Below are 61,632 nucleotides of genomic sequence, written 5' to 3'. Positions count from 1 at the left end.
AATCTTTTTGATTGCCCCATGGGGAAGATATTTCAGTAGCTCTGGTTTAGAGAGGAGAACTGAGGCATGAAGGGCACTTACCATGTATAAGTTTACACAGGGAACTAGGGATACAGCAGTTTGTCTTGGACAGGGCGTCATGCTGGAGCTCTTTAACCTGAGGGTCTTTGTATTACCTTCTGGGGAAAAGCAGCCGGGCGGGCATCATGGTGTCCAGACGACTGCTGGTCTGGTGACCCTGCTCCACCATTCCCTTCCCATCCTGTCTACAACAGAGGCTAAGGGTGGAATAGCAATGGGAGACTGAATAGGAAAGAGAAGGTATTTCTGTCAAGGAGGTGTGGGCTGTTACAGAACTCTGCCCCCTTGCCTTGGGACAACAGCCCCTTCCTCACTCCCCCAGGGCATGCTGGGAAAATGACTTTTGTTTTTCTTTCGTTTCAGTTTACCCCTCTAACTTGGGCCCAGTCAGTCCCCTGTGGGACTGTGGGACTTGTGAGTCACAGTGGGAAGCCCAAGGGAGTCAGAAGACCCCATCTTGTCCTAATTGAGGCAATTCAGGGGAGAAAACAGATCTCTTGAAAGAAGGCAACAGAACAGACAATGTCTTAGTCACAGGAGCCAGTTCAGAGTCCTTTCTATCAGTGTCAGAGTTTGAAGGGTTCCCACAGGAGCCCTAAGTTCCCCGAGGGAATCACTGTGCCTCCTCCTATCCCAGCATGCAAGGCAAGTGCAGAAGAAGCCCAGGTGATACCTGCAGGCCTGACTGGAAGACAGAGGCAAAGTTAGGACCATGAGGGCTGGAGTCAGGCAGTCTTAGGTTGAGTGGTATCCTGGTTATCTACAGATGTTTGACCTGGGCAGATTATAGGTCTCAACCTCCTCCACTTCAGTCACAAAATCGTAAGGACGCCTTCTTTAGGGGGGATAGCATGAAGAAAGCTTGTACAAAACTTAGTGACCTGTGGCCAAAGCATTTTCCTTAAACCCTTAGCTTTTCTTTTGTGAGACCTGGTTTTCCTTTCCTTTTTTCCTCCCTTTCATTGTTTGTTTTGAGGCAGAGTTTCTCTGTATAATAGCTCTGGCTGTCCTGGATTTGATTTGTAGACTAGGTTAATCTCAAACTCACAGAGATCTGCTTGTCTCTGCCTCCTGAGTGCTGGGATTAAAGGCATGAGCCAACACACCTGCCTGGTGCGAGCCTCAGTTTCCTTAAGGTGACCTCAGAAGGACCAAATGAGAGCTGCCTGCCAGTTTGGAAATCCTGGAATCTGCTAGGCCATCTGCAGCTGAAGGAATCTTCTCCCCATTCTACAAGCAAAGATGGCTCCTAGAGGTTGAATAATTTGTTTCGGATTAGCGAAAGAGGTTGCCCAACAAGTGCTTGCTATCAAGTCTCCTTTGAGCGGGGAAACAGACTTTCCAGGGCATGAGTTGGCCAATCGAGCTGGCCAGCAGGAGGCCTGAAATCACTTTAGAGGCCATGGTGGTGAGTATGAATTTAGAAACAGTGTATCTAATCCCACACTGCAAACACACCCAGATATTTTGTTTCAATTCATCTGGCTGCTAGGGAACTTATCTTTCTTTTTCTCCTCAAAAGTTTTCAATAATTTTATCTTTTTAGATTTATTTTTGTGTGTTTAGGAGTGCTTCGCCTGCATCTGTATCTGTGCACCACATAAGTGCAGTGCTCAAGGGGGCCAGAAGAGGGCGTCAGATCCATCCCCCTAAAAGTGGAGTTACAGATGGTTGGGAGCCTCCTTTTGTGTGCTGGGAACTGATCCCAGGTCCTCTGCAAGAGATATTCCTAAAGCCTGAGCCATTTCTCAAGTCTCTGCTTGTTTCTGAAAGATTTTTTAAAAATGTATACGTGTGTGTGTGTGTGTGTGTGTGTGTGTGTGTGTGTGTGACACACAAGTGCCGTTGGGTGCCTGAGAAAAACAGAAGAGGGTGTCAAATGCCCTGAAGCTGGACTTACAGGTAGTTGTGATTCACCTGGTGTGGTCACTTAGAACCCAACTCTGATTCTCTGAAAGAGCATCATTTGCTCACGACTGTCACCTCTCTGGTTCCTCCTTTTCCCCAGCACACGGGAGGCTGAGGCAGAAGCATGCATCCAGTGTCCTGACAGCAAATTCAAAGCTAGCCTGCTATACACATGAATCTCTAAGACACGTCGGTCTCTGGATACCGTTCCACCGTATATGTGTCTGTTTCTTTCCCGCCTCCCTGTCACTGACAGACAGTTAGACTCTGGAGGTTTGCCCAGCATGGTCTCACTTCAGCTCCTTTCTTCTTGTGACCCCCATTTCCCTTGTGCAGAGTTGTTCCTCCTGTCTTTCCTCACCCCCGGGTCCCTCCTTCTCTGGAATTTTCTCCCCTCCCCATCTACCATTTGCTGTCTTTCAGAAAGATCTGTGCTGCTTGGAGGTGGGGGAGGGATGCGAGGGCAGCTTTTTTTCTTCCCACAAAGGCCTCTGTTCCCCAAGATAAATGACAATTTAAACAAAGAAATATTTCATTAAGGGTTGATATCTTAATGAGCTGTGCCAGGATCCTTCCAGGCACTCTGTAGACTCCCCCTTACACTAAGAGGGGGCTCCAGCCCCTGCAGAAAGCTTATCAGTTTACCATATTGGCCTGAATAGAAGACCAGGCTGAGGGGCTAGGTCCCTGGCATGGTGGTGGGATTGAGGCCACGGACCTATGTGCCAGAGCCCTGGGAGAGGCTTGTAGCAGCCCTGAAGTTACTTTAAAGAACACAGACACTTAGATTTGTGTCTGCGGTGGCGGTGGACACGGGGACTTTGGGCTGATTGGTGGGAAATCTCTCATTAAAGATCAGGAAATGAACACTAGCACGGCAAGCCGTGAGCATTTCCATTAATTAGAGAACAGCATCAATGGGTCACATGAGAGCTCCAGCACAGAGAGGTTTCTGTGTGGGGAAAGTGAGCGGGGCAGAGCAGGACCCAGGAGAGCAGCCCTGGTACCTAAGCTTTTCCTCTCTCTCAGTCCTGAGGCTGGTGAAGTTGAGAGGCAATCCCAGTATTCGTCTTTAGTTCCAGCACTCGGGTGGCAGGGGCAGGCAGATCTCTGTGGTTTTGAGGCTAGCCTGGTCTATGTAGTGAGATCCAAGTGCATAGGGCTACGTGGGGACACCCTGTTGAGGGGGGGGGAGGGGAGAAAGAGGGAGAGAGAGAGAGAGAGAGAGAGAGAGAGAGAGAGAGAGAGAGAGAGAGAGAGAGAGAGAGAGAGAATAGCTCACTATTGCCTTTGCCCAGGCTGGCCTCAGGGCCGGGATTATAACCGCCCTCTTTCCTCAGTGTTCCACCATACCATCTACCCACTGTGACGTAACCAGCCTCCCTGACTCTCACATCCTATCCCATATAGCACTGAAAATGGTAAACAAGGCCTCGTGTGTGCTATATGAGTCCGTATCACTGAGCTGTCTCGACAGCCCTCTCCACCCACCCATGTAGGCAGTGGATGTAAAGTAGACATAAGAAAAGAGAAGAAGAACCTTTCTACCTCCCTATTGGATGTGGTGTATGAGCTGACCTGTCTCTTAGGTTTCCTTACACTGCCCTGAGCCATATTCTATGGCAGGCCTGAACCCCAGGATCCCCTCCCTAGTTCATTGATTCCCTCTTCTCTCTGGTCTCCCTCTTATCACTTAGGATCCATTCTGTCCCAGTCTCGTCTGCATTTGACCTCTGGCCTTTTGACCCCATGATTCTCTCAGTTGCCAGGTAGCTGGAGATTCCTAGAGACAGCAGCCGAAGGCTTGGACGAGGCTGGATGTCCGTGGAGCAGACGGATACCCTGACCACCCTGACCGAGTGCTAAGCCTTCTGCACACAACTTCATCGCCCAGGGCATGGTGCGGACGCTGTCTTGTTATGTCTCACCCTGACCATTCGCACCCTTTAGCTTCCCATAAACCAGTGCCTGCTTCTCCCTTCCCTGAGGGTTCCCTCCAAGTATCAGGGCCGACTGCTCCTCAGGGAGGAGTACATAAATGTGGGGAGTTAAACCCCTCTGTTGTAACAGATAGCATCGGATGTATAAATACTGTTTTGTTTTTTTTTTTTTTTAAATCTGCTCGTGCATGGATCAGAGATGCCACTCAGTGGTGGGCCACTTGCTTAGTATGGGTACAGCCTTGGGTCAGATTCCCAGCACCTGAGAAGAGAAGGAGAAAAGGAAGGAATCACAGAAGTGTGGTATGTAGCAGTTCACACTTGTAGTTAAAGCACTAAAGATGCTGAGGTAGGGGGGTCACTGGGAATCAGAGGCCAGCCTGGGCTACAGAGTGAATATTAGGTTAGCCTGGGCTGGAGTGAGACCCTGTCTCAGTGAAATGACCACCACCACAAAGGTAACTCTCAGGCACGGGCACTACTTGTACCCAGGGGTTGCTGGTGGCACTGGGACCACCATGGGCAGCTGACTTGAAAGCACATCATTCATTGCGTTCTTCCCGATTCATGTCTCCTCTGCTGGGGTTCCGGCAAGTCCCCTCTGTGCAATGGATCAGTCCTCTCTGGCTGTTTCTGTGGGCACTGCTATGATAGTTTTGGACAGGACAAGAAGGTCAGCGGACCTTGACCTCAGTCTCAGGATTGCAAAAAGCATGGCCTGGGTTCAGTTGGTGGCTTCTGACACAACAGGGACCTCCTCATCTGTCTCCTGTGTTTCCCTCGGAGAGTTGGGGTTCAAGGCTGCTTCCCAGTCTTGGGGGGCTCAGCAGGTAAGAGCACTGGCAGCTCTTGCAAATGACTCAACGGTGGGTCCCAGTACCCACATGGGGGGTCCTATTTGTATTCCAGTTCGGAGGGCTTTCGGGTGCCCTCTTCTGACCTTTGAAGGCACCAGCACACGTGTGGCACACATACATCCAAGTAAAATACTCATACATACCATAAAATAGAAATTTTAAAAATTATGTTGGGCTGGGGGAGATAAAAATTATGTTGAGCTTGGGGCTCAACGGTTAGGAACACTTGCTGTTCTTGAAGAGGACCAGAGTTCAGTTCCCAGCACACATATCGGATGCTTTACAACCTCCTTTAACCCCAGTTCCAGGGGACCCTATGTTCGTTCTGATCTCCAAAGGCACGTGTATACATGTGCACAGACACACACATACATACATACAAGTAAACACACACATACAAATAAATAAAGATATTTTGAAGATGTATTTTTTAAAGATTTATTTATTTTTATGAGTACACCATAGCTGTCAGACACACCAGAGGGCATCAGATCCCATTACAGATGGTTGTGAGCCACCATGTGGTTGCTGGGATTTGAACTCAGGACCTCTGGAAGAGCAGTCAGTGCTCTTAACTACTGAGCCATCTCTCCAGCCGGAAGATGTATTTTTTTTATGTGTGAGCGTGTGCCATGTGTGTACAGGTGGCCAAGGAAGTCAGAAGAGGGTGTTGGGTCCTCTGGTGCTGATGGTTGTGAAGCACCTGATGTGGGTGTTGGGGTGTCCTCTGGAAGAGCAGTAGGTACCCTTACTACTGCTCAGTCTCCCTTGGCATTCACATCTTGAAGATAGAACATGAGGAGAGGGTAGGTTCAGTGGACACTGGCCGGATGTAGAACGTATTTCTGAGCTATTCGATCTCCTGTGCCTCCCTGCGGTGCCACTGGCTGTCAGTTCTAGTCAGAACCTGGGCTCATAGGCTGAGAGCTGGGGACAGTAAAGTCTTACAGGGCCAGAGACTGGGCAAACGAGGAGAAGAAAGCCACCTGGAGGGTGGGGCAGACGATGGCTGAGCTTGGGACCCAGGAACGATAGCTGAAGCATCTTTCCAAGTTTTTGCTTAAACAGCGTTCTCTACAAAAGAGCGACTGACAGAGGAGAGGGAGATTTTGCTGCTTTGTGGTGCCGGGGATTGAACCGAGAACCCTTTTTACCTGCCGGGCGAGTGTTCTACCTCTGTGCGACATGCCCAGGCCAGGAAGGAATTTCTCACTGGACGTGGGATTCTCAGAATGTGGGATGCCCCTGCTGAGACCTTAGGACAAGATACTTTAGTCTGCTTCTTTCAAATCGTATTTCTTTCACATGCATGAGCATCTGTGTGTGTGTATGTGTGTGTGTGTGTGTGTGTGTGTTTGTGTGTACATGCGTGCACACACGTGTACCACATACAACAGCCCATAGTGGTCAGACAATGGTATGGTATCCCAGAAACTAGAGGTATAGACAGTGCCATGTGGATTCTGGGAACCAAGTCCAGGACCTCTGCAAGAGCAAATGAGTGCTCTTAACCACTGAGCCATCTCTCCAGGCCCCACCGTCAGCCCCTTTTATTAATATGGGTGTGGAGGCCGGCACTGCAGACAGGATGACCCGATGCCTTCAAAGCTGGAGAGAATGTGATAGAACCTTCTTGTCTTACATCCTCCCAGAGGCAGGGCAGCCATAAGCATTCCAATGTTTTGTTCAGGGGGTAGTGTCAGAAAATATTGGTGGGAAGTGGGATTGAGAGGAAGGAGAGATCGCAGCGTTAATGTAGGGAGACTTGTGGAATGCACCCCAAGTCCCTGCACAGAGGGCCAGGGAGATGGAGCCTGCATCACTCAGGTACTGAGGCAGACGCTTGCAGATGTCTTGTCTTTCCCACAGGTCCATGTTAGCCTAGGCTGGGGAAATGAGTATTTCCTTGACCAGACCCGCCCTCCCCACCCCAGCAGAGGCAGGTGTGGCATTCTAAGTTCAGAATCAAAGTCTGAGAGACGAGGGAAGGGTTCTGGCACCTGCCACACTCTGCCCTCCTTAGCTCTGCCTTTGTGAGGGTTCGGTGACTCCATCCCACTGACCCCTCCTCCCCGCTTGGGGTTTTCACGCTTCCGAGCTGAGCCCAGAGCTACGCTCACACTTCTCTTCTTGGGCAATCCCATCTACTCTCACAGCTTGCTTTAGTTTAATGTTACTGTATATTGCTTATCAATACTGTATGTGTGTAAGTGGCCATACATGCTATGGTGCATGCGGGGTGAGAAGAGAACGTTGTGGAGGCTTCCTCCCCTCCCACCTTCAGTGAGTTCTGGGCACTGAACTCAGCTTGTTTGTGTCATTGGGCCGCAAGCACCTTTGACCCTCCATGCCACCTAGCCCGGCCCGGCTCTCTAGGTTTATTTTTGTTTCATGTGTGTGGGCATGTTGCCTGCCTGCCTGCCTGCGTGTATGCACATGTACATATGTATGTACATGCTTACCTCGCACCCACAGAGGTCAGACGAGGCCATCAGATCTCCTGGAGCTGGAGATGCAGATGGTTGTGGTCTGTGGTGTGGGTGCTGAGAACTGAGATCTGGTCCTTTGGGAGAGCAGCAAGTGCTCTAAACTACCCAGCCATCTCTCCATCCCCTTACTTTCTTGAATTTAGCTAACACCCTATGTTGGTGGCTTCCGGTACCTTCCTGCCTTGGATTTCTATTCGACACCCATTCCTGTGGGCCTTGAAGGCTATCACACTCAAAATGTCTCCAACCCTGGTCATCATCACCAAACTTCTGATCCTCCTGCCTCTACCCTCTGATTGGATTACAGGTGTGGATCCCCAAGCCTGGTTTATGTGGTTGTGCGTACTGCGTGACCATGTCACCGTTTGAGGCACACCCCGAGCCTCACAGTCACTGATTTCATTCTAAACACGTTTCTCCCATGGGTCCGCTGAGAGCCACTGGGTTCTCCCAGCTCTCCCTCTCCACATCCAGTCAGCCACCTGTCCTGCCGCGTGGCTTTCGGGGCCATTTGTTCCCGCCTCTCCGCCCTCACACTGCTTGCCTCTGGGACCTTCGTTACTTGTGACTTGGAACGCTGTGGTTTCTGAACTGGACCCGTATTTCCCGTCTGATTCCCTCTGAGAACCTCCCCGCCAAGCATCCATTATCCGCAGTGGTCAAAGAGCTCTAGGCGAGGGCTGGGGAAATGTCTCAGCAGTTGAGGGCACTGGCTACTCTTCCAGAGGACCTGGGTTCAATCCTAGCACCCACACGGCAGCTCACAACCATCTGACGCCCTCGCGGACATACGCAAGCGGAACACCAATGCACATAAAAGTAGATGATATTTTAAAAACAAAGGCTCCAGGACAGCCATAGTGGTCCACACCCGTAACCCTGGCAAGCTGGAGGCTGAGGCAGGTGAGCCGGGGCTACACGGCGAGACCCTGTCTTAAAGGACAGTGAGGACTGAGCAGGTGAGAATATGGCGTGGTTGAAAGAAGCCTTGTCTAAGACTTGTGAAACTCTGGGTTTAATCCCGGAGCCAAGCGAACAGGCATCATGGCACCTCCATAAGCCTGGTATTCAAGCAGAGGCTGGAAGATCAGAAGTCCAAGGCCATCCTTAGTGAGTTTGAGGCCAGCCTGGGTTATCTATCTGACCCTGTAGAAAAAAGAAAAAGTCGGGCCAGGGGGTGGTGGCCAACACCTTTAATCCCAGCACTTGGGAGGCAGAGGTGAGTTTGAGGCCAGCCTGGTCTACAGAGAAAGTTCTGGGGCAGCTAGGGCTACACAGAAAACCTGCCTCGAAAAACAAAACAAACAAGTTATATGTTCAAGAAACTTTAAAAAAATTTTATTATTATTGACTTACGTGTGTGTGTGTGTGTGTGTGTGTGTGTGTGTGTGTGTGTGTGTATGTGCATGTGCCACAGTTAGGGGCATCCCTTAATTGTCGGGGTTACAAGCAGGTGTACCTGCCTGACGTGGCTGCTGCAGTTGAACTCCGTTTCTCTTCAAGAACAGTGCATGCGCTTGGCTGCTGAGCCTTCCCTGCAGCCCGGGGAAAAACCCTTTTAAAAGTGAGTTCACGTTTAACTGTCCCGCCTTCGTGAAGCAAAGGGTTCAGTTCAGAGTGCCGGACTGAACTTAACATGTACTGCCCAAGACCCATCCCAGGGGGTAAAAGACCTTTCCACGTGACCCTGATGATGTGAGTTGGATCCTTAGAACCCATAGCAGAAAGAGAAGGAACTCCTGAAAACTGTCCTCTGACCCCCACACATTCCACACATGTTCCATAGCACTGGGGCACCCGTATCACAGTCATACCCATTATACACACTCACACTCACGCACACACACACACGTACACCCATGTGCACCCATGTGCGCACGTGTACACACACACACATACACACTAATAATTTCATTGATGTATTTTTAATTCAGCACCCTGGCCAGACACCCAAGGTGCAGGATGTGCTTTCTCCAAACCTCCCATCTCATCCTGTTCACCCCCAGCTGTGTCACCTGACACTTGCGTTTCCTCCAACCCCTGTCCTCCACCCAGAATGCCCTTTCTCCTGTTTGCTTTTGTTGACGACTCTAAGACCCATCTTGACACACCTCCCCTTGGAAGTCTCCCCTGAATGCCCCGGGCTGGATTACATGCTCTCCTTTTGTGAGCTTGTATCTGTGCAAGCGGCAGAAAAGCCACTTCAAAGGGGCTTAAATAACAATAGAAACGGATCAGCTGTGTTCCTGGAATGGCCAGGACTCAGGGTTGAGGTTTGCTGCTGTTGCTGTGTGCTCTGGGGCTTAAAATAACACAGTCGGCCCTCCTATTGCTTACCTCTCAGAGGTCCTGGCTTCCAGTAGGCTCCAGGTTCTCACCCTGCCCAGTTTGGTCTAGGGGAATTAATTGTTCAAGCAAGCACCAGCTCGTCTGGTCCTTACAGAGGCCTTACCTCGGCCCATCACACAGTCAAGATGGCCAAGGGTTCCCGAGTCCTGCTGGAAAGACAGAATCCTGACACTCTCTTCTCTGTAAGCAAAGTTGCACTGGGACTTGACCACACCCATCTGTTTATGCACACTCAGGGCTGTTTAGGGGTGACACAGTGGCAAGTCGCAGAAGCAGAGACCAAACACTTTTTCCTCCCTGTAGTGAGAGAGAATAAATATTTTAGGCTTTGCAGCCTGAGAGGTTAAACTAAAGTTGTTATATAGGGACTCATAAAATGTGTCATTGATGAAAAATTAAGGGGATAATTAGCCATTTCTTTGGTAGTAGTGGTTTATCAAAGACACACGCAGAATTCGGGGAAAAGATGCCCTTTGGGGTTTTGTTGTTGTTGCTGTTGTTGTGTTGTTGTTGTTGTCTTGTTCTTGTTTTTTGAGATGGGACCTTAATGTGCAGTCTTTGCTGACTTAGAAAACCCAGGCTGGTGTAGCTGTATTTTGGCTACTCTATTGGGTTCTTGTATATACCACACTTCTTCACCCCAATCCCTTCCAACCCCACGACACTATGTAGGAGAGGAAGGTTGGTTATGGGGGAGAGGCGGCGTAGACCTCTTTAGACTACTTCCTGCTACTGAGGAACATTGAGTTCCTTGGGGCAAGTCTGATTCTCCTCAGCGGAATCTCCCCAAGCAGCACAGGGACCAGGAGCAGCAGCCACTACAGGCTCTCCCGGGACGCTCACTTTTATACCCTCTCCGGAGTCCTCAGAACTCCAAACTCAAACTGTCTGCAGCTGGCAGAAGTCACGTCCTCCCTAGAACACGAGATGAATCATAACTGTGGCCATGGACAGTGACTCCATATCCCATACCCGGGGTTAAAACAAAACATCCCATCCACATAGCATAACTCAGTTTTTAAAGAAACCAAAATTCTCGCTAGAGGCTGGCCTTGAAATTCACAGAGATCCTCCTGCCTCTGCCTCCTAAATCTGGGATTAAGGCACACATCAACATTGCCTGGCTTCTGTTCCCTTTCCACAGTGTGACTCCCAGGTTTCAAACTGAGGTCATCAGGTTTGGTGGCAGGCACCTGCCTCTGTTTGCTCTGCTATCTTACCAGTCCCAGCATGTCTCTTAACTGATGATATGGTTTGAACCGGAAGTGACCTTTCAGGCTCATGAGTTGAATGCTTGGCCCTAGCTGGGTTCACTATTTTGGAAAGTTCTGGGAACCTTGGAGAGGTGGGGCCTGGTTTGAGGAAGTAAGTCGGTAAGGGCAGGTGGTTGTTTGATGGTTGGACCTGCCTCCTGTCTTGTTCTCTGCTCCCTAGTTGGCCATGGTATTAAGAATATTTGCCACATGCTCTTGATACCATTGTCTAGGCTGTTCCTCCATGTCTGTTTCTCTATGATGGACTCTCTGAAACTGTGATCCACCCCTGCTCCGCCCACCTTAACCCCACCCCTTCCCCGCCCACATTAACCCCACCCATTCCCCCCGCCCACACTAACCCCTGCTTTTGTCCCTCCCAGAGCTCCCATCTTAGCTCCCTGCCCCTGCTTTGTCCTTTACCAGGACTGGTCCGGGAACTGCAAAAGATAGCTAGACACAGTGACACACACCTTTAATACTAACACTCAGGCGGCAGAGACGGGTGGATCTGTGTGACTTCAAGGCCAGCCTGATCTACACTTGGGGAGTTCTAGGTCAGCCAGGGCTACATAGAGAGATCTAGTCTAAACAAACAAATAGAGAGAGGAGGGGAGAGAAAGGGGGGGCGAGAGAGAGGGGGGAAAGAGAGAGAGAGAGAGAGAGAGAGAGAGAGAGAGAGAAGGAGGGAGGGGGGGAGGGAGAGGGGAGGAGGAGGGAAAGGGAGGGGAGGGAGAGAGAGGAGGGGGAGGAAAGGAAACATATAGTTGGATTCACACCTTAAACTTCCTATAATCAAAACAATGGTAAATAATTACCTATTACAATTAAAGCCAGGCTGGGACTGGGCATGGAGCTCAATAGATAGAGCTCCTGCCTCGTAAGTGTGTGGTGATAGGTTTGAGCTCATCACCAAGAAACCCGTCCCGAAGCTCGAGTTACAGAAGAAGCCTGGGTTATAGCAGACTGTTTTCAAAACACACATGCACTTGAGCACGGCCTTCGTGGGCACACACACACACACACACACACACACACACACACACACACACACACACACACACACACACACATACCCTGGTGGCTCATCTGGACCATCCTAGCATTTGGGATAGTAGATGCTGGAGGCTCAGGAGTTCAGTGTCATGTGCGGTTCTATAGTGAGTTCAAAGCTAACCTGGGCTAAGGAAGACAGAACTGGTCTGGGGCTGTAGTCTTACCTGTCTGCTCAGGATGCGTGAGGCACTGGGTTTGTCCCCACAGCCATAACACAGACAGGCACAGAATGCGCTTAGGGGCTTGGGGAGATGCTACAGGAGCTGAAAGGACTTGCTGCTTTTGCAGAGGACTCAGGTTTGCCTTACAGCATCCACATGGTGGCTCACGACTGTGTGTGACTCCAGTCTCAGGGGATCTGACACCCTCCTTTAGCCTCTGAAGGCACCACCATATGTGGTGCACATGTGTATGTGCACGTATATGTGTAAAATAAAAACTCTTAAATGTGAATGCTTAGCTGGCAAACTATAAAACACAAAAACAGTCGGTTTGTGGGGCCGCAGACCCCCAAATAAAGCAAGACACTGTGGAAGCCGGGGAAGGGTGAAGAAAATCTCTCTGGTGATGCAGATGGCGCAGCAGCTCTGGGTCTTAGTGCAAGGGACTGTCTTGGTGAGGGGTTGGTGTCAGAGCCCATAAGCCAGACAGTCTATAAGACTTTTTAAAGTTTTATTTATTTTGTGTGTGGGTGGGGGGTGTCCGTGTGTGTGTGTGTGTGTGTGTGTGTGTGTGTGTGTGTGTGGTTGCCATGGTGTGAGTGTAGCAGTCAGAGTCTGTTACTTCATTTCTGGAACTTCCAGGGTCCATGCTTTCCTGTCACCATAGATCCTGGGCACCGACGCAAGCACCTTTACCTCCCATGGACCCCGACAGCCCAAGGTATTTCGTTTTTAGAAAAGGAAGTCCGTTGCCATGGGGCTCCTTCATGGTGACACATCACTGTGAAGTTGGAGAGGCAAGGGTAGCTGAGCCCTTTTCAGAGGAAAGGATTCCAAGATCCCAAGATCGGTGTGGGATACCACTGAGGATTTGGAGACATAGGCTTTGGACATGACACAGGCTTTGTGGTGAGACTATTATGCTGTCCCCAGGTTGGATGGCTGAGGTGGCCTGGCTAGTCTGAATGTGTTAGATAGACCACAGAGATGCTCTGAAGTCTCTGGGCAACGAGATGTTTCGGGGGTGAAGGCACCTGTAGCCAGGCCTATGACCGTGGTCAAGGCCTGCCTGGGCTGTAAGAGGCCCTATCTCAAGAACAAGCAGGCTCCTCCTAAGGTTTGAGGGAGAGCGGTCTTCCCTTCAAGCCTCCCTTCTTGCTTAGCAGACCTGTCGCTCCACACTCCCCTTCAGTTCCAGAACACTCTCTGCACACGGTGCCTTCACAGGAACAATTTTGAACACAACACATAACACCTTAAGGCCACCCAACTTTAGAATTGGTTCCAATTTCTCTTTACTACTTACACCTACAAGCATCTGGTCTTCAGATAAGGTCACATTCCAAGGTGCTGGCTGTTTGAGTGTTGTACACACACACACACACACATACACACACACACACACACACACACACACACACAGAGGATGGGATGTGAGGAGTAAGATTCAGTTTCTAATCCTACCCCTGTCCATAAACTCTGCATGCAGACAGTGTTCTCCCACCGTGACATCTACCTATCTACACACACCCATATTTCAGGGTCACAAATACTGGAGTATGCTACCAAGACCCCACACCTCCATGGCCTCATATGGCTCAGCACAGGCCTTCTCGCTCTATGCTCCACACCACACACTCAGAGATGGCTACACTCAGAGGCCACCCTAGGGGAGGCCATGCTGGGAGCCCTAGGCCTTTGTAGCCTTATACAGCCTTCTCCTCTGACCCCTCCCTTCTGCTCCAGCATTCCCCCTCCCACCAGACCTAAGCTGGCAGCTCTGTCCCGCCCTAGATGGGTCACCAGAGGATGCCCCTTCGCCTTCTAGGACCAGTTTTCCTCCCTCAGAGACTCTGCACCAGTCCACCCTTTTGACTTCATGAGTAGTAGACATATTCTCTAATAACACACACACACACACACACACACACACGCGCGCGCGCGCACGATATATCCTCTCTAACACACACATACACATACATACATACACATACTTATGTATATACACGCACATGATATAACCTCTCTAACACACACACACATACACACAATATAGCCTCTCTAACATACATACACATACACATGCACACACACACATACTTATGCATACCTACACATGAGACCTAGCCTCTCTAACACACACACACACACACACACACAAACACACACACAAACACATGAGTTCTAGCCTCTTTACCACACATTAACACATACACATTAACACACACACACACAAACACACACAAGACCTAGCCTCTCTAACACACACAGACACACACACACACACATGAGATATAGCCTCTGTAATGTACACATACATACATACACAAACTTACACATGCATATACACACATGCACACACAGGAGATCTAACCTCTCTACCACACACATACACAGACACACACACACATGCGTGAACACACACACATGCACACACGCACACACATTACACACACACACGCACGCACATACACCCACGCACACACACATACATGCACACACGCACACACGCACAATGCACACACATGTACACACACATACACTCACACACACATACACGCACACACGCACAATGCACACACATGTACACACACATATACACGCACACACGCACAATGCACACACATGTACACATGCACACATACACACACACACATACACACACACACCGCACACACCCACACATGCACATATACACACGCGCGCACACACATACACGCGCATACACACATGCACGCACACACATGTACGCACACACGCACACACTCACACATGCACACACGCACACACAGATACACACACATGCATGCACACACACGCACACAGAATGCACGCACACACGCACATACACATACACACATGCACGCACACATACATGCACACATGCACACATGTGCACACACATACACACATACATGCATGCACACACACACACACACACACACACCTAGCCCCTCCAGCAGCCCACGGCAGCAGTCTGTTCCTCATTATGGGTCACTGTGCCTGTTTACTCACCCAGCTGGAGGCGGTTAGGAGTGAGAAATAGTGAAAGAGAAAGCAGGCTCCCCTCTGTGGCTTCTATTTATGTAACGTGTGTCACAGTGGACTCACAGACTCTGGTTCCGACGTGATCGCAGGAAACAGTTTATTTTTTCCGGACAGTGGCTTGAGGGGTGGGGTAGAAGGCCCGGGTTTGGGTTTCTGGTCTCATACCCATGGGAGTTTCAGAATCTGGCTTCCAGAGTCCTCTTACGATGCCTTGTCTCTTGACAAGATCTCACGGTACTGCCTCCCACCCCTGGAATCACACCCGGGCTTGGGACTGTCTGATAACAGGGAGTTCTTCAACTGCAACGACTTGGAAGGAACCTGCCTGGTTGGGGCCCCTCCTAGACGCCTCTGAACCCTCCCAAACAGATGGGCTCGCTTTCCGAGCCAGACAGCTAAAGGCTGGGGCTCCCTGAAAAGAGCCAGTTGGAAGTGAAGCTTTGTAGGCAACCTGCACCTGTCACGGGGAAGGATTCAATCTCAAGAGAATGAGGGGCCAGGAAGATGGCCAGCGGGAAGACCACCTGCTGTGCTTCCAAGGGTCTGGTTTGGTTCTTAGCACCCACGTAGGGTGGTTCACAACCACCTATGGCTCACTCCATGGGACCCCAACACTACACGCCTGTAGGCAGTGCACGCACACAATGATGGCTTGAGCCTTAAAGGGGCATCTCTCTGAGAGTTCGAGAACAGCCTGGTCTGCAGACTGAGTTCCAGGATAGCTAAGGCTACACAGAAAAACCGTGTCTCAAAAAACCGCAGCAAGCAAGCAAACAAATGTATAGGAAAAAGAAATCTTGGTTTTTTTTAAATTGTTTTTAAAATTAATTTTTTTTTCTTTTTCTTTTTTTCGGAGCTGGGGGCCGAACCCAGGGCCTTGCGCTTGCTAGGCAAGCGCTCTACCACTGAGCTAAATCTCCAACCCCTAAAATTAATTTTTATTTATATAAGTACACTGTAGCTGCCTTCAGACACACCAGAAGAGTTAGGTCATCAGGGCCCATTACAGATGGTTGTGACCCACCACGTGGTTGCTGGGATTTGAACTCAGGACTTCTGGGCGAGCAGTCAGTGCTCTTAACCGCCGAACCATCTCTCCAGCCCCTGAAATCTTGTTTTAAAAAAGTAAGAAGGGCAGACTTCTTTGTTCCCTTTGAGTGTTGGGGATCTCAGTGAGGTTCCACAGCATGGATTTTCTGGAGGTGATGATGGGGAGGGGTTTGCTCTGTCTGCTCAACCAGCCTTGGCGGCCAGGACTTCAGACTCAGGCATGAGGCACCTGAAAAGGCCTCCCTGCCCCTCTGCCTCATTTTCCATACAGCACCCACTTGGTAAGACCAGCCTACTTCCCTTGTGCTAAGACTGATGGGAATGTATATGAGGTTAGAAAGTTTGAAAATTTGAGCTGTGGGGAATCTGGGAAATACCCCCTTGGCCCTTCCCAAAGGTGGAATCAGCATACAGCTCTCTGCTCACCAGCCTCCAGAGCTCAGGCTAGCCCAAGTGAGCCTGCTTTCCCACGGTAGGGTGACAGAGCTTTTGTTGAACATGGAGCCCTAGGAGTCTCCCAAGAAACTGGTGCCGGAGAAGAACCCAGAGGCACCAGAGGATCTTGGAAAGACAGGGTTCACCATAGAAACTAGAACAGGAAGTTCTCACCTTTGACTATTTGTAGAGGAAGAGTTTAGGATTCCAGGCCAGAATCCAGTCTGAGGTCTCATAGCCAGGTGTCCTCTCCTGGCTAGGGGAAAAAGCGTCCACATCCCCAGCTAAGCAAGAACCTTACATCTCGACAGTATAAAGGATGCACGGTGTGCCAGGCAGTGCTGTTTCAAGCCTTTAATCCCAGCACTTAGGATGCAGAGACAGGAGAATCTGTGATTCAAGGCCAGCCCGGTCCAGAGAGTGAGCTCTAAGACAGCCAGGGCTATCGTGAGAAAACCTGTCTCAAACATACAAACGAACAAACAAACCACACAATGTGACCCAATGAAAGAGAGAGGAGGCTGGGTTTTATTGACCTGGGCCTAACTCACAGAGATCACCTTCTGCCTCTAGAGTGCTGGGATTAAAGCCATGTGCACTATGCCTGGCTTGGGTTTTCTTTACTTTTGTTTCTTTTTATCTTATTTATTCTCTCTGCGTGTTCACAAACATGTGCGCGCACACATGTATGGATGTCAGGAGTTGGTTCTCTCCACCGTTTGGGTCTCTGGGTTCGAACTCACATTGACAGTCTTATGAAGACGGTCTCTCGTGTCTTAGGCTGACCTTGAACTTGGGATTCTTTTGCTTCAGCCTCCCAAATGTTGGAATTGCATATGTGTGCCGGGATAGCTAGCAAGGAGGTGGGGTCTTCAACAGTAAAGGGAGCCGGATTCAGTATGGCTTCTAACAGGATGCTTCTCAGGCTCCCTCTTCAGCAGGTTGGGTACAGAGTGTCCAGGGGTCAGCCCGCAGCGACTAGGATCCTGAGACTAGCAGTTAGCGGTTTCCCAAACACTGGTAGCAGCAGTGGCCTGAGGACCCTGAATGCATTCCCTCCACCAGTGTGTCCAAAGATGGAAACTGAAGTTCCTGGTCCGGGGTCGGGAGAAATTTCCCCAGAGTGGAATCCAGCTGGAGACCAGGAAGGATAAAATTGGTTTGGAAGAGGGGTTGGGGATTTAGCTCAGTGGTAGAGCGCTTGCCTAGCAAGCGCAAGGCCCTGGGTTCAGTCCCCAGCTCCGAAAAAAGAAAAAATTGGTTTGGAAGGAAGGAAAAGAGGAGGAAGACTTTATCAGCATCTGTTAGAGACCAGGGGACGATATGACGTTTTGACCTGGTTGCTTGGAAATTTTGGGCTGGCCAGACACGTGGCCCTGGAGAGTTAAGGCTCCAGACTGAGTTTGATTCTGATATGGCCACTCACAGCAGCTTCTCCAGGCTCCTGGGTGACCCTTGCTCTCATGCACTGATCTTGGATACAGTACCGTTCACTCACTCATTCATTCATTCATTCATTCATTCATTCATTCATTCATTCAGAGACGGCATCTCTCTGTAGTCTTGGCTTTCCAGGAGCTCACTCTGTAGACTAGGGTGGTCTCAAACTCAGAGATCTCCTCAAACTCCTGCCTCTGCTACCCAAGTGCTGAGATTCAAGGCATGTACCACTGTGCCCCCCACTCCAGTACCATCGTTGAAGACCCCAACGCAGCTGCAGATTCTCGTGTCCTGGGAGGTACTGGCTTGCATGGTGACTGTCAGTACCACCCATCTGCTCTGCCCTCGAGGACTCCGCCATGCTGCTGGAAGGAAACCATCACTGTCATCACTCCCAATCTCAGAGAAGAGAGACAAGGGGTTCAGATGGCTTGCAGCACTGGCGGGTGTAAGCGTGGGTCTAGACCCTTCTCCAAACCACCACCAAGTTCCTGAGTTGGTTTCTTCTCCCCCCCCCCCCCCCCCTTCTCGTTCTTTCTGTCTGTCACCAGAATCTCACTATGTAGCTCTGGCTGTCTGGAACTCACTGTGTACACCAGGCTGGCCTTGAACTCACAGAGACCTGCTTGCCTCTGTTGGGATGAAAGGCGTGAGCCAACGATTCCAAGTTCTTTACAACAAAACAACCTTTTCTTTTCTCTTCTTCATTTATTCAGTGAATGTGTGCGCATACACCCACTCATGCTCACACATGTGCACTCGCATGACCACACGTGCTCACCACGCAGGGCACATGGAGAGGTCAGAGAAGAACTTGTAGGAGTCTCTTTTCCCCTCCCACCACGTGGGTTTCAGCCATCAAACTCTGCTTGTCAGGTCTGGCTGCCGGCACCTTTACCCACTGATCCCACTCTGACCTCTGACTTCCTATTGACTCACAGCTAAGTCCGGTTTCTCCGCCACCCACAACTCTAAGTTCCTTAAGCCCTAGCCTCAGTTTCTCCTCTGCCTTTCATGCCTGCATACCTGAGCACCCGACCCCTGCCCTGCTTTGATAGACAGGCAGTACTGGCTGGGCCCCTGCCCCAGGCTTGACCCTCATTCCGTAAACCTCTCTGGGGCCCTGCCCCCTCCACCCTGACTCCTCCTTAAAAACAGCAGAACAGGCACCGCCCCGCCCTCCCACCCCCCACTCCCTCAGCCCTCCTCCCAGCAGCCCCGTGGGAGCCCAGGTTTTGCTCGAGGGCAGCGAGTGAAGCAGGCTGTAACAGAGAAACCTCGGGCTCCTCTTTAAAAGTCCCCAGAGGAGGTAGATCTGAGGAAGGGCTGCGGAGAAGGTGCCTGCAGCAATGTCAGCTCAGAACAGCCGGCTGACAGGATGCTGAGCAGGGATTAAGGTCGGGATCAGGGAAGCCGGGGAATGAAGCCCGGTTCCCTGTCTCCCTTGTTGCTGCCACTACCGTCGCCTCTGGGTTTGTCTTGTTTGTTCTCTTGTTCTTGCTCTGGGAAAGTGGGTAGGGAGGGAAGTGGGCAGGGGTGACTGGAGAGGTTGGGGCAAGGACAGGAGACTTTAGAGAAGGACAGACAGGGGGCAGAGAGGAAGCCAGGCCTCCTACGTTTCAGGGATGAGGCGGTCATGGGACAGATGCTCAGTTTAATGTCCCAGTCAGACTGGCAGAGAGTGAAGCACAAGTCTTCTTTCCGGTCACTTTCGTGTATTGCAGGAAATAAAGAAAGAACCGGGCCCTTGTGAGACCCTCCAGGTGGATGATGCAAAAGCCACCTTCAGAAAGAGAGACAGCCAGCTTAGTCGGTGTCAAGTCTGATCCCAGCACTGGAGGAGAGTGTGGGAAAAGCAGGAGGCAAAGATCATCTTCAGGTACATAGCTGATTCAAGATCAGCTGGGCTACAAGAGACCTTGCCCCCCCCCCCACATACACACACAAACAAACAAGAGCATATGTGTAGGCTGGCTGGTGAGATAATGGCTGGTGGGGTCAGAGCACTTCATGCAAGCCTGGTGAATTAGATCAGTCAATGGATCCCTCTGTTGAGAACTGTTCTCTGATCTCTACACATAGACTGTGTTACACATGTGTTCTTATTCACACACACACTAAATGAAAGTTTTTTAAAAAATACTCTGTTTTTATTTTTATGTGTATTGGTATTTCGTTTGCATGTATGTCTCTGTGAAGTCAGGTCCTCTGGACCTGGAGTTATAGACAGGTGTGAGCTGCCCCGTGGGTGCTGGGAATTGAACCCGGGTCCTCTGGAAGAGTAGCCAGTGCTATTAAGTACTGAGCCATCCCTTCAGTCAGCCCCAAATGAAAATTTTTAAAGAGAGGGTCAGGTGTGGGGGAAACACTTCTAATCTGAGAACTTAGAATGCAGAGGCAGGAGGATCTCTTTGAGTTCAATGCCTAGCGTACATAGTCAGCTCCAGGCCACTGATAGCTACACAGTGAGACTCAGTTTCAAATATAAATAAATGAAGACAAACAAAGAGCAAACAGAACGGTAATATTCCCTGAGGACTATCTAAAGCTGGCTTCTGTTTCCGTATCTCTTTCTGTCTCTGTCTCTCACGCACATGCATGTCTGCACATATGAACACACAGAACTAGTGAGATTCGTTGTAGTTATAAACCGCTTTTTTTTTTTTTTTTTGGAGCTGGGGACTGAACCCAGGGCCTTGCGCTTGCTAGGCAAGTGCTCTACCACTGAGCTAAATCTCCAACCCCTCGTTGTAGTTATAATGGTATATAGTTAGTAACTGCTCACGATCAGCTTGGTGACCATTGAGGTCCAGCCAGGTACTGGATCTTCGTAAACCAGCCCCTCCCTGGCCATTGGGCTGATGACCCACACGCATGGCCAGGCATGTGATTTAAGTCTGCCACACTGCTTTCAGGGTTCTCCCAGGAGCCACGTGGTGGGTATAGCCACTAACATATGCCTTTTGCTCACCTGGTCACTGAGCAGTCCTTCTGGGTTCTCAGCCCCTCTCTGATCTCTATAAGCTCTGGACATCCAGCTGAGGTAAGGAGAGGGTTTGAACGGTATGAGGGCTTGGAATGGGTGTGGTGATTTGGGAAGGCTCTTGTTTCTAGGGTAAAACCCTGGCCAGTTGCCAAATCTCAGCGTACGTATGTGGGGAGTCCCCTCCCCCTTGCTGGGAATTTAAACTCTAGGGTGCTGGTTTCTAGAACTGCTAGTCTAAAAAAAAAAGCCATTTTGTGATCATCAAAGTTATATATATATATTACAGAATTTCAGAAAACATGGTGGTGAACATCTGTGATCTTGTTATTAGGAAAAGGAGGCAGGAGGGTCAGGGGTTCAAGGTCATCCTCACCTATAGACCAAGTTCAAGGCCAATCTGGGGTACTAGAGACCCTGTCTCAAAAAACTAAAACCAACACTTAGATAGACATACAGAGGAAAACTTAGAAAATATAGAAAAGCACGCACACACACACACACACACACACACACACACACACACACACAAAGAGACAAAGATCATTTATAATCCAGAAGCCCAGAGAGAGAGAGAGAGAGTCCTGTGTCCGCTAGATCTTTTGACATATGTGTACATTAACAGACTTGAGGATGCTCACTTTTAATACACAGAGCCTCACGTGGCTCGCTTTGGTAGTGTTTACCCAGCATGCCCAAAGTCCTGGGTTCATGTCCCAGTGCCCCACAAACTGGTGTGGTGGCAGATGGAAGCCCCAGGATGAAAGGTTCAAGGTTGGGGGCCGGGAGACAGTTCTGTGGTTAGGAGTGCTTGTCGCTGTTGCAAAGGACCTGCGTTCAGTGTCTAGCACCCACATGGTGATTTGAAACCATTCATTCATAGCTGTAGTTCCAGGGAATCCAACTCTTCGGACCTCTGCAGGCACCAGGCCCACCGCAGGCAAACGCTCATACACGTGAAATAAAATAGTAAATCTAAGAAACAAATTTAAGGTCACCTTTCTCTGTCTGGGCCAGTCTGGGCTACACAGAAGAAGACCCTGCCTCAATAGACAGACAGACAGATTGACTGACTGACTTCAGGAGATCCGATACCCTCTTCTGAGCTCCATGGGTACTATGCACACTGTACATACTCATACATACAGAAACAAATACACATTTAAAAATGTTTTAAGAAGAGTGTCCTACCTTTTGGTTTATTAGGAAGCATCTCCATCAATCCATCCATCCATCCATCCATCCATCCATCCATCCATCCATCCATCCATCCAGTGTTTGGTTATATAGATTGTTTCTGGATTCTTTTTTTTTAACTATGATAAACACCATTGCACTGGGCATCTTCAGAGAGAAACTGTTGAGGGGGCAGATTATCCAGTAGCTGTTTGCTTGTCTGTCCGTCTGCTCCCACTTCCCATTGGGACAGGTCAGCTATGATTTGTCCTTGGGACTGGGGAGGCTAGCTGGGCCCCAGTTCCCTGTGGGTGACTAGAAACTAGTGAACCAGTGTCCTGACCAGATGCCCTGGTTGATAACAGTGAACCCAGCTTTCCTGTTGGAACACTTGTGGGTTATCACCAGCCCTGTGCTGAGCCTGCAGCCTCAGAACTACTAGATTTCAGATTCTCTGAGCAGTCCAACCATGTCTAATCTTCCGAGGTAAACCTGGCCTCTCCTCCCAGGCCTAGGCTCTCCCTGTCAGACCTCCATCCCTAACTCTCTCTGGTTCTTTTGTTAAGTTTTAGAGCTGAAGGCCCAGCCCACAGAGCCCTTTCACTGGTCCCCCTTGTATGGCTTCCTGGCTCCCGGAGCAGCAATATTCTCCCTGATCCTGATTTTAACAGCTCAATTTGGACCCCGGGGTATGATCCCCTCACCACCACCTCCACAGCTCGTTCCGCCCCTGCCTTCTACCACACCTAAGACACTTTGTCTCTTCCCCATGAGCTCCAGGCAGAGGCTGACGCTCTCACACAGATCTGACCACAGGGTTAGAAGGAAGGACCCATCTCCCAGCTGTTCAGTGGTCTTCTGGGGGAAGGGCTGAGGAGCTGGCCCAGTTGTTAGCATGCTTGCCTAGCAAGCACAAATTCCAGGGTTCGATCCCCAGTCCTGCCTAAGCCAAGCTTGATGGCACACAACTATAAAAGCAGCACCGGGATTGGGGATTTAGCTCAGTGGTAGAGCGTTTGCCTAGCAAGCGCAAGGCCCTGGGTTCGGTCCCCAGCTCCGGAAAAAAAAAAAAAAAAGCAGCACCCACTGGGAGGGCTCTGGAGGCAAGAGGATCAGAAGTTCAAGACCCCCCTCCGGCCTGAGGTAGAAGAGAACTAGAGTAAAAAAAAAACAAAAAAGCAAAAAACAAAAACCCAAGCAAAATAAAGCAGACTTGGGAGATGATATTTACTAATTCGATTTCTTTCTGTCCAGCGCTGGTCCTATTCCCAATTCTGTGGTGTTTTCTCTATGTTTTTCACGTCCCTCTAGTCTCTCCCTGGTCTTGCCTTCTCTTCTCTCTCTCTGCTCTGACCCACAGCTGCCCACCCTCCTGCCTCGTCTCCCCTCCTCTCCCCTTTCTTTTTTTTTTTTTTTTAAGTTTTTTTTTTTCTTTTAACTTTCAAGGTCATTCCGGACTCCTGATGCCGCCAGTCCCTCAGTGAGACGTGAGCGCCATTGGCGTCCGTGGCCTCTGTTTCCGTGGCAACCCAGTAACCATTAATTTTCAATTAAAGGAGACAAAAAGCTGGATGACAGCTCTGGGTCTGCTGAAGATGTCAAGAATCTGTATTAATATACAGCAAGAGAGCATAATTGTGTGTCCATCTTCCAGAGCGGTGAAAAATGGGGGGATAATTACCGGCTCGAAAGCCACTCTGTAATTTAGTTCTTACTGTCACCACAGCCCTACACATTAGCATAAATTAAAAGCAGGGTTTATTGTTATCGAAGTGCATTGATATCGCCAGACCCGCTTTCTTCCTTTTAACTGTTTGTTGTGGATGAAGTGACTCCCTGGTTCTTGCCGGGGTCTCCCTGGGATAGAGGGGAAACTCCAGTGTTAGACCTGGAAGGTTGGGACCATTTTTTCTGCCATCCTCGGGTCCTCCCGGTGGAGAGAGCGACGAGGTCTGTGGATGATGGGCAGGTGTGGCTCTATTTTTTGCTCACCTATGAGGCCATCCTATGCCTAAGAGTTCTCCAGCTCTTTCTCATGGGTGTCACTGTCCAACCAGGTTCATCTTAAAGTCTATCTCCAGTTCCTCGGGTCCACAGCGGGGGGCCAAGGATCCTTTAGGATGCAGTATGATCACGGCCAACCTGTTAGAGGGATGGGTCAGCACAGAAGGGTCTCCCCTCCCTGTCTGGAGACGGAGATGCCAGGAGATGGGACTTTCTTGATTTCACGGTTCAGGATATTGTCAGCGAAAGCGGAGACACTCCAAATGGAGACAAGTACCTCTGGGTCACCTAGAACCCTGGGTCCCCAGACAGAGCCTCAGGGGCCCTTCCCCTTGCTGTTTGCCCATACTTCCCTGTGGTCTTGAGTCTTATCACCCTGCAGCCTCAGCTCAGAGGAGTCAGAGTGCCTCAAAGTATCTCTCTGCCAGAGTGCCAGTGACAGCCGCAGAGACCCAGGCATTTCCGCAAATAAGGGTGTGATGTGGGGCTTTTCTCGCATTCTATCCAGAGAGAGCTGTCCTTCAGCGGGAATTTAGTGCAATTACCCTTAAGGGAGAGATCCTTACACAGCCAGTCACAACACTGACCTCCTAGCTGAGGTTTGACAGCAAAATTACAGGCTGTGTACTCAACACAGGGGTATCCTCCCTTTTTGAGGGGTGGGGGGAGGAAGGAGGAGGAAGCGAAGGAGATACAGACGCTTTGAAAGGAAAAGGGCTGGCTTCCAGCTGCCAGGCATGAGGGTTCTCCTTGGCAAGGTGTCGACAGGGCAAAGAGAAGGAACCCTGAGGTCCCCAGGCACTCTGGCTGCCGGGGGGGGGGGCGCTGGGACAGCAGTCCCGCCCTATGGATGTCTGAGCCACAGTCTGCAATTCTATGATCCCGGCAGAAGTGCATTTGATTCCAGGTTGAGCCTTGGAGCACTAGGAATTACGTAATAAAATACTTATAGCGTGTCTTCCAGACATCTGTCCCGCGGTCCTTCCCGTGGTGCTGGAATGTTCTTGTACCTCAGAGAGAACACATTCAAGGCCCTGCTAGCCTCACCTGTGTCACCTGGGTAAGGCTCACAGGCTAATGTGCTGCTGGTTCAGACTCAGCATGGGCTTATCTCTCAGGTGGCCTGTCACCTGGCAGGACACTAAGGGCAAACAACAGATGACTTCTCTTCCAGAGGATTGGAGATGCACTTGGTGGACTTTGGAACCCCCGTAAGGAATGGTGGAAACTTTCCAAATCTTAACGTAGAAGCAGCCCCAGAGATTTCTCCCAGGGACGTTTCCCCCTCTCCATCTCTCTGCTCAGTCCCAGGAGCTCTGTGCCTCGAAGTCCATTCCACTAGTCAACAGCCTTGACGGCTTGGATTTCCTCCTGAGGGTGACCGAAAGCCCACTTGTCCTGGATTCCTACCCTCCTTGTGGACTTTGGACAATAAGAAGGTCTTTCCAGTGCCTGCAGACAACTGCAGGTGCCCCCCTCACCTCCTCCTGTCTGGAAACTGGTAGACAGGCCCCAAATGAGGGCATTTTGCAGCTCATCTTTCCAAGAGCAAAGAGGACTGAGAGTGCAAGGGCCCAACTGGCAGACCCAGTGTTTAGTGAGCACCTACTGTATACACCCCATGCACGAACACCCGCCATTCTTCCTTCCATCTTCCCGCCCAGGTTACCTGGTTAGCAAAAGGCAGAGCCAGGGGGGAGCAGAGGTCCCCAGTTGTACCTGAAGACTTGCTTCAAGAGGTAATGTTGCTCCTAATCTAACTCATGGGGCACCTTCATGTTGGAAGTGTGTCAGACGTTACCTGTCTCCCTATCTTCAGAACCTACGTCCTTGCAGCCTGGAAGGGAGAAAGGATTCTTGGGAAAAGCCAATACGAGTCTGTGGCTTCCCGCCTGCAGGTTCACAGCCCACACCCATCTCAGCAAGGACACGGGCAGCGCCTTGGTTCTTCCTCCCCATTGAACCTGTCCCTGAGGTCCTGCCTGGGCCCTCTGCCCTTATAGAGATACCCACCAGAGTCATCCCTCAGCCATCCCTCCCCGGCCTTGGTAACTTTGGTCTCCTCAGTTAGGGTCTCCTTACCTGGTGTATGCTCATCGTGTGTACAGAGCCTTACTTGGCTCTGTTGAGCACCAAGTCCTCCACATGGTAGAAAGCAGGTACTCTGTACATCTGGCCAATGGAAGGATGCAGACTCAGCATACTGAGGCCAGGGGCAGCACCCTGAGTGTCTCAGGGGCTGAGTAGGTCTGACTTTACGTAAGAGATCACTCTGGTGTATGTTGGATTTCAGGTTGTAAGGTTTATGGCATGGGCCCAGACCCTACTCCTAGTCTGAACTTTGAGTATGGCAGAGTAGAATCCTTGAAACTTTTTTTTTTAGTTTAACTGTGAGTGTGTGTAGTAGGCATGTGGGGTAAGTGTGTAAATCTTAATATAGATGTGGTGGTCCGCGATCAACTGTCTTTCCTCAGCTGTTTACTGTTCTTATTATTATTAATTATTACTTTATTTGTGTGTGTGTGTGTGTGTGTGTGTGTGTGTGTGTGTTCACACCTTGCATATCTATGCCAGAGGACATTTTGCCAGACTCTCTTCTTCTACCACGAGGGTAGTAAGGCTGGGTGGCAAGCACTTTCTTCCCCTGAGCCATCTTGCTGGCTTCACCACCTTTATTTTTTGAGACAGGGTCTCTCAACGACCCTGAAGTTCATCAGTTGGGCACGGCCAGCTGACCGGTAAACTTCAGTGACCTTCTTGTCCCCACTCCTCACCCCAGGTTGGGCTTTTCACATAGGCTCGGGTCATCTCGATTCAGGCTCTCTGACTTGTGTGCCAGACAGGCCACTGATGGAGCCGTATCTCGGCTCCTTCATGCGGGGTTTCTGCCTCCATCCCCCCGCAGGTCCTTCTGGGTACCTCCTTTCTAACAGCTGCAGACTGAGAAGGATTCCTATTAGCCTCCCTCTGCTACCATTAGCCCAGGAGGACCCACAGTTATAGCCGGGCTCTTCTCCCTCCCCCAAGACTCAGGTAGCTTACCTGGGCTGGAGTCCACACCCAGGAGTCCAAGGGTGCCCCTGGGAGGCCCTCACCCTAGCCTCCAAGTGGCTCTCCTCCCCACAGATGGTAAATCCTGGCCCCAGAGTGGCCACACAGAGCATGCCTCTTAAACAAACACTACTCCTTGCTGTTTATCTCCCTGGCCTTTAAACAAACTCTTTCAAAGGTTTCTGCTGATAGTGGGAGATTTGCTGAAAACCATTCCTTGCTTAAAAGCCCTGGGTTTATGCTGCAGGGTGGGGGTTGTGGGGCCTTCAGGCCTGGCGTTTCTCAGCCTCGGGACCACATGTTTATCCTCTGGGCCTCGATAGAGAAGCAGCAGAGGCTAATCTTTATGGAAAAGAAAAATAATAAAAGCAGGAAAGGGGAGGGGAGAGGCCGGGAAGGTTTGGTTCTTGTCAAGGACTCCAAGAGGCTGTGGCAGGTTGGGGTGTGGTAGTGCCCACCAACTCTGCGGTGGGGGTGGGGCCCAGTGCCAGGGTGGGCGGGGCTCTCCGGACTTTGTACAGAAGGCAGGTGAGCCTCCTCTTGGCCTCCCATCCCCTACAGAGACCAGAGTGGGCCTCTCCCAAGAGCATTGGGAAGGAGTGGGGGTGGAGGTGGGGCCTGATGACAGTCACGTGGCCCTGCTGTTTGTCCTCCTCAGCCTTCAACCTGAGTTCTGGAAGCATGGCGTGCCTTTTAACACGTCCTTCAGCATGCCCGCTGATCTTGTTCAAAAACCATTCACTTAATTCAGTGTTTCTCAACCTGTAGGTCGCGACCGCTTCGGGGTTGAACGGCCCTTTTACATAAGACCAGTGGAAATCATAGATATTTATATTATGACTTGTAACAGTAGCAAAATTACAGTTACGAAGTAGCATCAAAAATAATTTTATGTTTATGGGTCACCACAATGTGAGGAACTGTATTCAAGGGTCGCAACATTAGGAAGGTTTAGAACCACTGATTTAATTCCCACAATACAACAGATCCCAGTAAGGAGCTTGGCTTTGCAGCTGGGGAAACAAAGGCATAGAAAGATCACTGGGACACATCCCCTAGGTTTGGGCTCACAAGGGATGAAGTGTGGGTGTCACATTTGAAAACGACTCTTCCCAAGTGGGGAACTGTTGTTGTTGTAGGGCGTGACACTGTTTCCCTCAATCCTCCCAATGATCCAGAATGTTCTCAGTTCCATGGTGTCATTGACCACACCAGGATTTTTGTTTTTTCTTTTATTGTGTCTCATGTACCCTTGGCTGGCCCCAAACTCTGTATGTTGTTGAGATGACTGGGTTTTTTTGTTTTTGTTTTTTTAAGATAGGGTTTCTCTGTGTAGCTCAGGCTGTCCTGGAACTCATTCTGCAGACCAGGCTGTCCTCGAACTCAGAGATCTACCTGCTTTGTCTCCTGAGAGCTGGGATCAAAAGCATGTGCCACTACCACCTGGTGAGATGGCCCTTTTGTTTTATATATGTGTATGTGTGTGCTTCTGTGTGTGAGTATGTGCGTGTGAGTGCTTTGTGTGTATCTGTGTGTGTGTATCCGTGTGTATGTGCATGTGAGTGCTTTACGTGTATGTGTGTGAGTATTTGCATGTGAGTGCTTTATGTGTATGTGTGTATCTGTGTGTGAGTATGTGCATGTGAATGCAGGTGCAGGAGGCCAGAGGTGTCAGAGCCTAAATGCCAGGAATTTAGGCATGCACCATTGTGTCTTGCTGAGCGCATGGAAATTAAAATAATGACACTTCTTAGAATCTGAGGTTTACGCTAGCTGTTCTTGTTGCTTTTAGGACTGTGCCTTTCTACATACCCCTGGCTCCCCTCCATCTCACACAGATCCGCCTGCCCTCTACCTCTGTGATGGGATCAACGGCGTGCACTTCCATGGCTAGCTTCACTCTGACGTTTATGGAAGAAGGAGCAGGTGGGCTGGAGAGCTGATTCAGTGGCTAAGAGCATTGGCTGCTCCTCCAGAGAACCCAGGTTAGTTCCCAGCACACATAACTCATAACTCCAGTACCGGGGCTTCAATGCCTTCTTTTGGCCGCTGTGGGCATCTGTGGTACTCAGGGCACACATACACATACAATAAAAATAAACCAATTATAGTAATACGTAACGGATCTCTATGGCAGTGGGGCGGGCACACATGGGTGATTTGCCCTCATCTCATAACCCACCTCCAAAGCCTCAAGGCAATCATAGAGACACCTGAGGTGGGAAAGCGGCGTGGAGGGAGTGGCTTAGCCTGTAGAGTACTTGTCTGGCATGTGCAAAGCCTCAGCAAATGGTAAAACTGGTTGTGGTGGTGCGCACCTGTAATCCCAACACTTGGGAATGGATCAGAGGTTCAAGGTCACCCGTAGCTACAAGAGACTCCCGGGGAGTGGGAGAGAAAGGTGCCGAGACAAGGCTCACCGGAATGAGCCTTGTACATCTCCAAGACCCATTAAGATGTGGAGGTGGGATTCGAACCACAATAAGTGGCAGTGTACTGATTTCTGTCACCTCTCCATCATTGACTCTGGAATCCAGAAAGGTCAAGTGGCTTGACTGCTTCAAGATGGCCTTCCTCAGGCTGGAACAGGGCCTGGGCCAGGGGTCTTAGGTATTGTTGGTAGGCTCCTGGGCTCCTGGGTGCTGAGCTTGTCTGAAACCTCTCAAGGGCAGAGGCCCAGGCAGGGGCAGGTGTCACACGGACTTCCGTCTTTCCCTTGTTTGTTTGTTCCTTTCCTGTGGCAGGTAGGGCTGGAGCGGAGAGCCAGGTAGGAATTTCCACAGCTAGCAGCCCAGGAGCTCAGGCAGGAAGCCACTCCCGCCTCTTGTTGACAAGCCTGGGGCCACACCCCTCAAGTTAGCACAGGCTGACATTCCCCTCCCCCAACACCTGCTCACTGCCAAATACTTTTCCCTTCCAGAAAGCACCTTTCAGCAAGCACCTGAGCTGCCCTGAGGAAGAGAGAGAGGGGGGGAGGGAGGGAGGGGGGAGGGGAGGAGAGAGAGAGAGAGAGAGAGAGAGAGAGAGAGAGAGAGAGAGAGAGAGAGAGAGAGGAGGTTGAGGGCAAAAAGAGGTCAGGTGGGAGGTGGGGTAGTCAGGTTAGTGCGGAGTTCTGTGAGTGACTGTCTCCCACCTCTCTCCCTCCATTTTGTATTACTCTTTCTTTACAGAGAAACATCCGGCTACCAAAAAATGTTTCCTTCCTCCTAGCAACTCTTGCTGTAAGATACATGATTCACACCAAGGTAAACATGACTAGTAACGGCCTCCAAAGCGACACTTTCCGGGGAAGAGTTGGCAGCCGGCCCCTTTGTGAATTCTTTGATTTCGCTCAACAATTTCCTCGGGTGTTCCTGGAGGAGACTCTATTGCTGCCCCACCTTTCACTGCCCAGGCTGGGGCAGCTATCCAGACTGTTCGGCTAGCCGCTTTGGTCTCTGTGGGTAATGATACCCTGGCTTGGTGACTTGCATGTAGGTTTACTGCTAGTAGTCCAAGTTCTAATTTGCCCCCGTCCATACGAAATGTTGGGGACACTGCCCAGTTTGAAAGGGGGGGCTGCCTAATGATAAGCCTTCAGGCAGATGCCGAGCTCCCCAGGAAGCTGGGCAGGCACTCACGCAGGACATCAGACCTTGGGGTAGAATGTCTATCAGGGTCTCTACAGAGGAGTTTTTCTCTATCCTCAGCAGCGGAGGGCCCTTCTGTGAGTTATCAGGAGAGACAGGGCTCAGGGATGCCAAGGATCTAAGCAGTCATCTGGCCTAGTGGCTTAGAAAAGGTACAGCCTTGGGGATAGAGCTCACTTAATAGTGCTAGCCTCGTATGTATGCGTCCCAGGCTCAATTCTCAACACTGCGCTAACAGGTTTAGTGGGGGCACACTTGTAACCCCAGCATTTAAGAGTCTAGCACAGGAGGATTATGGGTTCACTGTTAACTAACAGCTGGGACTACCTAATGAGGTCAAGTCTAGCCTGGGCTGCTGCCTTAAAAAGCAAAACAAAACAAGCAAACAGATATGGAGAGATGGCTCAGAGGTTAAGAGCACTGACTGCTCTTCCAGAGGTCCTGAGTTCAAATCCCAGCACCCACATGGTGGCTCACAACCATCTGTAATGGGCTGTGATGCCCTCTCTGGTGTGTCTGAAAACAACAACAGTGTACTCATGTGCATAAAATAAATAAAATTTAAAAAAAACAAACAAACCAACAGGGGCTCGATTCAGGGTATCATTCATTACCCACAAAGTCCAGAGCTTGGGCAGTAGCCTACCATTCTGAAGATGTCTCTTCAGGGACTGTACAAGAGGTCAAGTGGGGGTGGAGGGTTGGGGGTTGTAGGGTAGGGGTTGGGGTTGGGAGGTTGGGTGGTGGAGTCTTCCCCAGGAATGCCCAGAGAAATGTTGAGAGAATCAAAAAAATGCAGAGAGGGGTCTTGGAAAGTCAACAAGCATGAAGGCCTGAGTTTGGGTCCTCAGTACCCATATAGAAGCTATAGCTCGTGGAGCTCATGGCCAGCTGGTCTAGGCAAACGTGTAAGCTCCTGATTCGGTGAGAGATCTTCCCCGAATGCACCTACAGACATAACACTTAGAAGGGAGAGACAGGAAGATCAAGACGATATCCAGCTACACAGCAAACAGGATCCTCAGAGCAAGCTGGCTAGGAAGACAAGCCATATCGATGAGCTCTGGGTTTGATTGAGAGAGCCTGTCTCAATGAAGAAGGTGGAAGAGGGAATGATTCCACACACCAACCTTGAGCCTCAACACACATGCACACATGCAAACACATGCATATACAAGCACGCAATGCACATACATGCACACATCTACACACACATACAAAAACACACACGCATATGCATACCACACACAATAGAAATTAAAAACGATTTAGTAACAATAAAACAATGGATGGGGATCTGGCTCAGTTGATGGCGTGCTTGTCTAGCACGGATGAGGCCCTGGGTTCAATGAACGGAACCCTGTAAACTAGGCACAGTGATGCATGCCTTCAGTCCTTGCAAGTGGGAGGTACAGATGGAGGGTCAGAAGTTGAAAGTCACAGTGAGTTCAAGGCCAGCCTGGGCGATTGGCACCCTGTCTCAACCCCTGACACTCCCATCCCCCAGATGCCACCACAGAACTCAAAAGTACCTATCCTACTTCAGGCTTGGTCTGCAGAATGCAACACGGCCTTCAAGCTCAGTTTCAGGGTGACTTCCACGGAGCCATTCTCAGTCTTCCTCAGGCCGATGCTTTCTGTTGTCCTTCCTCTCTCCCCTCAGCACCTGCCCCCACTTTCTTCATTTCTGCCCCCCCCCCCCGGGCCAGCGTAACCCTCAAGCATCCAGTCTGCACAAGATTGTTTCCAAAGCTGCTGGCCGACTTTCCGGGGTGCTGGGGAGACATGTTGGGTCGGCTGGGGACGAGGAGGACAGCGTATATACTGACTTTGGAGGACAGTTCCTTAATGACAGAGGAGGGCCACAGAGCCCTCGGAGCCTGGCAACCAAGGTTGGCTCAGCCCCTCAGCAAGCTCCATCTCAGCACCAAGCAGGAAGAGAGGCAGAGGAGAAGCCCGGGCCCTGGCACCCCGGTGAGTTCTGTCTTGGGTCCTGAGAGCTCAGCCTTTGGTGTCCAGAGCTTGCAACACTCCCAGGGCCATTGCTACAATTACATCTGCAAGTGCTTAGCCCTCAGCTTAATGACTTAAAAGCCATCAACTGACCTAGAGTCAAGCCCTGTGTGGGCAGGGAACGGAGGGTGGCCCAGGACACTTCGCTTCAGACCTTCCTTAATGACCACTGGGTCACTGGGGATGGAGTCACTATAACCCATTTGTCTCTCCCCAGCTCTCCCACCCTAACCTTTCCACAGACCCCCTTCTCATGCAAACCCAGAATCCTTTGGGTGGTTAGACCGGACATGTCCCCAACTACCAAGACTGAGAGTCGCCAAGGCAGAAAGTAACCAAGCCACAGTGCCTGGCGAAGGTGAGGTTTGTCATCCGGAATCCTTTTTAGCCGGTGTGTTGGGTGCGGGAGGTAGATGGTAGAACAAAGCGGGAGGCGCTGGTAAGTACTAATCGGGGATAACAGAGCGACATGTTTTTATTTTATTATTATTAGTCGTTCTGCTTTGCTTCAGACAGGGCTTCTGTATTCCAGGCTGGCCTCAAATGCCCTATGGGATTACGGGCATGCAACGACTTGCCTAGTTCTGGTTTGCTTTGCTTTGCTGTTTGGATCTATGCAGCACCTCACCTAGTTGATTTGGTTGTGGGGACCAAATCCAGGTCTTTGTGCAAACTTGGCACACATTCTACCAACTGAACCACACACACCCAGGCCCTGCTTTGCCTAATGTTTCGTGGTGTTGAAGATTGAATTCAGGGCACCTTGGAACATGCCAGGCCCAATGTTCTACCACTGAATTCTACCCCTAGCCTTTGGTTTTCTAAGACAGGGTCTCTCTATGAAGTCCCGGCTGGCCTCGAACTGGAGACCTTCTTGCCTCTGCCTGCCAAGTGCTTTGGTTACTGATGTGTGTTCCTATGCCCAACCAGCAAACAGATTTTAATTTACATTATCTTATTTTTAAATTATGTGTCTGTGTGGGGTGTACAGATAGTCTCACAGGCCATGAGAGGGTGTCGGATGCCCTGGAGCTGGAGTGATAGGCAGCTGTGAGCCACTCTGCAGGAACAGTGTGTGCTGTTTGCTGCTGAGCCATCTCTCAAACACTTGTTGCACGCCTGCACATGTGTAGCCGCTCATGGGGTGAACGTGGTGCGTGTGGAGGTCAGAGGACAACTTTTGGGGGTAAATTCTTCCCGTCCGCCATGGAGGGTTCCAAGTCAGGCCATCAGGCTTGGCAGTAAGTGCCTTTACCCACTGAGCCAGCTCGCCCACTGCAAACATTTTTAAAAGGGTGTTGATGCTCAAATGGACCAGCCTGGGGGTAGGGACAGGAGGGGAAGCAAAGAGAGCAATTAGGGAACCGATTTCGATGACCAGGTGAGAGGCATTGATGGCCGAAATCCAGAGAGATGACCCGGATGGTGGGTAACGTGCCCCATCAGATCTGTCAGTCTGCGGGCGGCTGCCGAAACACTGTTGAAGGAAGAGGGTTTGCGCATTGGTGATGAAAATACCAACTGGTAAATTGGTAAAGTAAAAGAGTCAGATGGTAGACTGACGGGCTTAGAATGTACAGAGCCCTCCCTCCATGGTGCCCTAACTGCCACACTGCATAAGCCAGGCAAAGGTGCTTGAAATCCCAGACCTCAGGAGGAGGTAAGGGGAGGCGGATCAAGGAAGGATCCAGGTCATCCTGGGCTTTATTATGAGTTAGAGGCTAGCCTGGGCTACCCAAGACCTCACCATGAAACAAAACAAAGGTTACAGGTGCTCGAGGCTCAGAGGCCCTTTCTCCCTGTCCAGCCCCTGGTAGAACGCTCAGATCTTTAGAAGGAACAGGCAACAGCCTCGTGGAATGGGACTCGCTTGATTTAAGTTCGGCAATATGATTTATCTCTTTTAAATATTTAGACATATGGAATGTGAACCCCCATTTGTCCTTTTGCCCCATCCAGGGATGAGTGGAAAACTCCTGAAGGCTGGGATCATGTCTGCCCAGCCTCGAGCACCCTACTCTGGGCCCCTGGTAATTTCCACCAGACTGGAAGGAGAAACAGATCCCAGCCTGGCAGTAACACATGTGTAGTCTGTCTGCTCTGGGAAGGGCTGGATTGTTCAGAGGTTTTTAAAAGATTTGTCCTGGAATGGGGGAGGAAGCTGACCCTAAACCCAGGAGAAGATGGTATGGGTTAGAAGCCCAGGTAAGCTCGGAGGATCTGCCGATGTTCAGCTCCCGGTGCGTCTTGTCATCCGACATGATGCCGGTGACTCCATCGGCCCACCTACCTCTCAGTCAGCTGGGCAGACTCAGGGTCTGGCTTACGAGGACTTCTCGAAAGCATTGATTATTGCTAGCTCATAAAATGGCCCCTTGGAAGGGATGTTTGAATTTTTAAATTACGTTTTGTTTATCTCTGTGGTTCTTTCCTTCCCTATATGGGTCTGTGAGATGGAACCCAGGTTGTAGAGTTTGGCTGCAAAAATGCCTCGATTAGCCGAGCCATCTCCAGGGCTCCTGGAACAGGCTTGTAAACCAAGCTAAGGGTCAGGGCAGCCTGTCAGTCTGTCACTCGGTGACTTAGGCAGAAGGACAGACAGAAGGGTGGGCTGCATGAGACCCTGCCTCAGAACCAAAGGATCTTGGACCAGTGAGAGGGTTCAGCGGGTGAAGGCATTTGCCGCACAAGCCTGTTCAACTGAGTTCAGTTCCCAGGTCCCACGTAAAGGAGGAAAGAGAAGATGTCTCAAGTTTCCCCTCTGACCCCCATGTGCCCATCACAGTACAACAATAGCCAGGCATAATGGTGTCCACCTTTAGTCCCAGCACTCTTGGAGGCAGAGGCAGGAGGATCTCTGAGTTTGGGGCCAGCCTGGTCTACAATGCTAATTCCAAGACATCCTGGGCCACACATGGAAACCCTGTTTTGAAAACCAATAAATAAACAACGTAAGTAAATAAAAATTTAAGTAACAAAATAAGTCCAGCTGAAGTGTGGTTCCTAGCATTTTGTGTTGACTACGGTGCCACACTGTCCCAGGCCATCTGTAGCCTTGGGTAACTTGTCCTGATCTGCTTCTTCAAAGTTCCACCCTGTCATCTCCAGGAACCTTGGCAGAACTCCTCCCCATCTCCCTCTCCTTCCCCTTCCCTTCCCCTCCCCACATTTCTCTTTTTGATTTCTCTCTGTCTCTGTCTGTCTCTCTGTCTCTGTATCTGTCTCTGTCTGTCTCTGACTCTCTCTCTCTCTCTCTCTCTCTGTGTGTGTATTGCTGAGGTAAGAAGAGAGCATTCGGTCCCACAGAGCAGGGGTTGTAAGTCCAGTGTGGTTTTGGGGAACCCAGTTCAGCTCCTCTGGAAGATCAACAGTTGCTTTTAACCTCTGAGCCACCATTTCAGCCCATCTCTCGCTAACTCTTTGATACTCTCAAATCCGGATTCCATGCAGTGGAAGCCAGCCTTAAATAAACCATATAGCCTTGAGTTTGCAGGAATCCCCCTGCCTCTGCCTCCTGAGTGCTGAGACTATTGGCCTGCATGACCATACCCTGTTCATTTGATGCTGGAAGTAAACCCAGGGCGTCATGCACGCTAAGCAAGCATTCTTCTGTTTGAGCAGTGTTCTGCCGCCTTGGTTTTGGAAGCAGGGGCAGCCCAGGCAGGCCTCAAGCTTATGGTCCTCCTACCCCAGAATGAGAATGCTGGGATAATGTGTGTGAGCCCCCACAATAGAGGATTGTTTGGAGGGTGAAAATAGGAGTCTGTTCAGAGGCCCATAGCAATGCCTGGCAACAAGGAAAGTTACAAGATTGATGTTCAACACTGTTGAACCAGAATAGCCCCTGAGGTTGCCCACATTTTGCTTTCGCCTTTCCTGACTTTTGGCCTAGATTTGTCGTGATTCTTTGAAAATCATCTTCTAGCGTCAGAATGTGGTGGCACATATCTGTCATCTCAACCCTAGATTTGGGTTATTTTAGAGTTTTCAAATATTGATTTATTAATGATTTATTAGCGTGCGCGTGCACGTGCGTGCATGCGTGCGTGCGTGTGAGTGTGTGTGTGTATAGAGATCAGAAGACAACTTTACAAGTGAGCTCACTCCTTCCACCTTTATGTGGGTTCTAGGGATTGAACTCAGGTCATTAGGCTTGTACAGCATGCACTTTTATTGGCTGGGCCATCTTGCCAGGGTATTGTATGACATACGATCATGCAACTGTATGTATATTGTATGATATACAGTATATGACAAACACCATATGATGTAGTAACACTACACGGTGTGATAAACACTAAAACCAAAAGCATCTTGGTAAGGAAATAGTTTACTTCAGCTACAGTCTGCAGTCTGCTGTATAGGGAAGTCAAGGCAGGAACCTGGAGACAGGAACTACAGCAGAGACTGAGGAGAAGCTGTGCTCACTGGCTTATTCCCTCCGATGTACTCTGCTCATTTTCTTATACAATCCAAGACAGTCTGTCCAGGGTTGTCAGTGGGCTGGACCTTCTCAATTAACCATTAATTAGGAAAATGCTCTACAGGCCAAGCTGATGCGTGGGGGGTGGGGATTTTCCCATTTGAGTTCCTTCTTCCCTCATGACCCCAGCCTATGTCAAAGTTGATTAAAATCTAATCACTAAGCCAGCCCTATTTATTTGAGTGTGTGTGTGTGTGTGTGTGTGTGTGTGTTTGCGCCCATGCGTGCACGTGCAAGTGCACACGTGTCTTCACACGCCAAGGTTGCATGTGTGGTAATCAGAGGACAAACTTAAAGGACTTAGCTCTTTGTGTCTATCGAGTGGGTTTTGGGGATCAAACTCAGGTTGCCAGTTGTCTTAGGATTTTACTGCTGTGAACAGACACCATGACCAGGGCAACTCTTATAAGGACAACGTTTAATTGGGGCTGGCTTACAGGTTCAGAGGTTCAGTCCACTATCATCAGAGAGGGAAGCATGACAGTGTGCAGTCAGATATAGCTCTGGAGAAGGGGCTGGGAGTTCTACATCTTGATCTGCAAGCACTGGGTGTAGTTTGAGCATAGGACACCACAAAGCCCACCCCCACAGTGACGCACTTCCTCCAACAAGGGCACACCTCCTAATAGTGCCACTCCCTATAGGCCAAGCATTCACACACATGGGTCTGTGAAGGTTTTCTTATTCAAACCATCACACCAGTCTTGAGGGCAATTGCTTTTACCTATGGAGTCATCTTGTCCCTGTTTTGTTTTTTTAAGGTCCATTATATTGCTGAGGCTGGGCCCAAACACTGGGTAGTGGGTAATAAACCTGCTCCAGGCTCCCGCATATTGAGATTGCTGTGATGTCTACTAACTCACATGCCTGGTAATCCCAGCACCTTGCAGACTGTAGCTGGAAGATTCTGAGTTCGAGACCAGCCCAAGTAACATTACAGGCCCTTATCTCAGACTATAAGGCCTGTCTAGACAACAATGAATAACTCTTAGAGGATGAAGTCAGGAGAATCAGAAGTTCAAGACGAGCCTTGGCTACATAGCGAGTTTTAGGCTAGCCTGCCATTGTGGTTTGAATGAGACTGGCCCGCATAGGCTCATATAGTTGAGTGCTTCATCATCAGTTGGCGGACTGTTTGGGAAGGATTTGGTGGTGTTGTGTCTTCGTTGGAGGAGGTATGGCCTTGGGAATGGGGTTTGAGGTTTCAGAAGCCCACGCCAGGCCTAGCAGCTCTCTCCCTGGCTGGGGATCAGGATGCAAAGCTCTCAGTTACTGCTCTAGCGCTGTGCGTTCTGCTCCCCATCCGGAGAAAGGACCAACCCCCTGAACCGGTCAGCCAGCCCTCAAGTAGGAGCTTTCTTTTACCACAGTTGCTTTGGTCATGGTGCTTCTTCAACAACACTAGAGCAGTAACACCTTCATCTCCTAAGAGCTTCTTTTAAACGACCAAAAACAAAACAGAGAGCTAAGAGGGACATAGCTTAGCGTTGCAATGTTTGCCGAGGATGCCCTAACCTCTATCCATAGCACCACGAAAAGATAATAAATGCCACCCCTCTGGAGGCAAAGACAGGCAGATCTCTGAGTTCAAGGCCGTTGTGGTCTGCGTAGCAAGTTCTAGTACAGCCAGAGCTACATAGAGAGTCCTGTTTCAAACCGCTAAAGGGGCAGGGAGCTGGAATGTCCGTTCAGCAGGTAAGAGCCTGCGCTTCACTTGCAGAGGACACGAGTTCCATCCCCAGCTCTACCAGGGGTGAAGTTGTGCTCACAGGTTGTAACTTCAGCTCTGGGGGACTCTGGCATCCTCTAGATTCCTCAGGCACCTGCACTCCCATAAAGAAATGTCTCCTCCCCACCCCAACATGATGAAAACTAAAATAAATCTTTTTTAAAAAATCAACTCACCAACATCTATGCTCCTAAGGACACTGTTGAGATGCATATGCATGTGTGTGTGTGTGTGTGTGTGTGTGTGTGTGTGTGTGTGCGCGCGCGTGCGCGTGCTCGCACGCTTCAAGTATCACTCTTCAAGGCCATGTGCACGCACTCAACCCAATGAACTCTGGGTCTTTACTCTGGTGGAGTCCTAGCCACACCTGCTTTGGACGCCCGATTTTCCCCCCATCCCGCTCCAAGCCCACACCTTCCTTTCTCTGCCCCTCCCTCCCCCGCAACCTGTCATAAATCTGTAACTCCCCGCAGTGTGTGGGGGGTGTGGGGGTGAGGGGGAGAGGGGGAGGGAGCCTGGTAGAAACCTGCAGCCAAGCAAACCAACCTCAGCTAGTGAAAAGGGTGGTGATAAATCTCTGTCTATCAGGTTGTTGTAAGCACAAACATTGCCAAACAAGGGCCCAGCTGGCCTGCAGGCCCTCCTTCCTCCAGTGCACAGGGCTTTAAATGGGGATGGTTGCTTTATACATCTGTTTACCGCTGGGATGCAGGGGGAAGGACTGAGACCAGGTTCTTAGCCAGGAAATGGGAGGCATGCTAGGTGAGAGCCTCCATTCTCTATACCTGAGCTCAACCCTGCTGCCCCCGTCCTCACCTCCGCTGTCCCTGTCCCGTGCTGATATAGGGGACAAGATGCTAACCCATTCCCCAGCTAACTGATATTCAAGCCTCCATAGTAAGGCCTCAACTTACCCCAAAACATGTACTTCTGGTCGGTGAGGCCATTTCCCGCTCTTTTCAAAGTTCTTCCCCCTGCTTGGGACTTTTCCTCCTTTCCCTCATCCCTCAGAAGCATCCCTGAACCTCAGCTCCCTGAAGAAGTCTTCCCTGCTGGTCTTCATGGATCTCCCTGAACACCAGCCACTGGGAAAGCAGAACTGGGCAGGGAAGAGGTCTGGGCTCAGCTAGGCATCTCCACTCAGACCCGGGAGGTGAGCCTATGTCATAGTCGGCGGAAGACATTTGTTGCCAAGTCTGACTCCCTGAATTTTTGTCCCGGCACATATACGGCAGGAGAAAACTGACTCCTGCCGGTTTCCTCTGACCTTCGCGTGTGTTCCACGGCCATCGTGTGTGTGCATGTGAGCAAATGCACGTGTAGGTGAATATATTATGAATGAACAAGTGTGTATATTATTATTTATGTGTCCGTGTGTGGATGTGTGTGCAGGTGAGCAGGGTGCCCGCGGCGGCTGGAGTTACAGGCCGCCGTAAACTGCCTGAAGCGGTTGCTGAGAACTGAACGCAGATGACTTGGGAAGAGCGGCAAGGGCTCTTAACTGCCGAGCTGTCTCTCAGGCCCACCCAGACATGAAATAATAATGTCATTTGTTGTTGTTGCTGTCTTCCGAGACAGAGTATCTCCGTGTAGCCTCGGCTGTCCTGGTACTCACTCCTGCTTCTGCTGGGATTAAAGGTGTCAGCCACCACTGCCTGAGCCTTTATTCTTGTGGTTGCTATGAGATATGAAGGGACACATCCTAAAAGGGCTGGGGGGCAAACCTTTTTGGCTTGTTCTGTTTTGTTTCTGAGATAGGGTCTTGCCACACAGCCTATCTGTGTTTTAACCTTTGACTCTTCTACCTGTGAGCTTCACCTCCACATCTGGCCATGCTTGTACAGTTGTTCCATTTGTTTGTGTTGTGGGGGGGGTTCTTTCTTTTTTCTTTTTAAGATTTATTCATTTATTATATGCTGTCTTCAGACACACCAGAAGAGGGCATGGGATCTCTTTACAGATGGTTGTGAGCCACCATGTGGTTGCTGGGAATTGAACTCAGGACCTCTGGAAGAGCAGTCAGTGCTCTTAACCGCTGAGCCATCTCTCCAGCCCTCTTTCTTTATTCTCTTGAAAGAGTCTCACTACGTATACATGGTGATCTGGAATTCATTATGTAGACCAGGATGGTCTCAAACTCACAGAAACTCAGCTGCCTCAGCCTCCCCAGTGCTGTGTATGTTTATATCGTGACTCCTAAAAAAATTTTTTTTCTTTTAAATAGAAACTCATACTATAGTTTTGTAGCCTGGAGCCTATGACAGTCTTCCTGCCTCAGCCTTCTGAGGCACGGATTATAGCTTTGCGTAACCGTTATGCATGGCACTGGCTTTTCCTACTTGGCTCAGACCTGAGCAGGCCTGGCCCGGTTGTATTTTGTCAATCTGACACAAGCTAGAGTCATTTGGAAAGAGGGACTCCCAGTTGAGAAAATGCCTTCAGAAGGTTGGCCTGTAGCCAATCCTTAATGAATGATTGAAGTGGGAGGGAGCAGCCCACTATGGGCAGTGCCACCCCCTAGGCAGGAAGTCCTAGGTTGTATAGGAAAAAGCAGGCTGACCAAGCCAGAAGAAGCAAGCCAGTAAGCAGCACCCCTCCATGGCCTCCGCATCAGCTCCTGCCTCCAGGTGCTTTGAGTCCTGACCCAACTTCCTTTGATGATGGATTGCGATGTCAGAATGTAAGGTAAATAAACCCTTTCTTTGCCAAGTTGCCGCTTTACAATAGAAACCCTGAGACATCAGGAGAGCCTGCTTTCTGCCCCAGTCACCTGAGGCAAGCAATGCTTGATGCTTATCCTGGCTCATCTCAAAAACACTGTGACCTAAGCAGAGACGATGGAGAGTCCTGCCTAAGGTGAGGCCCAGAGTAGCTATGAGTATCACCTGGGTTCACACAGAGACGGTGAAGTTGAGTACCAACATCTGGGCACAGCAATCCCCTGCTTGTAGTACTAGTACCCAGGTGGCCAAGGCAGAGGACTATAAGTTTAAAGCTAACCTGGTCTACACAACTAGTTCCAGGTCAGTCTGGGCTACATAGTGAGACTATACACACACACACACACACACACACACACACACACACACACACACACACACACAGAGAGAGAGAGAGAGAGAGAGAGAGAGAGAGGAGAGAGAGAGACAGAGAGAGAGAGAGAACAGAAAGAGAGAGAGAGAGAGAGAGAGAGAGAGAGAGAGAGAGAGAGAGAGAAAGACCCAGCAGTGTGTACCCACCTTTAATCCTAGCCAATTGGGAGGTTGAGGGAGGCAGATCTGAGTTTGGTCTACAGAGGGAGTTTCAGGACAGTCTGGACTACACACAGAATCCCCATCTTAACTACCTTCACCCCCAAACAAACAAACAAAACCCCCTGAACCGTGAGTTCAGGTTTTCTCAGTTCGTGACCTAAACCTTCTTCAGCACACGAATCACACAGTATCTGGTTTATGAGCAGCAGTGAGCTGGGGTTCTCAGCAGAGCCTGCCAGCACCCTGCCCGGAGCTGCCACCCCCCAGGCCCTCTTCAGTTCACTCACACCTGGCTTAGGTGGATATTCCCTGAGCCCCAGAACGGTTCATCCCACTGTTCCTCAGTATCGGGGCTTCCCCAGTGGGAGTCTTTCAGAGCTTACACAGGGGGAGCTGGGAAGAGCCAGGGATTTTAAAACTCAGGAACCCTCAACTTTCTCTTTTTGTTTTGGAGTCAGGGACTCACCAGGTAGCCCTTGCTGGCCTGGAGCTCACTATGTAGACCAGGTTGGGCTTAAATTCGCACTTCTGAGGACTGGGGTTAAAGGTCACCACCTAAGACTGTGTCTTTTACTTGTTTCACTTTTTTGTTTTAAATCCGGGTATCTTGCCAGGTGGTGGTGGTACAGGCCTTTAATCCTGTGGAGGCAGGCAGATCCCTGAGTTTGGAGACAGTCTGATCTACAGAACAAGTCCAGGACAGCCAGGGCTACACAGAGAAAGGCTGTCTCGAAACCCAAAACATCAAAACCAAGCAAACAAACACACGAAAGAACCAACGAAACGAACGAACAAACAAACAAACACCACCCCACCCCACCCCAAACAAACAAACAAAACCCAGCCCATCCAAAACTACCCTTGCCCAAACAAAAAACCCCGCCCACCCAAACAAACAAACAAACAAACAGTCTCTTGTAATTCAGGATGGCCTTGAAGTTGCTTTGTAGCCCAGGCTGGCCCCAAGCCCCTGATCCTCTTCATTATCTCAAGTGAGTAAGGTTGCAGGTTCCTCCGCTATTCCTGGCCTGAGGTACAGGGTTCTCACCTGAAGGTCTTACAGTTCACAGCAATTCCATGAATAAGCTTTTCGAATCCAGGGGCTTGAGGACTGAATTCATAGGGTTAGAATATTTGCCTGAAGCATGAAGCCCAGAGTTCAAACCCCAGCACACACACAGCTCTATGTATCTGTAACCCCAGATGCTGTGGGGGAGACAGGTGATCACAGATGCTGTGGGAGGGACAGACACATCACTGGAGCTTGTTGCCTGCCAGTCTAGCTCCAGGCTTAGTGAGAGAAGAGACAGACAGAACAGGATACACATCTTCCTCCTCTGGCCACACACACACACACACACACACACACACACACACACACACACACACACCCATACACTAAAAGCTTCTAAATTTCTTGGAAAGACATATTGAATGGGATAGTTATATGTGCATGCACACAAACTGTTCCCAGAACTTCTAGAAAAATCCAAAGGACTCTGTGACCTAAGAAATGTAGATCTGCTAGGCGTGGTGGCACATGCCTTTGATCTCAGTGCTCAGGAGGCAGAGGCAGAGGGGCAGAGGGGCAGAGGGGAGGCAGAGGGGCAGAGAGGCAGAGGGGCAGAGGCAGGCAGATCTCTGTGAGTTTGAGCCTAGCCTTGTTTACATAGTGAGTTCCAGGCCAGCCAGGACTACATAGTAAGTCTCCCTCTCTGTCCCTCTGTCCCTCTGTCCCTCTGTCTCTTTGTTTCCCTGTTTCTCTGTCTGTCTGTCAGTCTCTCTCTCTCTGTCTGTCTCTATCTGTCCTCCCCCCCTCCCCCAAAAGAAAGAGGGTTTTGAAATACAGAAGGGAGGGCAGGCCTCAGCTACACGTGTCTGTGCGGATGTTAGTTTGCCTTGCTACACAACCAGAATAGCAGGCTGGCTCACCAGGAGACTCCCCCACAGCACACGGTCGAGTCTCCTTGTTCCCAAAAGCAAGATGTAGCCACATTTCCTGGGAGGGAGGGTGGACGTTTGGACGGTGAGGTCTGCATCCATGAAGCGCAAACACAGACAAGAAGGAAAGAAGGATGGGCTGGAAAGATGGCTTGGTGGTTAAGAGCACTGACTGTTCTTCCTAGAGGTCCTGAGTTCAAATCCCAGCAACCACACTGTGGCTCACAACAGTCTGTAATGAGATCTGATGCCCTCTTCTGGTGTGTCTGACGACAGCTACAGTGTACTTATACATAATACATAAATAAGTCTTTAGAAGGAAAGAAGGAGCCGGGCCAAGCCTGACACGAAAGAAGGCAGAACCTTAATACCAGCGTTACGAGGTCTCAGTACCCACCATTCCAGAGCTTGGGGTGCTGAGGCAGGATAATGAGGAGCTCAAGGCCGTCCTGGGCTACATAGAGAAACATCATCTTAAAACAGTAAAGCAAAGTTGAGCTTGTGTGTACTGAAGCAGCTTGGTTTTAAGGGGTGGAATGAAAATCAAAGTCATGATTTACAGCGCTGGAGATGTAGCTCAGTTGGGAGAGCGCCTTCCTAGTGTTCAGGAAGCCATGGTGCTGAATAAACCCAACATGGCGGTGTGCACCTGTAGTCCCAGCACTTGGGAAGCAGAGGCAGGAAGATCAGAAGTTCAAGGCTATCCTTCACTACATTTTAAAGTTTGAAGACAGCCTACATTGTATAAGACTTAGGCTTTATTTTTAAAGATTTATTTGTTATATATAAGTACACTGCAGCTGTCTTCAGACACACCAGAAGAGGGCATCAGATCTCATTTACAGATGGTTGTGAGCCACCATGTGGTTGCTGGGATTTGAACTCAGGACCTCTGGAAGAACAGTCAGTGCTATTAACCGATGAGCCATCTCTCCAGCTTTTTAAAGACTTAATCTTTAAAAAAAAAAAAATCATGTTGTGATATGGTAAAGATGAAAGAGATGACTGAGTGAAAACAGGCACACGTATATCAAATATATGAGATATCTATGTATCTATATGAAATACCTCTATTTCTACATCTATCTATCTATCTATCTATCTATCTATCTATCTATCTATGTATGTCTATCTATACCTGTCTGTCTATCTATCTATCTATCTATCTATCTATCTATCTATCTATCTATCTATCATCTATCTATGTCTGTCTATTTATGTCTGTCTGCCTATGCCTGTCTCTCTATCTGTCTGTCTGTCTATCTATCATCTATCTATCTATCATCTATCTATCTATCATCTATCTATCTATCTATCTATCTATCTATCTATCTATCTATCTATGCAGCTGGCTGGAGCCTCATAATGTCCCAGTGAGGACTCCTATGTTCACTGAATTCAGCTTCAACGACAAGACCAGGGATCATTTTTATGTGTGTGTGTGACATGCATAAGTCCGTGCACTGGTCTGTGTATATATGGAAGCCGGAGGGCGAAGCCTATGTCTTTCTCTATTGCTCTCCACTCTTTCTTTCTTAATAGTTATTCAACTTATGTGTATGGTGTTCAGCCTGCATCTGTGTCTGCACCACATCCATGCTGGGTGCCAGTGGAGATCAGAAGAGGGTGTCAGATCCCCTGGACCTGGAGTTACAGATGGTTGTGAGCTACCATGTGGGCGCTGGGAACTGAGCCAGAGTCCTCTGCAGGAGCAGCCCCCACCTTAACCTTAACATTTTCATCTTTGATACTGTACTAGCCACCCACTGTTTTGATACCATGGACTAACAAGCAAGTCCCTGGGACCTGCTTGTCTCTAGCCTGCCCTGGAGTTCTAGGTGTACACACACACACACACACACACACACACACACACACACACACACCATGCCCAGATGTTGTGTGGGGATCTAAACTCAAATCTTCATACTTGTGCAGCAAGGACTTTACCCTCTGAGCCATCCCTCTAGTCCACAATCCAGGACACGAAGAACACCCCAGTTGTCTAAAATCGGGTAACTGGCATCCAAGGACTTTGCAATTTCCTCCCAGCAGCAGATGGGTATTTACCAGGTCTCAGCTGGAGTGACTGTTACTGGCATTTCTGTAGAGCTTTTCTTCTTTTTAAAAACAAACTTATATTTATTTATATTATTATTATTGGTGTGTGTGTGTGTGTGTGTGTGTGTATGTGTGTGTACATACATAGCAGTTATGTAGAGGTCAGAGAATAACTTTGTGAAGTGGGTGCTTTCTTTTCACATTAACTCTGATTCCTGGAATTGAACTCAGATTATCAGGTTTGCCTGGCAAAGGTCTTCACCCCCTAACTCATCTCATCTGACCATTTTTTCATATATATATATATATATATATATATATATATATATATATTTTCATATGTATATAAATATGTGGAACATCTATATGAAGTATCTATCATGTATGTATGTATGTATGTATGTATGTATGTATGTATCTATCTATCTATCTATCTATCTATCTATCTATCTATCTATCTATCTATCTTTTTATCTATCTATCTCCAAATGTCCACACTCCCCAGCGGGCAGGAGCTCCCTGGAGGCCAGCACCTAGGAGGACATACTGAGGATGTAAAAACATAAAGAGTGGAGAGCAATAGGGAAGACACCGGCTTCCCCCTCCAGCCTCCATATATACCCATACCTGTGCACGGACGTATGTGTGCCACACACACATAAAAGTGACCCCTGGTTTTGTAGTTGAAGCTGAATTCAGTGAACACGGGAGTCCTCACTGGGACATTATGAGGGTCCAGCCAGCTGGTGCAAACAGAAACGCTGATCACAGAACACCTACGAAGCAAGAAGTTTCTGTTTCTTTGTTTCTGTTTTTTTAACACTTTGTAGATTTGTTTTTGAAACAAAGTCTCAGTGTTAGACCGGCCTAAAATGTACTAAAGAAGGCTGACCTTGAACCCCTGATCCCTCCACTTCGCAAGGGCAGGATTGAACCCAAAGAACTTTCAGTAGGGTAGGCAAGCTCTCTACCGACTGTGCTATACTCCCGGGGCTCCAACAGTTTCTAAAGTTTAGTTTGTTGACTTCCGGTCTGTCTGCGCATCTTTTATCTTTACTAAAAATGTCAACCACGCTGGATAAGCATATGCGGGTCATGCTTACAGCTGTGCCCCAAGGCCTGACGCAATGTGTGTCCGATATTTATTCCACGAGTCAGTGAAAACTCAAAAGCCTGTCTGCAAGGGTTGGAAAGCTCGCTGACATCGTGAGAACCGCTCCTCAGTTTGGATTGTCCCCAAGGAGGACCCGGAGCTGTGCCAAGAGTCCTGTTGGGGGTCGAGAGAGTTAGCCTCTAGTTCTTTTTGCTGTCCAACTGTCTTGCTGTGTGCTTCCCCAGATCGTGGGAGATCAGTGAGCACCAGGGCTTTCCCCGTAGATGCTGGTTTCCCGGGAGTTCCTGCCAGCTGGGGAGTGTAGGGATTTGGGGATAATTCAGCCACTTAATTAATGAAGAGGAAGGGGAAGATAAAGGCAGGGGAGGGACGCAATCCCGGAAGAAAAAGTCACCCTGGCTGGCCAGCTGCCCCAGCCACTCCCTTCTCTGTATGCCCCGCCAGTTCCCGCCGCCGCCACTGACTTTCTGACTTCTTAACTTGTCAGCAAATCCCAGAGTTAAAAATGCACACGCACCCCGGCCAGCCGCCAGCAGGCCCGTCTGGCCGCAGCTCCAGATGTGGGGCCACCGCGCGGGCCGCCCGCCCCGCCGCGCAGACTAAACAATCGGCCTTGGCCGTGAGCGCAGCGCAATTCCAGATGCCGCGTCGCCCGCGCCGAGCGCTAATTGGGCCGCGGGCGCGAGGCTCTGTCAGCGCCAGCATGGCCCTGCCCCGGGCGGCCTTGGCACAACGCCGGCCCGCTGGGCTACCTAGGGCGGGGGCGGAGTGGGAAGACTGATCAAAATCGGGGGGGGGGTGTAGAGGGACAGAGACTTGGGTAGCAGACAGACAGACACACACAGATAGACACACAGGCAGGCAGACAGACATATAGTTAGGCAGACAAACACAGACACACACACACCACACGCTGACCTCACAGTTTCGAAGATCAAGAAAACAGGGACAGATTCAGGAAGGGTCAGAGACAGCCTCCGAAACGTTTAGCTACGGAGACAGGGAGAACCTCCCTGCCTGGATGCAGAGACAAGGGAGGCAAATGTAACCAGCGGAATGACCCACGATCCAAAGGGACACCAAGAGTGCAGATGGACAGCAATGTGGCGGGTGGCCAGCGGCGGACCTTATTAGGTGTCCATCCTTCTGTTCCATGGTCCCCTTTCCCCACATTTTTACTCTTTCTAATTTTCCCGGGCCCTGGGACTGTGTACCAGCACGGTGACTTAGGCCTATTCTGGCTGGATGAAGGCAAGGCCCTTGTCCCCACCCATTTCACCCCCAAACACGAGCTGGGAAACACCTTAGACATTGTGCTGATGAGACTGCTCTGAGGCAGAGGGATGTCCCAAATGACTCCTTGCTCACTTCCCCCAGGCAGCCACACAGTCGGGGCCCCTCCTTTCCTATGAGCTGGGAAGCGGGTATCCCACCAGGTCCTAAATTAGGGGATGACCTGCTGGTAGTGGCCCGGGGCAGGGAAGCCCACTGGGGACCACCCGTGGGAGCCGGGAACTGGCCGTCCCGCCCCCGCTGGCGGCCCTGGCAGCCCAGGGGGCGAGCGCCGAGGGCAGTGCGGCGGCTGGGGCGGCTCTCGGAGGCCCCTCTTTGACAATCTTTCCTTTGTTTGTTTTCTTAAATCTGGGAGGCCCGAATTCCTGCCGGATTCCGTAGGTTTCACTCAGGAAGGAGGCGCCCCCATCCCCCTCACGCCGGGCAGGGGCTGCGCCGGGGGAATGGCAGGTTCTTCCCGGAGGAAGGAGGCTCCCAGCCCCGCGGCCCGGGCAGACGGAATCCCAGGCGCCCTGCCCCGCGTGCCACCCGCAGCCCCAACCGAGGGCCCGGAACATCGGGGGGTGGGGGAGAAGAAAGCCAAGAGCGCTTAAACACACACACACACACACACACACACACACACACACACACACACACACACACACAGGAACGGTACTCCATCCCAGACTCATCCCACACCCTTCCACCCGCCCCCCCATCCCTCTCATATTTTGGTCTCAAACTTGAGCCTCATTAATTTCAAAAAAAATTTCCCCCAATAAAAGGCAAACATGGAAAGAAAAACAAACTATTAGAAAACAGAGGAGGGCGGAAATGTTATTTAAAAGGTTACCAGACCACATCATTTTCCAGTGATATTATATACTCCCAACAGTATCCAAAATATATATGGGATCTGGGCCAAGAATGAAAAAAAAAAAAAAACCATAAAAACCCTCACTTAGACACAACATCTGGACCGGAGAGCGAACAAACCCTCCATTTATCACACTTAATCCTCCATAGAAGCAATCGACGGTTGACTTCTGTTTTGCTAATTTAGCTGCTTTCAAGCGCTCGCCCAGTCCAGACTGGGAATTCGGTGTCACTTGTGGAGGGCCCAGCCCTGCCCTGCTCCCGACCGTGTTAACTCCCTCCTTCGCAGAGGGGAGGGGAAAAGAAACCATTAAAGAACAACGTTTTATGAATTCTCTTCACTACCGCCCACTCAGGTCAGTGAAATCCTTGCCTCTGCCCTGGATTTGTCCCTCAGCACCCTGACACCCACGTCCTTGCGGGCCACGCCCCCTCTCCTGCGCAGGCTCGGTGGAGAGATGGAAGGCAGTCTGTCCCAAAAGCCACCATCCTGGTGAGCTTGTCCCTCTTCCAAGCGTTGCCAGCTACCTACCTGGGCAGTGCCTGCTGACCTGGCATCTGGACCCTTGGGCCAGCTGGGAGAGGGCAGAGCAGGGTCGTGTGCCTGGAGGGAGCCTCTGTTCCCTGGAAGTGAATGAGAGACAGGAGATCTTGAGGTGGCTGGCTGCCCTGGGCCTGCAGCCGGGTGTGGAGACAATGGGAACTTGTGAGAGTACCAGCCAGTGAGAGTGTATCATTTGGGGATTAGTCAGTGAATCCCTGGGACCCTGGCCCAGTCGGGCTGGTGCCAGAGGCAGGGCTGGCCTCCAGCGCGGACCTCCTTCCTTTCTCGTAACCTTTCCTAAGGCCTCTTGGTTCTTTGCTGCTCTTCCTGGCCACCTCTCAGCCTCTACAAGGACTCTCGATTTTGGAGCTCAAGACAAAGCCTTTTGGTGGGACTTTTCTCAGCTGGTGGGAGCGTGGAGCGCTAAGAGTGGCTAGCTGAAGTTCTGTTTTCCAGCATCGGCTGAGAGGAGACAGAGACCGTGTGTTAACTCTAGCTGCCCCCCCCCCCCAACCTCTCTCTGAGTCCTGCCAGAGTCCTGGCAGAGCAAAGTCTTCACGGCTCTGCACGGCTGAGCAGACTCTGCCATACACACTCAGAACACCAGGACCTTCTGGGCATGGTGGCTGGTGCCTTTAAGATTTAATTTTATCTTTAATTATTGCGGGTGGGGAGGGTGCTGTGCATTGTGCATGTGAGCAGCTCTTGATGCTTTCCAGAAGATTCCAGTTCAGTTCCCAGCACTCATCTTGGGGCCCCTGTAACGCCAAGGGATCTGACGCCCTCTTCTGGCCTCTGCGGGCACCTGCACCCATGTGCTCAGCCCCGTATGTTTTCACATAATTAAAAATAGATCTTTTTTCAAAAAGAGATAGAGGTCTGGAGAGACCGCTCAGCAGTTAAGAGTACTGACTGCTCTTCCAGAGGTCCTGAGTTCAATTCCCAGCAACTACAGGATCCGATGCCCTCTTTCTGGTGTGTCTGAAGACGGCTGCAGTGTATTTGTATACATAAAAGAAGCAATTCTTTAAAAAGAGAGAGAGAGAAGGATAGAGATAGGACTAGGTAAAATAGGAAGTCCACCAAGCCTTGCCTTGAAGTGACACAGGGTACAGGATTGTACATTACAATCCTGGTCTTCCCTTGACTCCTGACTTGAGCAGGCATGAGAGATATGTCCTATTAGCTCCTGCATGTCTAGAACAATGCTGCTCCCTACCCCCTCCCCCAAGCCTTTTTTTTTTTTTTTTTTTTTTTTACAGCCCAACAAAAAATCCCTAAGAAATGTCTTTTGGCCCAAAGCCACCATTCTGTGACTTGCTGTGTGCCCTTGCCAAGATGGACTCCCCCTCTGGGCCTTGAACAGGATCCCGATAAGCTGGACAGACTCTCTTGCAGTTTCTGGGGGATGGACGCATCTGCCTTTGCCTTCCCCCACAAGTCCCTGCTGGAACCCTCACGTCTCCTTAAGACTTTCTATTCTCCCTAATTCATCTGTTTGTGGCTTTTCTCTGGGAGGGTGCTTCTTTCTTCTCTTATGCCTCCCTCTTTCTCACCGTCTTCAGCCACAGGTCCAGTGAGGGAGCATGTGTGGACAGACAGCACGCTGAACTTCCCACAGGGCAGCTTGTCCATAAACACAGCCCGACCCCGGGGAAGCTGACCCTCTCCATCTGCTTTCTTACAGGAGGGTCTGTCTCCAAAGACCTTCCTGATGCCCTGACCTTTGACCTCTGACCTCTGGCCTCTGGGAGAGCGAGAGAATGGCATCCCAGCTGGATGGAGAGAGTGCCTTATATGGGTTTCCAGTCCCAGGAGAGCAGTGGGCTCTGCATTCTCACATTCCCCATTCCAGACTCAGGCAAAGCGACAAGAAGGGAAGCCCCCTCTATAAGCCAGCTGGTACTCAGCCACTCAGCTCCTTCTCAATGCCATCTGCACTTCAGGAGCTTCCAGAAGCCCCTCCTAGAGCCCTGGGTGCCTGGAGGTTGTCACTGTTAACCAGGGTGTCCTTTAAATCACTCAGCCATGTCTAGAGAACCTATTGGATATCTTGTTGGAGGAGAGAGTTTGGCACGGAAACAAAGGCTGGGTGGGGGTATCCTCAAGGAAGACACCCTCCCACATACACATAGATACCAAGCCCGGGGCTCCTGGACAGCGTGCTTGGCAATGCCTGTGCGTGGGCCTGCTTGGAGTGCTACCTGAGAGGAGGCCGGCCCCTAGGGGCAGGTAAACCGGATGCTGTGTGCTGTATGTGGTGGAGGGGGGAGGGGACTCGGGGCCAGAATAGGCCATTGTGCTCAGGTCTCACCTTCTGAACTCCTAGATGCCAGGTTTCCCTACTCAACCTCCTCTCCAGCTGAACTGCGCAGATATCAAGACATATGGAAGGTGCAGTCATAAACAAAGGCTGTGAGGAAGGTGACTGTCATCTGCACTCGGACCCCTTCTGCTCTGAAATAGACCACAACAGACTGAGGTGCTAAATGACTCAGCCAGGAGGGGACAGAAGAGGGAGCATCCGGCTTCTGGTGTGTGGTTGAGGAGGCTCTTACCAAGGAGGTGACAAGGTCCTGGCCTCAGTCCAGCCACCAGCCAGCTGTGACTGCTCTAACCCTCGGTGTACACCTCTGCACAGTGTGGTGAGAGGTGAGAATGACGCCCTACCCCTTCTGGCTTATGGTGGGCGTGTGGGGGGACAGAGTGTGCCTGCTGCCAGGGTGGACACAGGCAGGTCAGCTGACTCTACTTTGGCTGTCATTTACTTAGAAGCCGGACAGGGTGAAGTAGGTTCACCCTGGGTCGGATGTGAACAAAGTCAATGTCTGTTTGTGAAGGACAAGAGAGCCATCCCAGGACAGGACTTACAGCCTGGGCATCTTCCATTCCTTTGCTCAGTCCTTTCACGATTTTTCTTTGTCTTTGTCCTTTTTTTTTTTTTTTTTTTTTTTTTTAAAGACAGAGTTTCACGCCAGGTGATGGTGGCGCACATCCTGAGTCCTACTCTCGGGAGGCAGAGGACAACCTGATCTACAGACACAGAGCTCCAGGACACCAGGGTCACACAGAAAAACCGATCTTGGAGGGAAAAAGGAAAAAGATAGAAAGACGAACAGACAGACAGACAGACAGACAGACAGACAGACAGACAGACAGGGTTTCACTGTGTAATCCTAGCAGGCTGGCTGGGAACTTGTTATGTAGATCAGGCTGACCTCAAAGCGACAGAGATCGGCCTCCTGAGCATTTTGCCATTTTTATCTCTTATGCTTGGTGCTTTGAGACTTCAGCCCTCGAAAATGAGCAAGCCGTAGGGACTGGAGAGATGGCTCAGCGGTTAAGGGCACTGTGTGCTCTCGCAGAGGACTTAGGTTCACTTCTGGGTACCTGTGTGGCAGTTTACAGCCACCTGTAGCTCCAACTCCAGGGAATCTGATGCCCTCTTCTGGCCACTGTGGACATTGCTTGCACACGGTGCACATACATGCAGGCAGGCACTCACCATACACATTAGTGTGTGTAGCTGAGAGTGTCTTGCACACACACGAGCACACACATAGGCATGCACACACATATGCATACACACGTATGCACACACACTCACACACATGCACACACACATGCTCACACACATGCACACGCACTAGCATGCACACACACTCACACATGCACACACAAGCATGCACACATACTCATACACATGCACACACACATGCTCACACACACATGCACACGCACAAGCATGCACACACACACTCACACATGCACACACGTGCACACACACACACACACACACCAGCAACAGTATATCACAAGAGTTAATTTTTATTCAGTACTCACTATGAACCGGAAATAATTCCAAACACTCTTTTTAAAAAATTCTTTTTTTCCCATAATATTTTTATTGATTATTTGGAAATTTCACACCATGAACCCTGAGCATACTCACCTTCCAGTCTTCCCAAGTCTCTCCTGTACCCCCTCCCCCCATAAAAAACACAAGTCCAACTTGTGCTGCCCCCATACACTCACGGGAGCACGGTCAACCTTCACTGGCGAGCCCCCAGCAAAGAAAACTGAGTCCTTCCCCACCTGCACCCCTCCAGAAGCCATCAACTGTGGAGAGCCACCCCTGCATTCCCGTCACAGTTCCTACGAGTTCTCTTAGATGGCATCTTGCTTAGGCTGCTACTTCTCTAGGGGAGTGGGACTGTGGGGGAGAGGGATTGCCACAGAAGCCCTTCTATGTCCCCCTTTCTCAATGAGTCTGCGGTCATCAATACCATGGCAAAAGTAGCTTCCTTGTCCTTTATAGTCAGCAGGGGCAGTGATCCTGGACTTACACGTGGTTACTGGTGACAGCATGGACCGTGAACATCCACATGGCCTCTAGTGTCAGCACATGCCCCAGACCTCAGCATGGTCTCTGGTAGCAGGCGGCATAGACCGCCGATGTCAATATGGGCCTCTGCCACCGAATGGGTCAGGGGACACCATTGGAACCTTCAGCACAGCATAGACAAGGACATCAACATGACCTCAGGGGGCAGCACAGGACATTCACATCAACAAGGCTCTCAGCAGCAGCATGGCCTATAAACATCGTGACTTCAAGCAGTAGGAGAGACCCCAGAAATCCATGTAGCCTTCGGTGCTAACATGGACAATGGACATCAACAGACATCAACACAGACCCTGGCTGTGATGGGACCATGAACCTAGACATGACCCTCAGCATAAACCATGAGCTTCTGCATGACTGTCAGTCAAACACTGTTTTAAAAATGTTTACTGTTGGGCTGGAGAGATGGCTCAGCGGTTAAGAGCACCCGACTACTCTTCCAGAGGTCCTGAGTTCAATTCCCAGCGACCACATGGTGGCTCACAACCATCTGTAAAGAGATCCGACGCCCTCTTCTGGTGTATCTGAAGACAGCTTCAGTGTACTTATATATAATAAATGAATAAATCTTTAAAAAAAATGTTTACTGTTATTGATATATGTGGGTATATGGGTATAGACCTGCTGAGGCCAGATATGTGGGATTCCTTGGAGCTGGAGTTACGGGCAGTCATGAGCTGCATGATGTGCTTGCTGGGAATCAAACTCGGGTCTTTTCCAACAGAAGTACGTGCTCTCAACCTCTGAGCCATCTCTGCAATCCTGATTTCAAGCACTTTCTGTGCATTCATTCTTGGAACCTTTTTCCGTTTCCTAGAGGAAGAAACTGAAGTTCAGAGAAGACATATACATCATTGCCTAAAGTCACACAGCTAGAAACAGTGCCAGGGTTCAAGCTGACAGTCTGACTGCAGCCTGGGCTCTGGGGGAGGGCACAGTTTGCACAGCCTGGGCTCTTGGGGTACAGTATGCCCAGCCTGGGTGAGCCTGTGCTACCTAGGGCAGGAGGCAGAGAAGACAAGGCTGGGTTCAGTTCTGCACTGGTGAAGGAGTTTGGGATCAGCTACTTCCCCAGCTTGCCCAGAGCGGAAGAGAGTGAAGCCCGACTGGACAGTTTTGTAGTCTCTTAGAAAAGGGGGTCAGGAGCCAGGCCTAGTGATATGAGCCTGTAATCACAGTTATTCAGAAACTGAGGCCGGAAGAATCAAGTTCGAGGCCTGCTGGAGCAGTTTAGTGAGAGAGACACCTGTCTCAGAGTAAAAAGAGGGCTGGGGGTCAAGTTCAGTGACAGAGGGCTTAGTGTGTGTGAGGCCCCAGCTTCTATCCCAGTACTGAGGCTATGGGAGGAGGGTGGCTGAGACTTGGCGGCTAGCTGGGGCTCCGTAGTAGGTTCCAGGCCGGCGTGAGGTAGCATTAGTCTCTCCTCAAGACACATATTCATTCATGTTCTCTCCCCCCTCTCCCTCTCCCCACCTATCTTTCTTCAAGGCGGGAAGCTGAGTCTGCCCCTTAAAGATGGGGGACAGCTGGTTTGGATAGGTCCTCAGTCTCCCCATCTGCCTAACGTCTTTTCCAGCCCAAAGCCCTGTGCTAGAGACCCTCGGGAGGTCATGGCAGAAGGTGACATCTACCAAACAGAACTTGAACCTTCTGGACCCCAGCGCTTCTCTCAGTCTCCTGATTCCTCGTCTGTCTGCTGTGAGCCAGGAGCCAGGTGATATAAAATAGGAATGGGAGATCACAGACAACCAAGGAAGAAGGGAGGTGAATCTGAGCGGTGACAGTGCTAGGATGGACTCAGGTGCTCAGGACGCGTGCGCGCGCATGCGCGTGGAAGCTGTGTGCAGTGTCTGCAGAGGCCAGAAGAGGGCGTCAGAGTTCCATAACTGGGGTTACAGTTGTGAGCCGCTGTGTGGGTGCTGGGAACCAAACTCTGAAATAACAGCAGCTCCTTTAACCGCTGAGCCAATTCAGACGTCAAACTTGCTGTGTGACTGACGACGACCTCGAACTCTCGGTCTTCTTGTCTCTGTTTCTAGGAACTGCGCTTACAGGAGTACACCGCCACGCCTAGCCCCATGCTTCAAGTTTGTCTGAGATTTGAGAGGGAAAAAAATTAGTGACATATTTATATTATATTTATTTTGAGATATAAAATCTTAAAACTTCTTTTTTTGTGCTGTGTAGTGGTGGTGCACATCTTTAATCTCAGCCCTTGGGAGGCAGTGGTAGGTGGATCTCTGGGTTTGAGGCCAGCTTGGTCTACAGAGGGAGTTCCAGGACAGCCAGTGTTGTTACACAGAAAAGCCTTGTCTCAGAAAACCAACAAACAAACAAACAAAACTTTCCTTTTAAATAAAATGGTATTTTAAAATATACCTTTAAAACCAATAAACAAACAAAACTTTCCTTTTAAATAAAATGGTATTTTAAAATATACCTTTAATTTATGAAATATCTGATTATTTTTCTTGAAATTAAAGGTTTGTAGGCTTCTAAGATAAACTATCAGATGCAGGAGCTGGAGAGATGGCTTAGTGGTTGAATATATCGGTTGCTCTTGCAGAGGACCCACCACCCTCATGGTGGCTCTCACAACTTGCTAACTCCAGTTTCAGGTGATGCAGCGCCATCTTCTTTGCTGCCTGTGTATGAGGCACATAAACTCATCCATGCACACACATGTAAGTCAACTCATTAAGCAGAGATATAAGACACAGAGCTTGGCGATAGCCCAGTGGTAGAGTGTTTAGCTAGCCCATGTGAAATTTTGGGACGGATCCTCAGTAGTGCCACACACACACACACACACACAAACACACACACATGCATACATACACACATACACATACACACACACGCACACAAACACACATACACACATACACACACACACACAAACACACACACAAACACACACACATACACACACTCACACAAACACACACACACACACACACACAAACACACACACACACACACACACACACGCACACACACACGCTGTGTACGATGCGTGGGATTAGCTGGTATGACAGCCCATTATTGTAATGTCAATGCTAAGAAGTCTCAGGAAGGGAGAGCTGGATTAACTACCTGGGTAAGACCCTGTCTCAAAACGAAATCAGAGTCAGGTCTGATGGTGCACACCTTTATTCTCAGCCCTCAGAAGGCAGAGGCAGGTGGATCTCTGTGAGTTCAAAGCTAATCTGGTCTGAGTTTCAAGTTCCAGGGCAGCCAGGGCTAAAGAGTGAGATCTTGCTAAGTCTAAACAGGGGGCGAGCAGGATGGTTCAGTGGGTAAAGCTGCTTACTACTTCATCCTGACTCTTCTGCATCCCTGGGACTCACATAAAGGAGAGTGACTCCACAGGTTGTCTTCTTGTTTTCACTCATGAACCAAGGAACGAAGATAAATATAATGAGTGGATTAATACTGCTGAGTTGGGGAGAGGGTAAAAACGGACCCATTCATCCATTCACTCACATAACCCTTAAAACAGCCCTTAGTTGTAGTGACTACATCTTCCTCCCATTTCAGAGGCGAGAAGCTGAGGTTCACAGGATTAGAAAACTTACCCATGTAACTGTGTAGTCAGTTTTGATAGCTGTCAGTCAGGGGGAACAAGCCTCTCCCTGAGAGAAAAGGGGCTGGGGTACAGAGATGTCTCCAAAAATAAAGCCAAGAGGGGGTCCACTACAGGGAGGAGGAGTTGATTATCAAAGCAGAGGAGAGTGGCTGGGGGAAGGGAGAAAAGGAGGCTTTGGGGGCTGAAGGTCATGGGGAGGTTCAAGGGCCACAGGGTCCGGGAGCCCGGGTTGGTGGTCAAGTACTGTGGGAGGCGTCTGGGAAGGGGCGGGAGCCAGGGCTTTCAAGTTGTTTTTTAGCTGGGTTGGGGGGGTGTTTAATATTAATAGTAATGACTGTGGCGGGAAGATAATAGGCCTTAGTCAGATTAGAAGGGGTAAGCGCTTATCTATGGCTGCTGAAGACAAGTCTTTCACCTGCTCCTTTAATATCCCCCCTTCGTTCATTCCCCCACCCCCCATCATCCTAGAACAAAAGCAGTATTATAGGCCGGGGGTGTTTCAGGCTGCAGCCCCGCGTCCTCCCCTCCTCCTCTGCCCCACCCCCCAGCCCCAGTGTGAATGAAGCTTTTTCCCCCCGCAGGAGATTAGCTCCGTTTGACAAGGCAGTGAACTTTGGGAGGGGTAAGTGGGGGTCCCCAGAGAGCATCTATGATGAACTGAGCAAATGCTGCCAGGAAGAGGCCCCGAGAGAACCCTAAAGACAGATACATGAAGCCATGGGTAGACAGACAGACAGACAGGCAGAGACAGAAAGAACTTCAAGGTAGACCTTGAGACCAAGACACACACACACACACACACACACACACACACACACACACAACAAACATATACACACATACATATACACATACATACAAACACACATACACACACACAAAACACACACGCATACACACATACATATACATACAAACACACACATATACACACATACATACAAACACACACACACACACACCACACATATACACACATACATATACACATACATACAAACACACATACACACATACAATGCACACACAAAACACACATGCATACACACATATACATACAAACACACACATATACAAGCACACATACAGTGCACACACACAAACACACATACAATGCACACACACATATACACAAACATACATATACACACACAAACACACAATACACACAAGCACATGCATATACACACAATGCACATACACAAACGCACACACACACAAACACACACATATACACTTCTATACAAACATACACGCAAACACACACATACACAAAGCAGAGACACACATACACAAACCCACACACCCTTGCCGGAAGAGGGACCAGAAGACAGACAAAAGCACACACAGACAGAAACAAGGGGAACAGAAGACTTAAGGACGGGATACCCAAGAGAACGACACAGGCAAGAGTGAAGAACCCAAGGGAGCAGAAGACAGCTGAGGGAACCACAACAAGAAGCAGGGGACAAAAGAAAGACTGAAGTCAAGCTGCAGAGAAGCTCCTGGGCCGCCTTGACCTTCCAGGGTGGCTTTGTTGACTCTGGTCCCATCCACATAGAATCAGGCTCTGGGACGACAGTGTTGCTTTGAGGACTAGGGTGTACAGGGGCCAAGATCATGGGGTTTGGGGGTGGGGAGCTAAGGCCTGCCTGGGAAACTGTCTGAGAGACAAATGCCTTGGGGAATTATACATTACTTGGCGAAGTGGCTTCCATTGGAGAGACTGTCCAACAGGGACAGCAGCTGTGTTGGTGACATGTGGGGAACCTGGGCTCTACACATGGCCCTTTGGAGAGTTACACATAAAGAAGACCTCGTGAGGTGGGCATGTAGTTCAGCTGGTAGAAAACCTTGGGCTGGATCCCCAGTGAGCATAAACCTGGGTGTGGCTTATAATCCCAGCCTTGGGAGGTGGAGACAAAGGTTTGAGTTAGAATGTCCCTCATAGGCTCCTGTATTTGAAGACTTAGTCCCCAGTTGATGGTGCTCTTCATGAAGGTTCAGGAGGTGTGGCCTGACTGGAGGAGGTATATTACTGGGTGTGGGCTTTGAGAGTCAAAAAGCCTGTACCATTTTTAGATGGTTCTGTCTGCTTTGCACTTGCTTCAAAGGCGAGCTTTCAGTATCCCGCCTCAGCCACCATGCCTGGGGCTTGCTGCCAAACTTCCTCACCATGTTGGAGTCTTGCCCTGTGGAACTATAAGGCAGACAAACTTCCTTTTACAAGTTACCTTAGTCATGGTGTTATGACAGCAACAGAGAAGTAACGAATACAAAAAAGTCATAAGTTCAAGGTCATCCTTGGCTACTTACAGCGTTTGAGGCCAGACCGTGGTATAGAGAGAGCAAAAGACTCATTACTGTTTATAGCTGGGTGTGGAGAAGAAGAAACCAGACCCATTTCCACAGGCGAGGTCTCTACCCTTGTCTCTATGCCCAAATATATCAATGACACCATAGTGACAGAGATGGGCTGTTAGCTGCAAACCCCAGCTTCACGACCATGTGACTTCAGATAAGGCACTTGATCCATCTCACTGCGTGTTTCCATCTGTAATGTGGGACCAGCCACAGCATCTCCCTTGAGGGTGGATTCAAAACTCACATTAGGATGAGGTACTTGGGGACATCAGGAAATACGGAAGAGTTATTTATAATCCGAGGACTTGTTCCAAACTGCTTTTCACATATAATTTTATTTGGGAGCACTCTTCCATTCATAGACCATTGAACACACATTGCAGCTGCGGTTGGACAGATAGCTGGAGCTCACCCCTCTTTGCCTGTAAGCCACACAGTCTTGGCTCCACATTTGGGAAGGGGTGCTCAGCCTTTTGGTGGGAGAAGTAATTTTTGGGCCCCTTCATAGACTGTGTGTACAGCTGGTAGAGAGCAGGGGAGGCAGTGGTAGGCTGGTTCTCTAGGAGGACAACCTCAGTTGTCAATCTCCCTGCTGTAACTATTCTCTTCACCATGGGTGCTACCTCTACTTCAAGCTACCAATGTGACGTTTACTAGTCTGGGAGTTAGAAAACGCTGCCTACTATGTGCCTGACAAACTCTGTTGATGAATCCCTTTTTATCTTGGAGTTTCCAGCCATGTCCAGCAGAAGTGGGGACATCTTAGTGCCAAGGCAGGTGCTGAAGATAGCAGTGAATAGATCAGGGACAGAGGCCGAAGGATGCTAAGAAGCAAAGATGTGGAAGCAGGCATGGTGGTCACGTCTTAAGAGTCCTAGCTCTCGGAAGATAGAGGCAGGAGGGTTAGAAGTTCGGGGCTAGCCCGGACCACGTGAGACCCTAATCTCAAAATCTCAAACCAAGAAACTCAGGCACCACCACCACCACCACCACAACAACAACAACAACAAGAACTACAAGCTTTAGGCCAGCCTTGTCTTCATAGCCAAGTTCCAGACCATTATGGATAACATG

The 61,632-nt window shown here is 49.9% G+C and overlaps 1 long non-coding RNA gene across 1 annotated transcript; it reads left to right on the top strand.

The window, feature by feature from the left end:
* Window positions 1-15,182: 15,182 nt before the first annotated feature.
* On the top strand, window positions 15,183-23,947 carry LOC116898037. The gene is made up of 3 exons (XR_004387635.1): window positions 15,183-15,267; window positions 18,316-18,515; window positions 23,673-23,947. It is a non-coding gene; the product is annotated as an uncharacterized LOC116898037 (long non-coding RNA).
* Window positions 23,948-61,632: the final 37,685 nt, after the last annotated feature.

This window comes from Rattus rattus, chromosome 4, assembly GCF_011064425.1.
Source record: "Rattus rattus isolate New Zealand chromosome 4, Rrattus_CSIRO_v1, whole genome shotgun sequence".
NCBI classification, from domain to species: Eukaryota; Metazoa; Chordata; class Mammalia; order Rodentia; family Muridae; genus Rattus; species Rattus rattus.
This window is presented reverse-complemented; position numbering and strand designations above follow the sequence as displayed.